This window comes from Chelmon rostratus, chromosome 5, assembly GCF_017976325.1.
Source record: "Chelmon rostratus isolate fCheRos1 chromosome 5, fCheRos1.pri, whole genome shotgun sequence".
In the NCBI taxonomy this organism is placed as follows: Eukaryota; Metazoa; Chordata; class Actinopteri; order Chaetodontiformes; family Chaetodontidae; genus Chelmon; species Chelmon rostratus.
Genome location: NC_055662.1, coordinates 3084484 through 3145431, shown reverse-complemented (window position 1 = coordinate 3145431; position 60948 = coordinate 3084484). Strand labels below are relative to the sequence as shown.

The 60948-nt window shown below is 42.0% G+C and overlaps 2 protein-coding genes across 2 annotated transcripts; one reads left to right on the top strand and one right to left on the bottom strand.

Annotated features, from left to right (window-relative positions):
* Positions 1-7945: 7945 nt before the first annotated feature.
* Positions 7946-12488, bottom strand: rnf214 (ring finger protein 214). Its single transcript, XM_041937527.1, has 6 exons — positions 12195-12488; positions 10819-11072; positions 10532-10665; positions 10132-10360; positions 9808-10017; positions 7946-8931 (listed from the first exon to the last, which is right to left on the bottom strand). Exons 1-6 carry the CDS (start codon positions 12304-12306, stop codon positions 8086-8088), a joined length of 1785 nt encoding a protein of 594 aa, XP_041793461.1. The 5' UTR covers positions 12307-12488; the 3' UTR covers positions 7946-8085.
* A 907-nt stretch (positions 12489-13395) lies between these two features.
* Positions 13396-41523, top strand: snx2 (sorting nexin 2). Its single transcript, XM_041937288.1, has 15 exons — positions 13396-13575; positions 20371-20470; positions 21517-21677; positions 21969-22035; positions 22878-22921; positions 23588-23729; positions 24030-24108; positions 25839-25914; positions 28618-28731; positions 29769-29862; positions 30484-30689; positions 31042-31185; positions 37044-37124; positions 37222-37293; positions 37656-41523. The coding sequence occupies exons 1-15, from the start codon at positions 13477-13479 to the stop codon at positions 37704-37706; spliced, it is 1530 nt and encodes a 509-aa protein (XP_041793222.1). The 5' UTR covers positions 13396-13476; the 3' UTR covers positions 37707-41523.
* Positions 41524-60948: the final 19425 nt, after the last annotated feature.

Here is a 60948-nt window from a genome sequence, read left to right as displayed (position 1 = left end):
AGAGCCAAACTCGGCCTTCGATGTTCGTCATCATGTCCCGAAACCACAAACACCCGATCTCCTCTTCACCTTCATTCATCAGCTGTCTCCTTTCATCCAAAGATGTGAACCTGTTGGCAGCACACAGCGTCGGTCATACTGACCTTTCACGGACAGGGTGCAAACGGGTTAGAGGTAGAAGAGGTGAGAGCGTTGTGTGGAAAGTAGAGGAAAGCAGGTTCAACTAAGATCTATGATGAGCTATGATCACACAGAGTTTTCATTTTATCAGTTTAAACGATTAACTGCATCGATCTGACCAACTCTGGACAGAAACTGAAAGATTTGTTTCATTTAAAAGTTGATTATTTAGCCACACGTACCAGGTGAAATATAATAGGCGTTTAGAAACTGCATAAAAGAGCACCTCATCCCTAAATCCTGTACAAGACAAAACAAGACGACAAAATATGCTGGAAAATCACCTAATAGTACTTTTTTTATTAGCTCTTATTATTGCTTCCATTGTGTGTAGGGAGGTGGTGATCAATGTTCAGGCACAGCATGCAGAAAAAAGCAGCAGATCACTTTCCCCCATTTCTTTCATTCTGAAAATATCAGGATGAAGTCAAAGAACAGCACGTGGCCCTTCCCCATCACTGGTTTCCCTGAGTTTAAGTTCTTCCCAAACCTAAAACTAAGATTGTAGTTTAAGGCTCGGCCTGACTGAGCCCAGCTAACAAAATCTGAGACCCAAGCCCAACCTTTTCCAGGCTCGAGTTGTCCACGCAGAGAGAGGTGTTATGGGCAGTGTTAGGTTGCAGAGGGTCACAGAGGACCTTACTCACACAGCTATTAAATCTGTCATGCAAACATGAGCATCAAACAAGCTGACTGGTTGATCAAACTCTGTTCAGAGAGGGGTTCAAAATCAAAAGAAGAAAAAACATGTAGTTCTCATTCTTAAAAGTGTTAAAAAAAAAAAAAACTTACTGTTTGCCTACATGAAGTTTTGAAAATTTGAAAATAACCTTTTCTAAATCTGGCCTTAGACCAGACCTGAACCCGACAAGTCCCAACAACAAGTCCCAGCAACAAGTCCCAGCAACAAGTCCCAGCTGTGTGAGTGTGAACAGGACGTCCCTGAGAAGGACAGCAAGGCTTTCAGTGAAGGGTGCAGTGTGTGTGATTTAGGGGGGATCTGTTAGCAGAGATTAATCTGATACTCATAGTTATGTTTTCATGTCTGTATAATCACCTGTCCGGCATGTCACCCTCCCATGTTTCTACAGTAGCCCAGAACGGAAAAACAGCGTGAGCGGATGAGGCGTGGGGTGATGCCACTAAATCCTGCACACTTTAAAGGGTAACTCCTGATTATTAATACTTGAGTATTACTTTCAAACCGTTGTCCATCATGTCTGCCTGTGATAACGTACTCACCGGGTTAGTAGCTGAGATCAGGGGACACCTGAGGCAGCAGTGGAATGTCACTGAGTACATTTACTCCATTAACGTACAATTTTGATGTACTTTTACTTTACTAGAGTATTCTATTCTATGCTACTTTACTTCTATTCTGCTACATTATTGTACTTTTTGCTTCACTACATTTATCTGACCACGTTTTGTACTTCATGGATATTTTGAAGCTAATAGTTTGTACATTTACTTCAGTAAGATTTTGAATGTAGGGCTTTTACTTGTAACAGAGTTGGGTGTTGCTGCTTAGTAAACTGGTAAAAGATCTGAGTACGTCTCAAGAGAAGTCAAACTGCTCTGTGGCGTGCATGGGGGGTGGGGGGTGGGGGTGGGGGGGGTGGGGGGCAAGGGGGGCGACCGCCCCCCCCTCGTGGCCCACTTTTTGAAAAACGCATGCTAAAGTGCCCTCTTGGACTCCAAACCGCGTGCTAAAGCGTCCTCTTGGGAGCCAAAACACGTGCTAAAGTGCCCTCTTGGACGCCAAAACGCTCTCTAAAGTGCCCCCTGGGAGCCAAAACACGCGCTAAAGTGCCCTCTCGGACGCCAAAACGTGTGCTAAAGTGCCCCCTGGGAGCCAAAACACGCGCTAAAGTGCCCTCTTGGATGCCAAAACGCGCTCTAAAGTGCCCTCTTGGACGCCAAAACACGCTTTAAAGTGCTCCCTGTGAGCCAAAATGCGCGCTAAAGTGCCCTCTTGAATGCCAAAACGCGCTCTAAAGTGCCCTCTTGGACACCAAAACGCGCTCTAAAGTGCCCCCTGGGAGCCAAAACGCATGCTGAAGTGCCCTCTTCAGTGGCGAGGACACGCTATATGTACCCTTTTTTTCCATTTTGCCCCTGCCCTTCAAAAAGTCTGTGCACGCCTCTGAAACTGCTCATGTTTCTTGACCTGTCCAGCGTCTTTTTAGTGACGTCTCCATGTTCCCAGATTGCAGATGTCTGCATACACACACTTACTGGTAGTGTGGTCAGTTTCCAGTTTCTTCATCGAAAACAGAACACAGTTCTTCACTTAACTGTTAATTAGAAATTATAATTAAAATCTTACAGATTTAAACTGCTGTAGTTTTCAAGATCAGCCTGTCAGATAATTGAACTGACAAATTTTCTGCCGCGTTAACACACACGACTGAACAAACATTTAACACAGTCAGAAAACATGGATGACTTTGATTTCACTGTTGGCTGCTGCTTGTGTATTAAAAGACCTGGTTTGAGTCTTTCTTTATTTCTGGATCACAGGTTGTGTCTGTGACGTCTTTCATTTTTTGTAGTTAAGTGGCTTTTATTGTGTGTCTGTGTTTTCTATTGATCTACAAACATCATTACAATTAATATCTGTGAGAAGAAAGTGACTGCGTATTAATTTATCACGTTAACGGGTTTTACTTTATGTTTCCTTCAGTTATAATCTGACAGTTCAGCCTGTTAGTGAAGTTCAGTGGTTATATCATGAACACAGTATTTATAATCCAGTGGTAATATTGGCAGGTGAACAGATAACACCAATACTCAGTCTCATAAGAGGACTCAGAGCTGAAAACTACCATCTGTTGTAGTTAGATTACTGACACTTAAAACTGATGAAGCTGTGTGACTCAAAGACGGAAAAAAGTGTTCAATTTTTTCCTTCCAGAGCTTTCCGATCAGTATTTCACCCTCTGCAGAGCGCATTTCTGCTGTGTACATCTGTACCATTCTTTATTGTATCCTCCAGCAATTTCCAAGCACATCTTTATGAACCACAGCCATTTCTCACAGAGCTTCACTCTATGTGACCCTACAAAGATACTAAATGTATTTTAAAAATCCCTTGTTTTTATGACTAAAAAAAGAGACCATAACTTATATTTCAAAACCAAAAACACTGGCTGGTGTTCTGTGCAGCATGTCTTCATTTAATAAATGTTTCTGGGTCAGAATTTGAAAGAAAGTGTGACAAAGTCTGTCTTTAGTTAATGACTAAATGTGATTAACGGCCACTGAGGATTAAAATCATATATAAAAACACAAGTAAAGATGAAAACTGTTTTAACCTTCCTCACAAGTTTTTTTTTATATGCTGAAGGTGCACAGACTGTTCATACTATTTCATTTTGACTTTTTTTAATGTCCTTTTTTTAGCTGCTTAAACTGTCACTTCCCTGGAGTATTGAACTTCTCCATTACAATGATACTCTGTTCAATACAAAGTGTTTTACACAAGGCAGCAAATTAAAATCAATAATGAAATCAAATCAAATGGAGAGCTCGCAGGGAAGAAGTGACACGAGTGGGACCAGAACAAACAAGTCAAACCAGTCATAGAAACAGAAGATGAAAGAAATCAAGAGACAATTCACGTAAAATCAAGTTTAAAAGATAAAAATCTGTTTAAAAAAAAGATTTAAATGATTGTTTTGGTCAAATGTGTCCTGATGGAAAGTGAGTCAGTAAACTGAGATGTTTGTGGTGTTTGTCCCTGCTGCTCTCTGCTGCTCTGTAGTTCCCCCGCAGGGTCAGCGGGGGGCAGCATTGCAGTTTTTAAGCTGCTGCTGTTGGAGCAGACGGACCTCCAGCAGCACCAGCAGCAGCAGCACTTGTGCTCTTTAGCAGCCGTTTGGCATTTAGCTCCTCTGTCACGCAGTCGATTTTGTTGATTCCGAGCATGAAAACAGCAGCGGTACCTTGTTAAAGTGTTTGTTTGGCCTTCAGATTGTTTGTCCCCAGAGGACGAACACACTGAGAGCACATATCATGAATAACCTGCAGTAAACTGGTGTCTTGTTTTAATTTGCCTCTGTAATTGACAGTGGGCTCAGTTTCCCTCTGAGTGCAGAAACAGTTTGTGACCCCGGAGACGAGGCCCAGTGTTGATGATATTCTGTAAAATGTCAGAAAGACACGAGTGTTAAACTCAAAGAGATGATTGATTTTTTCCCCCTATAATTTCTTAAAAGTTGTTTGCGTGGAGGCAGGAGGTTTTCAGCAGAGATGCTCTTTAATAAACTGCTGCTCATCTCTCCTCACGCAGACCACGGAGAACATCTCGTTTACATTTCTGCACAAACTGACTGAACCGAGACGCCGACACAGTTTGAGTCTGTCAGCTGGAGACTTTGAGTATTTCTTTTTTCTGAGGACAGAATTTAAAATGTCACAGCAGCAGCAAGCACACAATAACTATCAGACATGACTTCAACATTTCAAAGTGTTCTGTCATCCACCCTCAGATGGATGCTGTGACGTGTACTGATACTGGATTTATAATATAATTTAGTTTGACTAGTTTCAAAGTAAAATCTAACACTAATGAAGAATAATGAGCTCAGTTTCCAAGGTGAGTGTGGGATGTTTGTGCTGTTCTTTAAAGATGCAGGAGCTGCCACTATATAAACACAATAAGGTGGAGGTAGGGGGTTTTGTCTGAAAGTTTCACAAGGTTGCTCCAATGGCACAAAATTGACAGAAGAATTAGAAAAAACAGTATTTTCTTAAAACTAGCTATAAAACAAAAAACAAAAAACAAAAAAAAAACCCAACTTGTTTTAAATAGAATGAAATGAATTCCTGGGAATAAGCTGAGTCTTAAAATAAGAAAGAATAAAGCAGCTTCGCTGTATTGGAATTAAGAAAATAAAACCTGATTGACAAAACTTGAAATAAATTAAATTTTATTGGAAATTGGTTAAACTAATGTTACTGAAAACCTTTTTTCACTTTTCACTCAATTACAGAAAAAATACTTTATAAAGATTCATATTTTTGTAGTGAGAGTGGACACATTACACCTAATCACCACCAGCTGGTTTTGAACAACATGTTGTTTTTTATGGTGGACTTTTCCTTTAACTAGAAACTATGCATTATAAAACTTTGCGAGTAGAGAGGATTGTGTCTGTCAGTTCTTGTTTTGTGAGAAGACGACAGCAGAGACTCAAACCTCTGATCGCTCATTCTCACTCAGACCCTCCCTCCTTCCCCTGAATTAAATAATAGTCAAATAAAACTCTCTCATTTTGCTGAGGGGTCCCTTGGGGGACTCTTAGGGGCCCCTGAGGGTCCCCAGACCCCACTTTGGGAGCGGTCGGTCGGGCCCGTGTTTACAGGCTGCGGTAATGGTGCTTGTTTGTCCAGCGGTCTGTAAATCACGCCGACATTAGAGCTGTCACAGGATCCACTGGAGACACAGCAGACCATCACTAATACCCCAAACCCTGGAGAGGCGCCCCGCCAGATCTATAACACCAGCAAAAAAATAAATAAATGAAACACTACAGTGAGCCTGCAGAGGAGATAAAAGTAGTTTTAAACCAATACAGACCATCTTTAACAGGAACCTCTGGAGGTACAAGTGCAAACTTCAGGTACACTGCAGATCATGTAAGATGAGCCGTTTGACCCCTACTAATGTCATTACATCAGTTAGCAGGTCAGTCAGCCCGCTGCTCCCTGTGTTTGACACAGCTGCTTTTCTCTGCTCAGAGAGATGAAATAAAACCACAGCCTTGTGTGTGTTTTTCCGTCAGACTCAAACAGTTTGATGCTGTTAACACGTGACACGGTATATCAGACATCAACATTTAAAAAGTGTCTTCAGCCTGTCGTAACGTTTCTCTTTAAAGCAGAACTCGATAAGCACCTCTGTGGTCAGCCAGAAAGAGGCTCAGCGAAGGCGGAGATATACGCTTTATGGGGGCACATAGTGAATATTTGCAGCACCAGCTGGTGAACCACCTCAGCCAGGGAACGTGCTATTGTGAACTAACCACAGGCTTCACTTGTCCAGCTGACGTCACATTTATTCACTCCTTCATGCAGTCAAATGATGCGATGCGAGGCCGTGTTACCCTGTCGGGACCAAACAGACTTGCGCTTTATGCTAAGCTAGGCTATCTTGTGTATTTGGAAACCAAGAAATTCATATTAAATAGATATAACACTTGCACAGTGTTTTGTCATCTTTAGACCAGTCCTGATTGAATCCAAGCCTGAGGCCACACTTTTGCCTTAAATTCATCCATTGGCTTACATTTGAAAACAGCCAAACCCAGCCCGGCTCCGAAGCTTTACACAACAAATGGCCCTGAAGCCCACGCTTTGAGAGAAACCCCCTCCTCCCTCACAGTCTGATTCAACAACCTCTCCACCCTCAGCAACGTTTTGTCTTTATTTTCTGCAGCGTGCTTCATTCATTACAGCAGCTTTACTGGGAGACGAGCGCCTTTTATTGGCACTGCTGCCTGTAAAATCGGTCGGAGCCGGCCGAGAGACTAACCTTTAAACCGAGAGAGAGGGAGGGAGAGTTTGTTAGAGGAAAGATGGACGTTCAGGCAGTAAACAGGAAGCAGCCCACAAACACACACGCTGTCATTATTTCACGCACACAAACAGGCTACACACAGAACTGTAGATAGACACGTTCTCAGCACTCTGCACTGTGTGTGTTATGATATTTATTGGGAAGCGACAGCTCCTTTAACCTCACCCATCGACCGCCCAGCACTCCCATTAAGGCAGACTGGGATGTCCACAGGGAGAGACAATGTGAGTGTGTGTGTTTGTCTTTGAGGGGAATCTTTAAAAGGCAATAGGTTGTTTCTTGCCGTGTTTATGGGCTGGTCTCTCCGTCTCAATGTTTGCAAGTGTGACTTCATAGTGTGTGTGTGTGTTTATAGTGAAGTACACAGTTTATTCCAAGTGCAACAGAGGGCAGCCAGAGACGTAATTTAGCTCATCAAAAGAGAAAACCAGCGCTGTATTTCAGACAGTCTACTATTAAAGATGTGCCTATATATGCAACTTTTGGGTTTGTATGTATAATTGGTCATATTTTAGCAAGACGCCGCCAGTTTTCTGACGTTTACGGTTAATACAATGCGATAAAATGAAACATGAAAAAACATGAGTTGGGATGTGGTTAGCATAGCTTAGCATAAAGAGCAGAAGCAGGGGGAAACTGCTAGTCTGGCTGTGTCCAAAGTGGAAAAAATAAATGTTGTGTTTTGTTTGATTGACCTGCAGACAAATTAAAATGAAAACAATCCTAAACTTGTTGGTTATACTCATCTCCATGCTGACTGGAACATGTTCATGCTAATGTGTTGTGCTAACATGCTAAATGTTAGTGAGGATGTTACCACCCTAACTATAGTCATGTTAATAATCTTGTGCTTGACATGAGCATTTTAAGTGCAAACTGTGCTGATGTTAGCATTTAGCTATCATGCTAATTGTTACATGATAACATGCTAACCAGTGGTGTATTAAAATCCACATTAGGCCTGGGTATGAGTGTTTAGCATCAATTGTGGTCAAATTCTTCCTTTTCATTTATTCTTTGATCATTTATGTTCTCAAAATCAAAAGTTTCCATTTCTAGCCCTAATTAGCATGTCACCATCTTAAAATCTCTGTCTTGCTAGCATGCACTCAATTGCTGTGACAAGATTAATCATATGTACATAATGTTGAATTCATCAGCCTTAATAATTCACTACTTTACTCCTCTTTAATGATCTTTATTTGAAAAAACAAAACAAAAACACATCCGCTGTAAACAGACACATCAGCACACAGAGTCGTTTTTGAAATGGCAGTGATTAGAGTCAGAGTGGCTGAACTTTCACCCCATGGTTTTCTCGGTTACTTCCCCGGGCAGAAGGGACACGTGTTGTTCTTGCTGAACTGCAGCCACATCCTGATGCAGTCTTTGTGGATGGTGTGGGAGCAGCTCACTGGGTGGCGGTTCTCCGGATCCACGTGGTTCTGGCACATCAGGCAGAGTTTACGGGCCCCGACAGCCTGACCTCCACCTGCCGCGGCTCTCTGCGGGGGAGGTGTCGGCCTCTGGATGGGGCCAGGGGGTGTGGGCCGGCCGATGGGCCCCAGGGCCACCTTCTCGTTCTGTACCAGCTTGAGGCCGACCTGCTCGATGACCTCCTCCATGGACATGCCAGCCAGCGTACCGCGGGAGCTCTTCACCTGCTGGAGCAGCGACGTGAGCTGAGCCCTGTTGCACTGTGGGAACCGAGTCCCGAGCTTCTCCAGGACCTTGTCAAGTTTGCCAGCGGGGGCGGAAGTTGAAGCGGTAGCAGTAGCAGTAGCAGTAGCAGTAGCAGCAGCAGGGGGAGGTGGGGAAGGAACCACAGGGTGGATAGGCTGCATGGGAGGGGATGGGGAGAGACTAAGAGGGGGAGTCACCCGCAATGGAACTCTGATGTGAGGCTGGAGCTGAGGCTGAGGAAGATGGGGAGGCTGTAACTGGTGTGGAGGTTGGTGCTGGGGAGGGAGGGGGGCTTGGAAATGGTGCTGAGGTGGTGGGTGGTGGTAGCGGTGGCGGTACTGGGGATGGTGAGGGGGCTGGTACGGTTGCTGGTAGAAGTGTGGGTGTCTCTGGGGAGGGAAGGGTCGATTCACTGGGTTTGGAGGAGGGGGCATGACCTGAGAGCGGACCAATGACTGCATCACCTGATTGTATCTCAGGTCAGCCTGTGGGAGAAAGCAGGAGTTTTTAAAGATAAGCCAACGTTAAAGACGTTAAACCCCTTAAAGCCTTGTTTGTCACATGCTTCTTGTCCATTAGAGTTGGGCAATTGGACGCATACATCGCCTTGCTTAGTTTTTTGGGGGGAGATTGTCACAAATATACCGACAATCGTCGGTTGTTGGGCTGACAGTGTCCAGTTGGAAAATGTTAGCATATTGCTCAACCCTGATTTAGATAATCATTTATTCACTTTGACTGTTTCCATTAATTTTTTGTCCACGCACCAACTTTTACACCTCAGAAAACACAAAGAACACACTGCGATATTAAGACTTATTTTTCAAATTTCCAGGAAATTAAAACACACTCTGTGCAGCTTTGGGCTCTGGGATGTTGTGATGGGACATTTTTCAGTATTATCTCAAATCTTGTGGACAAAACAATTAAATAATTAATAGCTGCAGCCTTAAATATTACCTTGTTGTATAGATTTGTATATTATTTTTGTGAAATCAATTTGAGAAACTTTACGAAAACCAGATAGGAAGTCTAGTGAGTTTAGCGAAGTCTAGTGAATTAAATATCTGAAAAATTAATGTATTTCATCGCACAGATTCAAAAATCCAGTCAACTGAATATCACTATTAAACTGTCCTGCTAAATGATTTGCAATATTGCCCACAATTTTCTAATATACTCAACTTCTTTGTAGTTTACCTTGTTGTTGTTATAGAGGTACATATTGTAAGTCACTTTGAACAAAAGGGTCTGCCACATTAATGTAACTTAATGGGTTAAAGTAAATCGGTTAGAAATCAAGTAAGTACACCATTCCATCCATTCAACAATATACTAGGTTTCTCTTGACTGGGTCTTACCATGGGGACCTGCGGCAGAGATGGCACATTGATCCTGGGGACGGAGTCTAACTCTCGACCCTGCTGGAGTTGCTGTAGAACCTCCTGGAAACGGCTCTGGAGCTCCGCCTGGTTCCTCCGGACCAGACCTTCCTTCTTCTCCCATTTCTGCCTCTCATGAGGGTACTGCTGCGGAAACTCCATCCTAAGAGCATTCAGGTACTGCCCCACCTGGGACAGGTAACCACAAGATCAACATCAGAGATGCTGCGGGGCTTCTGTATATTTTATATCGCTCATATTTGCAGTCACTGAATATCAGATTGTGATCATAACGTTCTGTACCTCTCTCAGCCAGGCCTCGATGCGAGCCATGGCAACGTCTCTCTGCTTTTCCACAGCTGCGATCTCATCCCGTAAGGCCAGCAGCTCGGCCTCCTCCGCCTCCTTCCTCACTCGCTCCATTTCCTGCCTCAGTTCGTCCAACTCCTCTTGCCACCTCCGCTGCTCCTCGCTCTGCTCCTCTGCGAGAGCCGTTAGCTTCCTCTCACTCTCCTCCAGCTCCTTGGCCAGCCTGAAGGGAGAAGGAAAGATGAGGTGGAGTGTATCAGTTCAGTATCATCTGATGTAGAAAAGTGTTCCCAAGGTCACATATGAATAGAACTTTAGAAAGATATCTTTGAATCATTTAGCACCTTGTCTTGTCTTTTCATTCATTCATTTCTTCTGTGTTCTTGGTTTTTACCTGTTCCGCTCCTCCTCTGCTCTGTTCTTTTCTAAGGTCATTTCCTGTTTCTTGGCTAAGAAGTTCTTCCTGGTGGCCTTGGAGTTGTTCAGCTGCAGTTTAACTCTCAGAGATTCCAATTTGTCCAGAAGAGCCTGAAAATATTATTATTATTATGATTATTGTTATTATTATTGTACATTTATGCTATAGTGCCCCTGCTGTGGACCACAGCGCCACATGAGGTCAAAAAACTCTATAGTACTCAGAGTACTTTAGCAGTGTGTATGTGTGTCTGTCAGTCTCACCTGATGCTGGCGGGTGGTCTCCTCCTTCTTCTTCTGCAGTTGTTGTTTGTCTTTCTCGTGTGCCACCTCCTCCTCGTCCTGCTTCCTCATCAAACTGTCGTACTGCGCCGTCAGGCTGGAGCTGTACTCCAACATGGCCGCCACCTGATGCTCCCAGTCCGGCTCTGTGTTGACAGCCACCTCTTGTGTCGTGCTGTCTGTCTGCACAGCCTGCTGCTGCAGTTCTAGGTAAGGAATCAAGGAGGGGACAAAACCTAAAGAAGAAAACATTTCAGTGAGTTCAAGGCTGACTGGATTCTTCATCACAGGAATGGCCACTGAGGCTCACAGGTATTGCAGGGTTGAGAGACAAGACCAGGCTGCATCACATAGTTTTAGTGGTCAGTGAGCTCACTGTATTACTGCCTGATTTGTCACATATTTTCTCCCAGAAAGCAAATTTAAAGTTTCTTAAGGCTGGCAGGGTGAGATTTTTTTTTCTCATGCCCTCAAACTATTACTCATCTCTATGAGTCAGCTGATGATCAGCCTTATAAAATTAGCTGTTGTCTAAAGCACTGATGCTTGGTTGGGATAATGTCACTTCATGCAGATTTTATGTGAGCTTGAATGGTGGGTTTTGGCATATATTGCACATACTTTGGTTACATGGTTTGTGTATTTTTGTGTGTGTGTGTATATATATATATATATATATATATATATATATATATATATATACAAACTTAGTACCAGTTTCTTCTTTGCCTTTGGGACAAAAAAGCTAAATTAAAGCTGAAGCTGACAGCAAAGATATCAGCAGCACATCATACTGCATTATTAGATAAGAATTATAACAAAAATAATACATTAAAATATAAGCAGTATTTTGGGTTAAAGTGGAGCTAACTTTATATTACTACCTACACTATTGGCTGACAATTTCCCTCTGAAACGTACAATGATTTCTAAAGTAGCATATATGTAAATACTCGAAGTATCTATAAATTTAACTTAAGGTCAGTAGCTAACTTACATTTCACCACTGTTGTAGTAAAGGCACCGTCATATCTGTATTATGTACATATTAAACCACAATCATTACAACATTTTTTATAGCTAACAATTATCAGCATCTTGTATCCCGTTTTCACCTCGCAGCGGTCTGATGAATATCGGACTAACTTCCTGTTTCATTTCAGGGGATGTGAAAGCTATTAGGTCTAACTAACTTCTCAGGCGAGCTTGTGTCTCTGCTATTCACCTTTAATAACAAGCCAACAGTTCAAATGATTTACAAGTAAATGTAGAATAGCATGCAAGTGACACATGTTGAATGTTTCAGGCTGTTCCTTCCTGTATAAATCAGCTGTTGTCAAACACTGATATGATGTTACCTTCCACTGTCATGTTTGCTAACGCTAGCTCCAGGCTCTCCTCCTGCGTTAGATGTTGGACTTCGTGCGCTTCCTCTGAGGCCATGCTGGCTGTTTCCCCGCTAGCGTCCATGCAAAAAGTTAAACCCTGCTCGGTTCGGTCCACACAGAGTGTTAGCCGAGCAGCTAACCAGCAACGACAGCGATAACTCTCTCAGCACCTAAACCGTTGTTCAAAATACAAATTTTAGCCCTATTCGCTGTTGTTAAACTCGAGTTTACGGTTGGCGCCAGTGATTTGGTACCAACAAGGAAGTGATTGTGTGTCGCTGAAAATGATCCGTCTGAAACGCTGAAACGCCACAAAGATCGTCTATAAACGATTTATATAAGCCTTTTTAATCAAAAAGCTTTATTAAACAACAGCAGACAGGGGAGCAATCTACGGACAAAAGTCAGAATAAAACATACACTGCAGGTGTACAATTTAACTTCAGGCAGACACTAGAAATATTCACTTACATGTAAAAGTTCAAAGTATACAAAAGTAATAACTCGAGTTAATTAGTTAAAAGATGGGGGTCTTCGGACTGAACTGCACCCCACTAAGAAGTTTGGATGTACTCCCAATGTTTGTAAAATGATTTTACATTTTCACATTTTCTTATATTCAGTTTATTTATATTTTCTATTCATTTATCTGTGTAATTATATTGTCTTAGGGCTTTTTATACCCTAAGCGATGTCTACAAGACTGTTTCAAAGCCCACTGCACATTACAATGGATCTCACTCTACATACTTGTTCATACCTGTGCATATCACAGTATGCAGAGTATATTTATTTTACTACCTGAGTGTTTATGATCTGTTTGATCATCACAGTATATATATGTGTATATGCCTACCTGTCATTTACTACGTACTGTGCACCTGTGTACACAATCGTTTATACATTTGTTACCCAGCTGGCTTACTCATTAATATATTTTATTTTAGATTCTGTACTATTTGTAGATTTTAGCTCCTGTACTGTTTTATGTCTTAGATTCTAATTAGATGTTTAGAATAGCGGTATCACGAAACAGAGGCAGAGTGAGACCTCTTCTTTTTTTCCCTTCTTTCTGGCTCCCATCAGGAGTCCAGTAAGTCACATGACAAAGCTGGGAATACCTCCTGACTCCCCGCTCCTCCGCTCCTCCCCTCGCCCTGTCAGTCGACTGTTTTCTCTGTCTGTCGGTGTGTGTGTGTCTGTTAGCTAGCTGTTAGCTATCATCGCCATCAACCGCAGGAACGACGTGAACATGGCGGACACAGCCAGGGACCCTCCACCGCAGCACACCGACTTCCAGGAGCTGGAAGACGCGGAGGACCTGTTCCCGGAGCCGGCCGACACACAGGAGGTGAGTAGGAGGAGGAGGTGATGAAGGGAGGCCGAGGGGAGCTGTGGCAGGCAGGGCGTGATGCTTCCAGCTGACAACAGATGAAAACTTAGAGGAGGGGGAGCAGGCAGGGAGGAGACCTTTAAAACGGTTAATTTTTGAATGAGGTTTGGTGTGTGGGCGCGTTTTATTCATCCCTGCACTGTCATCAAACAGCAGAGCAGCCGCTGAAACGCTTAAATTGGTGTATGTAACAACACTAACGGTGGCCTTAATAAACGACAGTTACAGGAGCCGAGGAGGGTCATATTTGCGCAGGGAAAGACGCAGAATAGGTGTGTTTGCGTGCCGTCAGGTGACAGTCACACAGGTACGGGTGATGCATTCAAGGCGGACTGCAAAAACGGTGATCAAAAAGTGCAGTTCAGCAAATGAGAGTTTCTTGTTTGTTGTGTTTATACTTATGTATATGTGAAGTAATTAAATAGAGTGGTTGAAGATTTGAAGTGTTGCTCTTAGCAATATAGTTGTTGTGGTTTAAGTAAGTAATCCAGCAGGTAGTTGTGTTCAGTTTTTCAACACAGTGTTAGGATGACTCTAAAACAGCTATGGTACAAATAAAAAGCCTCAAAACAATTAACTGTGGCCAAATATTGAGGGGAAATTTCAGTTAAATGTAATCATTTAAGAATACAACAGCATAACAAACTGCAGCCTCAAAAGTTCCCATGGAGTTGAATCACCTGTCTTTATTACACAGACTGAATTAAAACTAAAAATTACAGGCAACACTGAATTAGATTTTGTCGCAGGTTGTTCCACATGAGGTCTGCACAGTCTCTGTGACAAAAACACCTTTGTTTTACAGTTTTGTTCTGATGTTACTACCCAGGACAGCAGTAGATAAATGCATGTTTTAGAATGTAGACAGACAACTTCAGAAACATGTTTCAGCTGATCAGAGACAATGATGAAACCTTTTGTGAGGGGGAAAAGTCATTGAATCACAATCACCTTTATTGGCTGTTCACTGTGACATAAGGTATTTGACACAGGTTACAGGTTAATGATTCTCAATGTATTTCCACACAGTGCAGAGAACAAATTTAATGGACGACACAAACATACAGCTAAACAGGTAAAAAAAAAAAAAAAGTACACAAAAAACAATGTACAGGTTAGGCTGTTGCTGTGTACTGTATGTAGAGTCAGGACAGTGTAAAGAACACTGCTAAATACATTAACTTCACAGAGGAGATTTTATGTGCATATACTAAGGACCAGTGTGTGGGATTAACTAGCATCTCGCTTGTACATTGCAACCAGCTGAATACCTCTCAGCTCACCCATCCCTTATGAGTATGTAGGAGATGCTGCAGTGGCCACTAGAAATGCAGGGACTCTTTAGAGCCAGTGTTTGGTTTGTCCCCTCCGAGCTACTGTAGAAACATGGCAGACTCTGTAGAGGACCACTCTGTCTCTGACATTAGGAGCTCATTGTAAGGTAACGAAAGCACAGCGATTCTTATTTTCAGGTGATTATACACTAATGACATCATAACAATGAATATCATATTCCATTACTGTCAATAGATCCCCATACATCCTACACACAAGACTTCTGAGTAGAAAGCTAGTCTCACTATTAATGCTGTCTATGTAGATGACAAGTGGTAGAAATAGTAGTTGTGGATGACTGAGAAATCGACAGTCACAGGATCTGTGCTTGAAGTGGAATGAAAGCACAGAAATAAAGTAGAACCTGATTTAATGCGACTGCATGAAAATAACATTAGAACGCCAACAGATGTCACATACAGCCGGCCAACAAGTGTGTCACCTCTCTCCTAAAAATGTTCCTCAGGTTGTTCCACAAATGACTGGTGTCAGCGTTTTCTGATCTGCTTCACAGTTAAAGGAAATGAACGGTGGCAGTTTGAAGGAGGTGGGACGTGAACCAGGGCTTCCTGTGTCACAGTCACAGCAGGCTTGTGCATCCCTGTTGTTGCTGGAGCTGCTAACCAGTGCAGTTAGCTAACCATGAGGTTGATGACACTAGTGCACCTCTCCTTGGTGCTGTCTAACATGCCATGTAATGCTGCCAACGCTGCCAACAGATGTAGCTATTAGATTAGAGGTGGTTCAGTTCTGGTAGCTTTACAAATGATCGATCTGTGGAGGCACACACAGTGTTTACGCTTTAATTTGCAGCTGTGGTCCAGAATTGGATCAATTTAAAACTGAGAAACTGCACTAACTGGTGAGAATGGCAAACACTGTTTCACATTTCTGTGGAGTTTATGTTCTCCATTAATACAACACATTGCATATTATACTGCAGCCATGTTGACTTTCCGCTCACGCTAGTCTGTGTTAGCTAACCGGGCGTGTTGTAGGACTCTTGTGGGACTGAAGTTTCTTCTTAGGATCGCTGATCTGTTGTGAACGTTGCCTGTAGCTGGCTTTTACTGGTTTGGACATTAAAAACTTGTTTTTTTTGTCTTTCATCAACCTTTTTAGGTCTGGCCCCATTAAAGTAACCCTCCGAACAGGGATAAGCAGATACCAACACAATTTTATTTTATTTTTTCTATCTGCCCACCAACACAGCTCCTGATGTTTTTTAATGCAGTGATTTTTCTTTTGGCCTGACCGACTGGAGAGGTAAATTGTGGACCCTAATGCGAGAACAGTTGAGAACCGCTTCTTCTCCTGCAACAACCTCTGCTGAAGTACCTCTGAAAAGTGTTTTTTTCTTCTTTCTTTTCTTTGATTTGGGTGAACTGAACCTTTAAGGTTTGAGCAGACAGACAGACAGACAGACAGACAGGAAGAGGAGTGAGACCCCTGTCTGTGAAAATATCTCGGATAATCAGTTTCTTGTTTAAAAAAAATGAAAAGTTTTTTCTTCAAGTGTGTTGTAACTTCAGCTCAGAAGCAAACTTGCCAGGGTGAAACAGTACACACACACATTAACACACACACACACACCTCTTTTTGTCATGTCAGCACTCTGGATTTCATTCCTGGTGATGATTGTCTTCCTTTGAGTGTCACAACAGCTCTCGTCAATGACCTGTGTGTGCGTGTGTGTGTGTGTGTGTGTGCGTGCGTGTGTGTGTGAGTGTGTGAGTGTGTGAGTGTGTGAGTGTGTCAGTCCTCCACTTCCCCTGTGAGCAGCAGAATGAGTCAGGGTGTGTTTTGCTTCACCAGGGCCAATAAACAGATGAAGGATGTTAAACACTTTAAGGTGGACTGGGGTTAAGTGGAGTGTTTACTCACCTCTGACTCCTTCTCTTTCCTCCTTTAGTGTCTCAGTTTGCCGGAATGTGACACATATTCTCTGTCCTGTCCATGATATCAGTATATACGCACAGTTGCCAGTTTATTAGGTACACTTTGCGGAAATGAATGCAGCATTTCAGAGAGGTGTTGATTCAACTGTCGGATCACTTTAGGTGCTGCTGTTGAAATGTGTTTTGTTATACTGACATGTTTCCAATATTTAGTCTACCATTACTGACCTCAATTGGCACTTGAACTGAGGACTTGGTGATCATGTGATAATAAGCCACGAGAATGCCCCCCATTACAGTTAAACCTTTTTGTGTGTGTGTGTGTTTTTCATGTCAGCATTGTTCAGCTCTGACATGAATTTCCTCTGTAGTGTCCCCATGTTCCATTTTCACAGATATTTCCTGCAGTCTTTTAGGGACAGCAGTGTCTGTCTGTCTGTCTGTCTGTCTGTCTGTCTGTCTGTTTGTCAGTCTGACTTTTCATGTAGCTCCATCATCATGTCAAAATTGTCCAACACTCTGGTTTCTCACCAAATACCTGCAAAGCTAATGACGTTCCCATCAGCCTCAGCTGTACTGTGTGTTTCTGCTAATAAGCAATTGTTAGCATGCTAACAACAAAAGCTAAGATGGTCGACATTAAATCTTGTAAGCATCAACATGTTAGCCTTGTCATTATGAGCATGTTAGCATGCTATTAGTATTTAAGTATAGCCCCGCACTCTATAGGTTACCTCACCTTGCGGCACTGATGTAGACGTGTACTCTCGTGTATGGTGTGATGTCACTGTTGGGTGTGGTTACAGGTGCAGCACAGTGCACCTCTGACCACAGAAATGCAGATATTAGAGGTGGGATTTGATCAGCTGGTTTATTTAGAGTTAGAGTTAGAGGTTCAAACGTTGTTGAATGGGACACAGCTGGGCTGGTGTGTGTGTGTGTGTGTGTGCGCGCGCGTGTGTGTGTGTGCATGTGCGTGCGTTTGTACAGTGTTTCCTCTGACCTCTCTGTGTGTTTGCTGAGTAAGGAGGGAGGAAGCTCCTCGTTATCATCACTCATTTCCTCTTCTCTCCCTCCATGCTCTCTCTGCCATCCTCTCCTCTTTCTATCCGCTCAGCTAAAATCTCTGCATCGCTCTCTTCTTCTCTGCTTCCTCGGCTCCAGCTGTGCACAGCGTTATGGATTCGTTGTTGAAGCAGCAGGTGGAGGTTGAGGGCAGAAAGACCAGAGAAGCCTCCACCTGCTGGGTGATCAAGCACCACAAAAAGCTCCTTATCTGTGCTCCAATATTTTACCCAAAACTAGACTTTGTATGTTTTAGCTCATGTAGCTGTCACCAAAACCGACTAGTTTTTATCTGTGGAAGTTAAATCATTTTCTATATTATTTCTTAAATTTCCTTATAGCATTATTTCTCTGTAGGGTGAGCCTGCAACAAAAAGCTGACCTTATCCAATCACTCTAAAATCTATTATGAGGTCATAATATTGTGCTGAGAACATGAGACACTGATGCTGAAATGTTTTCTTCAGGCTGTAAATTTGAAACGGAAAAGGTGTCAAACCTCCGAATATGTGGCTGATGTTTTCTCACATTGTCGATTGTCCTCAAAGAGCGTGTGTGTGTGTGTGTTATATAAAGTTGCGACACACGCTGCACATGTGATCCAGTAACTGTCAACTGCTGCATGCAGATGAGGTGATTTCTGTTGTCTGGCTTCTGTCTGCGCTGTTTCTTCAGAGGTTTAGAGCCTTGCTGAAGGGCAGCTCAGCAGACGTTACTGCAAGAGGCTGAAAGTAAAGATGTGGCTCTCGACATGTCTCGTATCACGCCATTTGAAAACGTGAAGTGCTGCGTGGGTCGAGAGAATGCTGTATGTCGGACCCAGCCTTTATCATAACTCGCCTTTACTGCAACTGCTAGAGCTTTAACGCAGCTCAGCAAATCTGCACTTTTATGATCTCTGCGAGAGACTCAAATAGGACACAGACCAAATTTGTTAATTCTCTGCTGCATCTGTATGATCAGTAAATTTCATGGAAACCTGGCCAGAAGAAAAGACAGACCTTCCGTTGTGCTGGTCGTCAGTGCCCACCACAGGTCCACATCTATGAGGGCAGAAATGCAGTAAGTGGCACCTGTCATCACATAAAGACAATGTTTGTGTGTCTTTAATGTGGATGAAACCCACAGACTGTCTGTGCTACGTGGTTGGTGGTGTCAGTTTGCTGCTGTAACATGCTGAAATGTAATTTTTTTTGCTGCTAATGCAGTATAACAGATTGCCCTGAACTCCCTCACATATCAGTAATGTAGTATTAGTCACTTCCAGTGTGTTTCCCTGGAAGGAGCTGCTGTGACTGCCACTGTCAGGGCTGCCTTCATTTAGTTTTTTTCCCTCAGTTTGTCCATCCGTCCATACGTTCCATTCTTGTGAATGTGATTTCTCAGGAACGCCTGAAGGAATTTCTTCACTTTGACTTAAAGATGAACTGATTAGATTTTGGGGGTCAAAGGTCAGCTTCACTGTGACATCATGATGTTCTGTAAAAACACTTTTCTGGTCATTATTCAGCATCATAACTCAACAACAGAAGGCAGATTGTCACCATATTTCACATTTGCTCAGATACTGAGTTGGTGACACTAATCTTGAAACTGTGCAGATGGTTTAGATCTTCTGTGCTGTCTGGTTGAAGATGTGTGTCCACGTTTTACAGTTTGTAGCTTCTCTGCGGCAGCATCCATATTTGAAGCTTCGTAGTCCAGCACAAGCTCATTGGTTCTGCTGATATTGATCTTCAGGTGATTGTTGTTGCACCATGTGATGAAGCTCTCTATCAGTCCTCTGTGCTCCTCTGGAAAAGTACAATATATATAATTAATATAAATATAACTGAAGACAGCATGTTTCTCACTGGAAAATCATACATGTCAATATAGTGATAACTTCCATTTCACTCAAAAATACACTTTATAGCTTTCATTAATTTCCTATAAAGTCTTCACTTCATATATTACATGAGTCAGGACAGACATGGGTGTAAACTACAACTTGGCTGGTTGGTGGAGGCGATAATTCTAGTTTAATTATTAGTTTTATTTTCACTGCATATGTACTACAAAACCAGTCATTCTTTCCAAATAGAGCTCATCTAGTCACCTGGTGAACATTCCTGTATTTTTCATATCACAATATATCTTGCAGAAAAAAAAATCCCAATAGCAGTTTCCTCCAGTATCGTTCAGGCCTAGTTACTGTGATGCCACATGATCAGTGCCTGCTGCTGCTGATCAATCAGTTTTACCTTCAGTGTTTGTGGACCAGTTGGCCGGCAGGAAGTCCTGTGGTTCAGCAGGATGGATGACACTACTATTGTACTATTGTTTATGATGACAGCATATCATAAACAATAGTAGTTTGTTACTTCTTTTAAAAAAATCACTGTCTGGTTGCCCTTTTCTTGACTTAATGCGTGTGTGTGCGTGTTTGTGCGTGTGTGTGTGTGTGCGTGCGCAGTCAGAACCAGCCAGTCTACCTGCTGAGGACATCAGCACCAACTCAAATGGACCCAAACAGGATTCACTATTTGATGATGATCCAGAGGACCTGTTCGCAGGTACAAAGACACACACACACACACATGCAATGGCTGGGCAAATATAAATATAGCTCCTGTATATATGTTTATAGATATATACATATATACAGCCATTCTTTTAGACTCAAACAGTTACTGTAGGTAAACAGGGTGAAAAGACATTGATGCTTTGTCGATACTACTACTCGATTAAACATATGAGCCACATATACATTTTTAAAAAAAGGCCCTGAAAAGACACTTACGGACTCTTCACTGCTGATGTGCGTGCTGTGGACAAATCTACAGCCGCACACAGAAAAGCAACGTAGGAAAATCTGCTCGCCTGCTTGCTTTCTCGGTCTTCTCATCTTTGTAATTACATCATTTTTTCACTTTCTGAATCTACTTTTGGGAAATTTGAGCTTAAGTAATTCTTTAACGCTCGGCATAGATACTGCCTTATTATATTCAATTCTGATTGGCTGCAGGGTGTCCATTACTTCCTGATAATGGACACCTACTAAGTAGTTCCAGTGAAACTGTCTATTCCACATCCAACAGTAATGTGCTGGCTACATAGAATCAGCCTGTAATAAGTAACTATAGCAACAGGGACACAGGGTTACATCTTTTTCCAGCGCATGGACTCATGAGCCAAAGGGTTGTATGAGCTGACAAGACATTTTGTTTGTTTACTGGAGAAACAACGTCTCTACTGCGTAAGAGCTTTATGGGATGGTAATGATTGTTCCAGGTATTAGCCAAACCCTCAGGTTTTACCAGGCAAACTGAGTTATGGCTTGTGAAAAAGTTGAAAATCTAAATTAATGGTCGTAATATTTTTTCTGTGGCAAGTGACCATGGTATAAGCAGGATAATGCCCTTCAAGGTGTCCATTATCAGGAAATAATGGACTCCGCTTTGTGTTGGACGGTTCTGGCCTCCCCGTTGTCTCTTCATTCCTGATGATGTCCACCTCGTTGGTCATTAACCCTTACTTAATTTACCTCATGATATATAAACTTTTTGCCACGCGGTGCAGCCCTATCACTCACCCTCTCTTTCTGTCTGTCCTGTCTCAGAGGCCACAGAGGAGGTTTCGTTGGACAGTCCAGAGAGAGACGTCCTGCTGTCTGACGGCCCGTCACCTGCCATCACCCCCATCACCCCTCCCACCTCCGTCATCACCCCCCGCATCTGCCTCGGCCACGACGACATGTTCACACACTCCTCCTTTGACGAGGTGACTGCGCTCACACAGCTCCATTTCAGCTCAGTAATTAGTGTGATATTACTCATTTATTCATTTTAATACCACTGTTGAGCTGCTTTTATTGAGCTGTACTGTTGGATGCCATCAAGTTTGTATGTTTTTTACCATGTAAGTTATTTTAGATCTTTCTCGCTCTGTTGATTGTCCGTGTTGGCGTCTTCCTGTGCTCACTGGTTGATTTTGTCGTCTCTTGTTTTTTTTTTTTATTAAAAACACAGAAAGCGACCTTTGTCAGATGTGTTGTATTCCTGTTTCCTGTAGATTGAAGAGGAGGAGGGCGGCGATTCATTCGACATGCACATATCTGTGTCAGACCCTGAGAAAGTTGGTGAGTGCGCACTGATTTCACACCCCTGGTATTCTGGGATATCCTGGACTCTCATGGAGCAATGAGAGGACAGATTCAAGAAATCTTATCGGTATCAGTGACGTTCGTTCATTTTTACAGCAGCATGGGAGAGAAGAGGTTTTCCAATTGGTTTCTTGAATTTGATGATGTGTTTCTACAGACTAGGACTACATTTCCCATCATCCCCCTTTTCTTCTTCGCCTTTCTCTTCCCTCCCTGAAGATAATAGACATGTTGGAGCTTCTCTCTGTCAAAGCTGATGCAAGCAGAAACTCTGAAAGGGATGAGGTAAACTGCAGAGCAGACAGCGACAGAGGCCAACGGTCTCCTCAGTCATACTGTTAGTCATCAGACTTTATTATCGTGCTAATGGCTTATTGACGGAACAACACTGAAGCTCTGCAGCCCTGTGAGTGCCCCCTGCAGGCTCTTGTGTGTCATTACAGGCCACAGTCTAAAGTGTTGGACAGAACAAACACGCTGATGATTTAGTGGCTTGGAACTAAACATGTGAAGTCTGTCCTGAGCGCTGTGAACCAGTAACATGTGTGCTGACTGTGCAGGACTTTCATTTTGTAGTCAGCAGGCGGTGTAGCTGCTAATTACTCAACTCACCTGACATTCCCTTTTTGTAAATATGAACGCTAAGAGACGGTAAACAAAACTGTTGAAACACTCAGCGGTTTGCTGCAAGAATGTTTGTATGTGTGTATTTTACTGCTCAGTGTCAATACCAGAGGTCAATACTGATGAGATAATGGAGCAAACTGGTCATTCTAATTGTGCAATTCAACTTATGTGTGTGTGTGTGTGTTTTCCAGGCGATGGCATGAATGCGTACATGGCCTACAAAGTGACAACCAAGGTGAGATTTATATCAAACTATATTACATGTCTCTCATATGATGTTATTGGTGTAGCTTTATATTCATCATGTCTGTCAAGCTAAAACAACAAAAGTGAAACAGGCACCTTGACAGTCATTCATCAAACCTGGCATATTATGCTGTAATGTTCATTACCACTGTCAGTCACTGTCAGACTTAACTCAACTCTGACTCTCTGAGACTCAGCTTTATAACGGCTCAGCTGTGATCGAGATGAATACTAACTGTAGCATGTTAGCACTGCTATTAGCATCCAGCCACCTTCATGGTGAGATGTCTTTATAAGCCCACTTTTGTTTTTTCTAATCTCATCAGCACGATCCTTGTACTCGGCTCATTTAACAAAACTGCTCTTACTCTGTTTTGTGCTACTTTCTGCTTCTACTGCACTGCATTTCAGAGGGAAGCATTCATACATATTGAAGCTTCTCAAGCATTAATGTGAACATTCAGACCTTGTTTGTTTGACTTGTAATGAACAAAATGTCCTCTACCGTTTGACATTTGAGAACTGCAAAGCCTCTGCATGACTTCAGTTTTATTTACTCTCTCTCCCTCTCTCTCTCTCTCTCTCTCTCTCTCTCTCTCTCTCTCTCTCTCTCTCTCTCTCTCTCTCTCTCTCTCTCTCAATGTCCCTCGCCCAGACCTCCATGTCTCTGTTTAAGAGTAACGAGTTTTCGGTAAAAAGGCGTTTCAGTGATTTTCTGGGTCTGCACAGTAAACTGGCCTCCAAGTACCTGCACATAGGCTACATTGTCCCCCCAGCACCGGAGAAAAGCATTGTGGGTAAGTGAAGTCATCGCCACACACTCTCTCTGCTGTCCTCCAGATCGTGACTGTGTCCATTCTGAGGTCCAGGGGTTTGTCAGGGTCGTCCAGGTGCATCTCACAGGTCACAAACAGAACACAGGCTTGTGTTAAAGGAGATGATGACTCATAGAGTACATACAGTCTGCATAGAATTAGCTCTGTACGCTGTCAGTGATGACAGATCGTACCTATACATGTGGGTTATGTTAATTAGCTGCGGCTGTCCTCGTCCCGGTTGTTAATCAGATATGTTAATGAGCGTCTCCTCATCTGCAGGCATGACCAAGGTGAAGGTGGGGAAGGAGGACCAGTCGTCCAATGAGTTTGTGGAGAAGAGGAGGTCGGCACTGGAGAGGTATGAAAAGCAAACCCAAAAATACACAAAAACACAACAACATACGCAACAATTAGATTTTAACAAATCACCAGTTTTTAGATTGATCTGCTTCCTCTCAGGAAGTCATTGGTTTCAGATCATTTCTGTGTAAAACAGTTTACTGCAGACAAACAGTCCAGCACAGTCAACACAAAACTAAAGGTTACTGCCTTTAAGGGTTTTTTTTTTTCAATTACATGTTGTCACAGTTACATCATTATGATCTGGTGATATAACTGGAGGCAGGAATGGTTCTGATCTGTCCTCTGTGGTACATTCAAGGACACTCTGGCATCTGAGAAATGATTTCATGTGCTGAAAAGCACTTTGTTTTTATTATTTATTGTTAGAAAATACATACCACAAACCCACAAGATACAATAATTGCAGTAAGTAGATTTGTGGGACACAAAGTTTTGTCTGACTTTATTCAAGATTTAAATCTTTTTTTGTCATGTGAACAGAGAACAAGTTGCATTTGAAATTCTTAGCTTGCTGTCTCGCCTGTGTTCCACTCATTGAAAAGAAAGTTTCTATTTAAAATACATTCAATAAAGGAAAGAAGGATGAATAATTACTTGGATACAAGAATAGTTATGAAAAGTAGAAAAATTTCAAAACTGTAACAGGTAAATGGGACTCAGCCATCATTATTTTTTTATTCACACCTGTGCTTTTTAAATGAAGACGTGAAAGCAGGTAGAAATCTTGTCAGACCGGCTGGATCGTCAGTCAGCCTTCATTTTCCCAGGAGATCGCACCGGGTGGCAGAAAGAATAGCACGGTGAAACTGAAGCTTATAAGGAACCGATCTAAAAGGCAGATGGTGTTAGTATTCAACAGCCATTACATGGTGCCATCAACGTTTTCTTCGTCATGATACAGTACGTTAAAGCCAAAACCTGTGTGTGTGCAGGCGTGCCAAAGACCAACTTGGTCAGAGCTTTACAGGCCGAAAGGTTAAACCACCAATATTAGATACATCATTATCACAACACACATGTCGATGTGTGTGGTTGTGTGTGTTTGTGTGTGTGTGTTTGTGTGTGTGTGTGTGTGTGTGTGTGTGTGTGTGCATGCGTGTGTGTGTGTGTTGAATACTGAGGAGGTGGGGGAGAGGTGGGCGGGGCTGACATTCTGCTGCCCTTTACTGATGGTGTTTGATTGACAGGAAGGTCAGTCAGTGACAGCTGATGGAGCTCAGAGCTGCAGAACTCCACGCTGATGGACACACAAACACACACAGACACACACATTTTTAATTTTTCTTTCCTAACTTCAGTTTTTCTTTAATGTTTTTTGGTGATAAAGACTCTCAGTTACAACACAGTTTATGAATAGTTTCTGTACTCATATCTTTGATAGAAAAAAAAAGCAAATTCCTAAAAGATCAGTTCTATTTTTCAGTGCTTGTGGTTGGAGTTTGACTTGGGGGAATGCTCAGTGTGTTCTAGCAGCATATGAAAATTTGCAACCTTTTACAGTATTTTCACACTGGGCTGTGGCTTAAAGACGACAAGCAGGCTTCTGTAATTAGAGCTGCAAACCTCTAAATGTTGAGCAAGGTTACATTTTTGACACCAACCAACAAAGATGGTTTCCCAGAGCAGCAACGACCCAACAAGGAGAATAATGAATCACTGGATTAGAGACATAAGTGTAATTATGTCCAAAAGCTTCTTTGGTTGATTATTTTTGTTCTATTTCAGGTATTTGATGAGAACAGTGAAGCATCCAATCCTGCTGAAGGATCCTGACGTCCTGCAGTTTCTGGAGAGCTCAGAGGTAAACAAAAAAACTACACATTTTACCGGAAGAACACAAAAATGCGTTTAACAGATTAGCATCAGTGAATCTGCACAAGCAGGACACAACAAACCTCCACAGTCCTGTTAGCAACAGACATTCAGATCTGTGCTTCTTTGTTTCCCTACTGAAGCGATTTCATTTCAGCAGCAGCTCTTAATGTCTTTAAAAGTCCAGTCAGCCTTTAAAAGTGGACTTCAGTCTGCAACTTCATCTTCATCAGTGCCTCACTGCAGAAAATCAACAAAACCTGCAAGCTGCAGTTTGCTTCTTTCAGACCACACATCTGCCTTCGACTGAAGTCCTGTTTCATTTCTGGAGTTTCATTTTCACCTGGACACTCGAACTCAGCCTCAGAGCTGAAAACACAGGCTGTAGACTGCAGTACATTAGATATTAAATTTATTAAGACTAACTACACACTAGATCTTTTAAGGAAGAAAAGCGTTGCAGGACTGACCTGTGTGGACGCTATAATGGATACCGGCTTACAGAGTGACACTGGTGGAAAGGTCATGGGGTCATGAATGCTCCATCCTGTGAGCACCATTAATATCCACTTAATGTCCTGGTAATCTGAGCAGCAGTGTTGAGATGTCACAGACAGACTGATCAAATAACTGAGTCTCAGCCCCTGCCTCAAATGGGGCAAAACCAAATAACCGACCTCCAAAAGAGACAAAAAACTCTGCCTGAGGTTTCCCATCTCTTCACTTCTTTTTCTCAACAAGCAGCGAAACATCCCGACAAGGTCAAAGCGACGAGTCAGTGCCTGCAGGCCGAGCCTCTAAAAACTGCCTCAGGGTTTAAGGGCCTGTGGTGTTTCCTGTTTCCTCATTTTATCGTCCACCCTGACTAAATCCTCTGTAACATTTCGTCTTGTTGCTTCAAACGGTCCAGCTCCCCCCGCCTCCTCCTCCTCTTCATCTCCCTCCTCTGCAACCCACCTAACTGTTGGTGGTCATGTGGTGGGAGAGCCGGCGGTTGTTGGGTCCAGAATAAATGGCCTCATGTCACCGATTTAACAGATGAATCACTCGGACGCTTGACCGAGCGTGTCGGTCCGTCCGGCCCGCTTAATGAAACACAACCAGAGGAGGTGGGAGTGGGGTGCAATTGAAAGCTATTTTTACCCCCCGCCCGCACATTTACATTCGTCCCCCCGTCAGCAAGGGCCCCGGGGACCGAGCTGTCCCCTGGCTGCTGCCGCTTCCATTAAATGAGATTGGAGGGTGGGGAAAGGGGGGTAAATCTGCTCCAGCGTCAGAGGAAAACCCCGCATGTCCAGGGAAAAAGTAAAGTTTTCCAAAATGAAGAAAAATGAGCCTATTTTCAGACGGACGTCCGGGTTTTCAGAGTGACGGGGCCGGTTCTGAGTCGGTTTTTGCGGCTGTTAAAGTTGCTCGGCACATAAAGCAGCTACATTAAATCTGATTGGAGCTAAAACGTGGGACACATTACAACCAGAGGGGAGGAGAGAGCTGTGATGGAGGTAGAGATGGGAAGAAAGAGGGTGTAGAAAAGAGGAAAGAAGCAGGAGAAACTGAGCGAAACAGCCAGCAAAAGAAAGGAAATATCAAAGGAAGGAAGAAGAATCGTGAAGGAAGGACAAAAATAAAGTGATTAAAAAATGGACAAGAGAGGAAATAAAGAAAGCAAATGCAGTGAAGATTTGAAGACAAGCATGATTTGTGGAAATTGAGGGATGAAAAGAGCCAAAGAAAGAAAAAAAATACAAAGATAACCGATTAACATGAAATAAAGAGAAACACAGACAAAAATTGTGGAAGATGGAAAGAAACTATGAATCGGTGAAGCTGATGAGGGTGTTACAAGCTAAATGGTGAAAGTAGAGAATGAAAGATCGAATTAAAGAGAAAACTGAAAGAAATTTAAATCAAAGCCTTTCTGTTCATCATGAACCAAACAGAAAATGAGTGACAAAGAAGGATAAGAAATAGAAACGGTAACAAGAGAAAAGCAAAGGAAAACAAGAAGTAAAAGCAGCAGCTGCAGAAACAGACCAAGATAAAGATCCAAGTGAAAAACAAACAGTAAAATGAAAGAGCAGAAAACCGCTAAAGAAAGAAGAAGAGATGACACAATTGTAGTGAATACTACAAAGCCTCAAATATGAGCTAGGCCTCAAATAATAGTAGAAATGAATAATGACTGGACTCTAATAAGTCCAGGTGGAATTACCTGTACTATAACGGCTCATATTCAGTATGAACAAATTTCCACAGATTTGCTGTCGGCTCAACGCTTCCTGCAGATGTTTGAAATCACAAAACGGAGCAGCAATGGAAGGTCTTTAAACCACCTTAAGGCTTAATGTGGAACATCAGTGCAGGAAGTGTTTAGTTTTATTGATGGTGAGCTAAAAAACAGCCAAATCAAAGCAACTGGAAATAATTAGTGTTGAACAGAGAACGTGTTCTCTACAGATGGAGTTAGTTCTGTGGAAACTGACATTATGCTGAATTTATCAAGACAAGGAAGTTTGCATCAAAAGCAGATTAAAATGCGAGCGGATCAGAAAACAGGGAAGTGTCTTACTATCAAATACACCTAAAAAAGGGGAAGTGAGCTAGAAATCAGTGTCTGTCTGTTCCCCAGTTGAACTGCTCATCCTGCTTGTTTGATTGGCTGTTTTGTTTTTGTTTTGTTGTTGTCGTCCAGTTGCCGCGGGCGGTCAGCACTCAGGCTCTGAGCAGCGCCGGGCTTCTCCGAATGGTCAACAAGGCAGCAGACGCCGTCAACAAGATGACCATCAAGATGAACGAGTCAGACGCTGTAAGTGAAGGAGGGAGGAGAAGAGGAAGGAGAGAAGATGGCAGGTTGAGGGGAATGATAAAAGGAAGGAACGATCAGGAGGTACAGGAAGCCAAGAGTGGGTAGACGGGAAGAAAAAGAGAGGGAAGAGGAGAGGAGAGACAGAGGTCTCAGGAAGGCTGGAGGAATGACAGGAGTGATGAAAGTATGGCTCTGCTGAATTTCTTTTCTGAACTTTTGGACTTTACAATGATCTGAAGTTACTGATGACTGGATCACATGAGTCAGAAACAATTGCAGTTAACACTGGAATCTAAATCTGCAGGTGGTATAAAACTCATAATATCAGTGTGACCTCTTTATCTGTTGGTTTAACAGAATGAACAGACATGCAAAAGAAAAAAAAAACACTACACACTGCATTGAACCTCGATGTTATGAATGAAGCTTGGAAGTTTTGAACTAGTTGGTATTCAAGGAGCCAAGAAGGAACGGAGAAAGAAAAGATGGAGGAACAAAGTAGGGAAGTGTTGCTATAGGAAACAGTGGATCTACATCAGAAAGGAAGAAAGGGAGAAAGGGAAATAAGGATGTAGAGAAGATGAGAAGGGAAGTAGGGATGTGGAGGAAGGATGGAATCAAGAAAGAGGTAAGGAGGAAAGAGAGAGAAAGACGGGATGAGAAGAAAGGAAGGGAAACATGGAACTCAGGAAGTTAAGAGGAAGAAAGAAAGGACGCAAATATGGCAGTAGGGAGTCAGGGCAGGAAGGAAGAAAAGATGACATAGCTTAAAGCACAAGGTTAGCATCAGCTGACAGCTTCTGACTGAACTCTGGTGTCTGTCTGTCTCTCTGTCTCTCTGTCTGTCTGTCTGTCTCTCTGTCTGTCTGTCTGTCTGTCTGTCTCTCTGTCTGTCTTTCTCTGTGTCTCTGTCTCTCTGTCTGTCTGTCTGTCCGTCTCTCTGTCTGTCTGTCTCTGTGTCTCTGTCTCTCTGTCTGTCTGTCTGTCCGTCTCTCTGTCTGTCTGTCTCTGTCTGTCTGTCTCTCTGTCTCTCTCAGTGGTTTGAGGAGAAGCAGCAGCATTTTGAGAATCTGGATGTTCAGCTGAGGAAACTTCATGCCAGTGTGGAGTCTCTGGTCTGCCACAGGAAAGGTATGATGCCCTGTGTGTGTGCATGTGCAGGTGTGTGTGTGTGTGTGTGTGTGTGTGTGTGCATGTGCAGGTGTATGTGTGTGTGTGCATGTGCAGGTGTGTGTGTGTCCTGGTTTCCATCTCAATGAAACGCAAATTTTAACCATATTTTCAGAAAATGTGCAAAAGAAAATTAAAGTTAATGTGTCCATCCACTACTGTTATGTGACTGTTAGGAGTTGGTTCATCATGATAATCAGTAGGTGGTGCTAATGCTCCAGCCAGGTGTCATTATAACATTGTAGAAGAAGACGAAGCTAAATGAGCGCCTGTCAAACCTCAAATAGTGAAAATAATGTAGAAACTGGGAATATGGCGTTTCAGTTTGTTGCTCAACTTTACGTTTAACACACTGGTTATCAGATTCACCTCCAGTCACTTCAGTCTGCACTTCAACCCCTTTTTTAGTTGAGGGCAGAGCAAGAACAGGACAGTCTTATTTTAATGGCAGCAAACATTTGTATTAATTTGATCTTTGGGAGACATCAAAAAGCAGATGCATTGGGACATTAGGACCTATGGCGTGCACTGCACCACGTTTTAGCACCTGACTCTGAATTTCTCCCGTCGTCTCCTCCGCAGAGCTGTCGGTGAACACGGCGCAGTTCGCCAAGTCGGCGGCCATGTTGGGAAACAGCGAGGACCACACGGCTCTGTCCCGAGCTCTGTCCCAGCTGGCCGAGGTGGAGGAGAAGATCGACCAGCTGCACCAGGACCAGGCCAACGCAGACTTCTACCTCTTCTCTGAGTTACTGGGCGACTACGTCCGCCTCATCACTGCCGTCAAGGTACGAGCGGGTCAGCTGGTAGATTCTGCTTCACTGTACCGAGAGGAACACAGACCACATACCACAGGAACCGTGTGCAACCTTTAACCTGCGAGAGCCTCAAACCCTCTGTAGACTACACTGGGTTTTATTTAGGACAATGAAGACAAAAACCAGAAATAACTCCAACTGTGTTCTGCAGATGTTGTCAAATTGAAAAAAATAAAAAGCTGCCAGTGATAAATGAAGAATGTGTCCTGTGATTGGAAAGTGGTGTCTGTTCTTCGCACACAGTGCAGTCATTTTTTTATTGCTGTGTGTACTCCTGGAACATTTGCTGTGTATTAAACTGTGTGTGTGCGTGTGTTTGCAGGGTGTGTTCGACCACCGTATGAAGACGTGGCAGAAGTGGCAGGACAGTCAGATGCTCCTGCAGAAGAAACGAGAAGCTGAAGCCAAACTGCAGTTCACCAACAAACCAGACAAATTGCAGCAGGCCAAAGACGAGATCAAAGAGGTGAGATAGACGGAGGGAGGGATGGGGAGAAAGACGGGTGGATGAATGTAAACAGTCATCAAAGCAGTTGAAATCAGTTAAATCATGAGTGCAGCCTTAATTATAACAGCAGTAATACAGATTTTAATGTCATGTTGAGCACGATAGAAGAAAAGCCAAAAGCAGTGAAATAAATGCTTTAGACTAATGATGAGAATAACCCGCACATTGGATTTGATTTTATTAGTTTAATTAACAGCAAATATTTAAATAATAAGCATTTCTGGAAATGGATTTAAGCTTTGAAGTGCATATAATGGGATCAAATAGACACGGAAATGTTCGTCAAGATCATCTGTGGGATGCAAAACGACACTGTTAGATACTAGTTAAAATATGCAAAACACAAATATACAGTAAAGCAGAGAAAGCAACAGGTACGTCCTGATAGAAAGGAAAGCAAATCACAGGAGACCACAGTGAAAGAGGTGTGAGCCCAGCCGTACGGAGAGGCAGTAACAGTGTGAGATGTCTTGTATTAGATGACACTGGAGAATAAAGTGACAATGAGAAGGTGATGGTGATGAACCCACAGAGGATTATCAGCTGATCTGCAGCTCCGCTCTGCTTCATGGAGCTTTAGAGGGAGGTCCAGCTCATTGTGTAGCTGTTCAGTCCAGAACTGTACTGTCGTAGCCGTAAAGTCCCACCGTGCACACCAGCAGCTAAAGAGCCAAGTATTTCCCTCAGGACCAAACACGGAGCTAAAAGAGAGGGAATATTGGATTTACACCCACCAGGTGGACACAAACACAGCTCCAAATGAATGATCATGTTCCTTCTGTCAGATAGGTTTCAATAGAACTGTTTTGGTGGAAACACCAGAACAAAACAAAAACGGAGGTTTTGGAGGGCGAGCACCTGAAGAGCAGCACAGAAGCATGTTGAAACTGTGACGTCTTATGATTGGCGTCATTGCACCTGCAGTCATGATTGTATTGTTTTTGTCCTCGGACTTGTTGAAGTTTCTTCTTTTCGCTTTTTATTTTCACTTATATAACAATAATTAGTACAATTGATAATTATTTACCATATTATTGTTGTGAGTGTGGTCATGATGTGTGTTCCCACACTTAATAGTTCAAATCCTAGTTGCTCCCAGGAATCACCCCCCCCCTCTCTGAGGCTGTAGGTGTGTCCAGTCAGTTAAACAAGCGCACCTCTGCAGCTCAGTCATGTGAAAAGTTTTTTCTTTTTTTTTTTTTTTAGTCTAGAAATCTTGTTTTCGTTCAGTCTGCAGACTTCACATGAACTCAGTACGACAAACAAGAGCAGGAGAGAGTAGAAAAGTACTTTATTAGAGCATCTGTTGAAGCTGTCACCGCACAAATTCATCCTCTCTGTCAGGATACAAACACACACGCGCAGACAGGGTTGGCGTGGTCGGGGGTCTGGTATTAGAGCGGAGGAGCTGTCAGATGTGGGGCGTTGGGAGGAGGACGGGGGAGTTTTGGGGGGAGGCTGTCAGAAGCTGCAGGCGAGGACAGATCGCAGTAGAGTTACAACCAACATTTATTCGGAGCCAACATGAGTTTTGCCGCCTGTCAGGAGTCGGGTTTTGGTTCACGCCTTGACAACAGCCAACAGAAAACACACAGCGGCTTTTTCTAAAGTCAAAAAAAGAGAAAAGAGTTTTACTGCACGCTGCTGCTGCTGCTGGAAACCTGGAGAACAGCTGCTGCAGACAACACGTTAATGCCCGAGATGGGACATCTTCATACATTTATAGTCAGTGATGCAAAGAGAGAGTGACTTTGTGAACACGAACCTGGAAAGTCATGCGGAAATATTTTGTAGAAGGGATTGGCAGCAGAGGGAGGGATTTCTGCAAACAGCCTCCTGTGAAAGCAGCAGAAACTGTTCAGCCTTCTTCTTTTCTGCTGCCTGGCTGCTGGGGTTGCCGTGTAGTTTCCTTTTCCTCCAGACGAACACATCTGTTATCCTACTCACAGCAACAAAAAAAGGGAAAAAGCTCGGGAGAGCATTTGAGACTCGGTCCATCTTAAGCTGTCTAATTAAAAAAAAAAAAACAAAAACGCCACTATATATATGCCAGGGTATATTTCCAAAACTGTTAGAATTTCACATTTCACTTAGCTGCATGATATGTGTGTATTTCTGTTTCCATAGCCACACCTTAATTTGTAAAAAAAGCATTGTTATAATGCTACAGTCATGGTCCCCCAGTGCTCCATAACGACTGCTTTCTGTCTCAAGTTTGAGCAGCTACCTGTGTCGGCTACCCCAGAGGATTACTGCTACCAAAATTGAATGTCTTCTCCCCATGCCCTTGGTGCATTCTTCCACCAAGTTTCCTGAAAATCGCGTCAGTAGTTTTCTGTAATCCTGCTGACAAACAAACGGTGGAACCGTCAAGTCACATCGTCGCACATATGAAGCGTCTCATCACCTCTATGAAAAAAGTTTTCTCTGCTCGGGGGAAATTATGGCTCAAACAACAGCAAAGGTGTGGACACAGGTGTGTTTTAAATAGATCCTCTTATTCAATTCCACATATTTATAGATATGTGCTCACGCTCACACATACACACTCTCACACCTGTGCCATGTACAATACATTCACACATGGAAACATGATCGTACTGTTTTATCTCTGCTGTCATTTCGTCTGTTTCACGTTTCTTTATAAATGAGCTTCATGCGGTGCCAATGTAGCACAGTATGTACATCCAGTCAGTATATTCAAATGAACACAGAAAAAATGTGTAATTTTCTTAAGTGAGGGCAGTTGCTTTGCACTAAATCATATCAGACTTTCACAGCTCAGTGATATAACACACAGTGGTGTGTTCAAGGTCTGTCAGATTCTTAACCCACACTGCCCCCTGTGGGCACCAAACAGGAACAACAGACACACAGTTTGAACCACTGCTGCTGTGAATCTGCTGCTGTCTGTCTGCAAGGACACTGTTCTGTTCTTAGAAATTCCTCCAAATCTTAAAATCAATAAAATCAGAGGCGTGGTTTTAATTCCGGACGATGTTTTGATTTTAGTTTTAATTCTTAAATCATAATTACAGATTTTTTTCTGTAAATTTGTGGATTCATTTTTGTAATTTAAAGGTACATATAATGTGTTTTTTAAAGGAGGGTACCAGTGTTATTTAGACTTGGAGGGTTTAAATTTGACAATTTGAAGACCACAAAAATGTAAGAAAGAAATTTAATCGTTATCAGAATTTATCCCCTGGAGGAATATCACAATCTTAGGAAACAGCTTTTACATCATGATGTAGGAAAACCCTCCAACATACAGCTGTTAAAACAATTAAAAAATCCAAATGATCCAAATTAATATGAACATTTTTCCAACATTTTCATGCCTGTGTGGGGTGGTTCATCAAGGTTACAGCCTTTACTGAAAGCCCTGACGTGTGCTGCAGCATCTGTGTGTGTGTGTGTGTGTGTGTGTGAATGTGAGGGAGCGACACCAGACCTGATGTTCACTGCTGATGCTTTAAGATGATATTGATGCTGCTGCTGCGATGAGATCAGAAGCGAGCTGTACAACTAAAGAAAAACACAAGAAGCTCCTATTAAAAGCTACAGTGCTCTGATTTATACACATCAGAGCTCCCAGCGAAGGTGAAATAATTAGTGTGAGTACTGAAAACCGATGACATCTTAGATTTTAGCTCATTTCAGGTGGATGGAGATTGTTGTTCATGAAGAAATAGTTGCAGCTTGTAACTCCCCCTAATCAGTAAACCCACGTTTGCACATTTCTGTGTGTGTGTGTGTGTGTACACGGATAAAACAAACGAGGCACAGCATGTTAGTCGCTGAGCTTTGGAGGCGTCGGTGTGTGCGTGTTTGAATTAGAGCACAGCTGGGAAAGCTGTTTCTCCTGCGTCCAGTCTTTATGCTAAGCCCGGCTAGCTACGTCCTAACTGGAGCTCCATACTTTACTCAAAGATGTGAAATCTTCTCTTCCCATTCCTGGAGAGAAAGACAGTCTTTTCCAAAAATGTTAAAGTATTTCTTCAAATGCCAAACCTTGCTCAATTTAAACAGATTTTCAACAAAAGAACATTTTTTACATTTAACAAAATAAGCTAAAATATGTCTTTGCGCAAAGTGCAGTACAAGAACTCGGCCTGAATAAAATAATAGGAAATAATTGAAAGAAAATATTGCAAAAGAGTCAGACTATGGCAGTTTTTTAGATTTCCTTCTACTGAACATGTGATTCAGTTTTTGGCCTCTGCACTCGTGGCCTGACAAATCGAAACACTGCACACCTCATCCAGGTAGAGCCTCAGGTGGACACCAGCTTGTTTCAGGGAGGACTTTTCCTTTTGGCTCGTGGTTTTGTTTGCTCATGTCTCTGGATCTTCCTCTTTGATTTTGGAAGCTCTGAACATTTTTTTCCTGCCTCTTAAATTTTGTTGCGTTTTCCCTGCCATGCCTTCCTGCAACCAGGAGATTGAGGAGGTAGGACCTGCCCCGTCTGTCTGTCTGTCTGTCTGTCTGTCTGTCTCTCTGTCTGTCTGTCTGCAGCTCTGTGTCCACCTGCCTGACTGCCTGCTTCACACCTTTTCTTTGCCTCACTGTATCGTTTGGTTCCCCTCGTTATCATTGTTTAGTTGAATATTATCACGACACCATTTAATTTTTTGTTTATCCTGCTATTAAACCATCACAGTCACATGAATTTGTTTGTCAGAGCAGGTCAGATTTTCTCCAATTTGCCTTTTACAATAACTTTCTGAAAGTGTTTTTCTGAGCATCGGGGTTGAAATTGTTGAAAATGGTCCAAATTTTAGCCTAAAAAATACCAGACAAACCCTTTCATGTGACAGCGTAGATCATCTAGTCAGACAGATTTTTTTTAACATCCACATGGCTTGTATAGTTTTTTTTTTAGTCTTTTTCCATGAAAACTTTTTCAGTCTTTCAAAGACTCATTTAACCAGATGGTTGTTGAGTTAGTTCAGTTAATATCAATAACTTCAATTAACAAACTATCCATTAAACTAAACTAACTGTATCAACACTGCTCAGCTAGTTCATTACAGGGATTGAAATAAAGGGAAGACTTCTTCTTTTATGACTGTTAGTTTAGGTTAGTGCTGGTCAGAGTAGCCAGAATAAAAGTACATCAGCTCAATTTCACAATTATCAATTCATTGTTTTACAAATCTTACAAACTTGCTGCAGGAAATGTTTATGGGTAATAAAGTGAGTTGTATGTTTTCTCCTTCAAGTCTTTAAAAGATGATCATCAAACCAACATTTGAAGGAGAAAATGTTTAAATGTATATTACCGCTGTGTGCCGGTAATTCTTTGAAACATTAAAGCTCAAGTGACCCGAAAATAAGAGTGGATACAGAGGAGTCAGTTACATCTGTGAGGTCTTCCTGTCAGCTGTTCGTTCACACTGCATTATAGTCTTCTTAAACTTGATTTGCTTCTGTTGTAAAAGGTGTGAGATTAAAATGCTGTTTTGTTGAATAATTAATTCAGAATTGAATTTTCTTAGGCCTCAAAAATCTGGTTTCGGTCAGTCAAAAATCAGTAGAGTCATACAGTATGGACGATTTGTGTTTCTGTCAAAGTTGCTGCAGTTCAGGTAAACTGACAAAAGTCCAACATCTGTAGCAATCTGATGGATTATAGAAGGAACTATAATATATACCAAATTATTCAAATGGACCAACACGATTCCTCACCAGACATGGGGATGCAAAATGCCAATTTAAATGCAAATCATAAAAATTGTCTTCCTATGTGTGCGTGTATGTGTGTGTGTCTGTGTGTATGTGTGTGTGTGCATGTGTCTGTGTGTGTGTTTCAGCTGGAGGGGAAGGTCCAGCAGGGAGAGAGAGACTTTGAACAAATCTCCAAAACCATACGCAAAGAAGTCAGCAGGTTTGAGGTGAGTGACGTGATGGATGGATGCATGGAGAATGAGAAGGATGAATTCACGATTATCTGTGTACTCAAGTCTTTCATCCTTTGTTTATTTTCAACAGAAAGAGAGAGTGAAGGACTTTAAAACCATCATTATCAAATATCTGGAGTCACTGGTTCAGACACAACAACAGGTAAACACAAAGACAACGTTATTTTAATTATTTTAGGATTCGTTTTATATTAATATTATAGTCAAAATACTGCTGTATATAATTTAACAAAATAGTTCAATATAAACTAATATATAATAACTGGATGACTAAATGCATGGAAGCCTGTGGCTGCCGATTTTAAAATGACATCTTTTAATTAAATTGAAATTTTGGAATTGTTTATGGTGTTTTTTTCTTTGTGATTTTGTCACACATCATTTAAATAACATTCAAGATTTTTTTATATATAAACATTTTAACTACTCAAATGTACATGCAACTAGCACCAGATGGCAAAATAATGAAGAGTGAATACTTTTCTTTTTCTTTTTCTACTACAGCTGATAAAATACTGGGAGGCCTTCTTACCCGAGGCCAAGGCCATCTCATAGAGTCCACACATACACAACAGACAGTCCTGACTGGCTCCGGTCAAACTGCTCTACCCATAATGCACCTGTCCTCCCGGGTCACCCTCATCCTCTTGTTTATGCCCAGAGTGAAGAAGAGAAGTGAGGCAGCGAATCAGCTCGGAGTGACTTTTCTGCAGTTAAAAAAATCAACAACAAAACTCTCTTGAATTCACAGTTCGCCGTCTTTTAGTCCTCTTTCTTCTGTCTGCTGTTCTTTCTGAACTGAAAGTGTTGCGTTGACGTCCTGTGAGAGTCCTTGTTGTTCTCATGATTGACGCTTTCAGAATTATAATAGCAGGTTTGCACTCCTCATACTGTTTTCTTCTTGGAGTTGTCAGAGCTTAAGAAATCTTAGCTAAAGGTCTAAATCAACGAAGTCTGAGTTCCCATGTTGGTTTTTATTTTTTTTTTGTAATATGAAACCTGCAGTGAGTGTTATTTTCAAACATCAAAATCCCATAGAACATGAACGCAGCACGCAGCAGAGCTATGACCCTTGTGAGGGCTTTCCTCACCACATAAACATATTCTATTCTATTCTATTCTATGGTGTCAGTTGTCACAACTGGAGCACTTTGTTCATTTATTTTTTCACCCGACACGTGGTGAACGGGTGAGTGGAGAAGCGGGTGGACCAATTACACTCAATAAACTGCTACTGTATTTTTCCCTCTGTTCAGTCTTCAGATGTATGGGAGCACTTTGCCACCATTAAAATGAAAAAGAAAAAGATGAAAGTTAGGAATGATAAAAACACAAATTGTCAGGTAAAATTAGAATGATTTGATGCCTAAATCAGATTTATTGTGCGACTTGAATGAGTTTTAAGACAGGTTTAAAATTAAAGTCAAAATTACATGACACTAAAGGCCTTTTATCAGAAAAAATAAATGGGTGTGTATTTAATGCCTCACACCACTTCCAGTCTTTCTGGTGCCTGTTTGCTTTTACAAAAATGTTTCTCTCTGTCTGTCGCTACGTGGTCAAAAACTCCAGGAAAAAAGCTAGCGAGTGATTCTTGAAATTAAAAAAATTTGGTTCAGATGTACACAACATTACTTTAAGTCCCCCTATTTAGCACTTGTACACACATACTGTGGGCACCCATAAGTAGAGGCTGGTGTACAAACATAATGAAAATGTAGCAAAACACAGTTATAATAATTGTAAAATTCATAGGACAAGTTATTATTGTTCACAAAAACTTTATATTAGTAAACACTTAAATGTTCTTATAACTGATCGCAACTATATTATAGTGTGTTTCAAACAATATAATAAATGTTTGTATACTGCGTAAAAATGCTAAATAGGGGGACCTAAAGGAAAGCGTGGCGGATCATTCTTGATATGAATGATCCGCCACGCTCAGTTTCATTATAATGGTTTTGACTTACCATGACAGTAGTTATGTTAATCATTCCTGACTCATCGTTTCTTCTGTTTTTTCTTGGCAAGAAAGGGCTTCCATACATTCACCCTAAATACTGCAGTACCCATGAGCCTCTGTGGCAGTTGCTCTGGAAAAGGTTAGAGTCAAAGCTGTGAAGTCAGAGTTGTAGCATATTCAGAAAAATTCAAATCTCTAACTTCACTCGACTATTTCCTGCCCGGCAACAGAATCTGTGTTCTGTGATTGGATGTGTTTTGTTGTGCAGTGTTCTTTGGGAATTGTAATTGACTTCTCTGGTAACGCAGGTTTGACACCTTTGAGTTTTTTTTTTTTTTTTAAGAACAGCAGTTAAGCATGGGAACGTGTCTCCACTAAAATCCCCCAAACGAGTCTTCAATTCAGAATATCTGTGGTTTTACTTTGGAGTTTGGAACATGAGCTGTGAAACTGATCCGGAGTCAGTGATGAAGGACGACTGACTGCATCTTTTGCTATTTTGTGTATTGTACTTCCTGTCACCTGTTCAGTCCCCTCACTTCCCATCATGCCTTTCAAAACAAGCGCTCTTATTTTTGTTGCTGTATGATCGTGAGTGAAGGCAACGTTTTCTGTTTCTTCCCTCTTTGTGGCAGTTCGAACGGAGCAGGGAAAATCTCACTTTTTGGTTCAATTCACTGCTCCTGTCAGCTGAAAATTTCCAAATCTAGAAAAAGCCTCTTTTTTATATTTGTTTGGTTTTAAGATCTCTCTTCTGTGTCAAAAGGCCTGATCAATATCCATAGTTAATAAGGTTAAACTCTGTTCTTAATGTATTCTATGATGGTGAACTTCCCTCAACACACTGACCGCATTTTCACCTTAATTAATCTGTATCCTAGGTGATTACAAAGTATTCACAAAATAGAAAAACAAATCAAATCCAGTGTAAACACTGATGAAGTAAGCAACCATCCAGCGCTGAAGGTCATCGGAGATGCATTTCAGAATTTAAACAACCCTGTAAGGATTGATTTGGTCATTTGCTGGTCAGATTATCTCTGAACATGTAGTTAAATCTGAGATGCATTTGTTGTTCTTAAAACATCAGGTCGCCAGGACGTACTTCAAACTGAAATATAGTCATTTAAATGGACATTTAGTTGACACCAAATGAGTGCTTACTGTCAGTGTTGTATGCTCTTTACTGCCTCTCCAACCCAACAGTAGATCACGCAGCTCTGATAGGAAAATGAGGTTTGGGGAACCAGCAAGACAAGATTTGTTTTCAAAGATTTTGAATCCCTTTGCATCACTCTATAGAATCACTTTTGACCTCATTTCATGTTCCATGCAGCTTTTACCTGTAACATCATTGTAGTTTTTTCTTCCTAAGTGCCAAAGGGGGAAGAAGTTTCTCCTCTTCATTGCTCTTGGTACTATAATCAGTTTGGTTTCCTGTCTGAATGAGGCCTTAAGCTGCTAAAAACAGTCTTGCTTTGGTTCCATGTCTGGTTGGGAGGCAGCAGTTTTCCTCGCTGATGACTCAGTGCTTCAGTCCAAACTGGAAGAATCAGGCCACAACTAGAGGGTTTAAAAAGTATAATAATGTCTGTCAACTCAGAGCAAATAATGTGTCCGACTGTTAAACACACATTAACAGTCACATCCAAAACTAGAACTCAGCCACAGTTTAGAACCGAGTATGAAAGCTTGCATCGTGAACAGAGCCTTGTGTTTTTCTTCCTCCTGTCTGTTTTCCTCAAACAGGAGTCTTTCATGTTTTGAATTTTGTTTTATTGAATTTCAGATAAAGGATTTCCTGTTGAAGGAGACTTTGAAGGAGTAGTTTCAGGTGTGGAGGAAGTGAGTGACTGTCAGGTGACAGAGTGTGTCCGTCCAGAGAGCAGCCTCAGACTGTGAGGATTATTTTTACTGGCTGTTTCTTTTAGTATTGATCAGTGTGAGGGCTGCAGTTGTACACATTTAACTGCAAATTCAACAGAATCTGTTTCCTGATTTTTTTCTTTTTTTGTTGTTGAATTCAAAGCACACTTCATTATCAGTATAGAATCCAACGTCCTGAATCTGTCAGAGAAGATACAAATCTGACATTTTTCATCCTTATTAGATTAAAGTTGAGATTAAAACTGGAAATATTTCCAAAAAATTCATCCCATCTACTCCTCAGTCTTAAATCATATTACACTGTGTTGATTGCTACCTTTTGTATCTTATTCCGTGTTTTATTCCATATTTTTTGCCGCCTAATTATGTGCAATGGTTGAGAATTTTCAGTTGATTTAATTTTTTTCGTTTTCACAGATGATAAAATGCTTTATCTGAGCAGATTTTTTTAAATCTCTTTTGGCATTCCTGCAGCGTGGCAGAGCAGATGTTTGAAAACTTTAATTACAATAAAGGAATGTATCTCATCCGTGGTTGGACTGGGTTTTAATTATCACAGATCACTTGAACTCATCGTCTGTTGAAAACAGAATACAGGAGACTGAAGGTTATCCACTTCACCAGTCTCTCCCTGCAGCGATGTTGTCCACGTCCTCCTCAGGGATTCTGAAGCATTCCCAGGCCAGATGAGATGTGTAGTTTCCTCCAGCGAGTTCTGGGTCTACCCTTCGGTCTCCACCCTGTTGGACATGACCAGAAAACCTCCAAAGGAAGGCGCCCAGGAGCATCCTAATCAGATGCCTGAACCACCTCAGCTGGCTCCTTTCAACACAAAGAACACTCCAGATGTCCCAACCTCCAGACAACACTGAAGAGTCATGTCAGCCAAGACAGCCCAACAATGTCCAGTGCCTTCAGTATTTCAGGAGGGATCTCATCCACACTTCTTACCACTTCTAACTTTCTTTAGGCCAACCAGAAGTCTTTCTCCATACTCCCCGAACTCCTCCCACACCCAGGTGTTTCCTTCAGTGACTGCTGAAGATGCAGCTCCCTGGTCTCCCAGTACCTGTCTGCTGTTTCAGGAGACCTCTGGGTCAGTCACGCTCTAAAGTTCTCCTTCTACATGACAGCTTCCTTCACCGCTGGTGTCCACCAGCAGGTTCTTACGTTGCCACGACGAGAGGCACCGATGACCTTCTGACCACAGCTCCTGTAAGCCATCTCTACAATGAAGGTAGACCAGATCAACCAGCTAATATGAAAACAAAAGATTAAGAACTTTCCTTCCTCCTTTAATCATGGAACATGTCCTCAGTTAAAAGGTAACTCGCAGTTTCACCTACAGGCAGCCAATCCACAGCCAGGTTCCTGTCCTGTCCTGCCACCTGTCCTACGTCCCTGTAATCGGCTGTGTGTTGTGTGAGAAGTGTGGCTCTTATCCAGATCTATTAATTTGTCCAACGAGTCAGTCTGTCAGAACATCAAAGTGATACTCTTTGAGTGTCGAGACTGGAACAGATTCACAGACTGTCAGGAGGTTTCACATCAGCTCTGCATATACTGTACACACACACACACACGCAGACTGAGCATATAGGCAGAGTGCTGTCAGAAAAGGGGCTCTGCCTCACTTTGCATTGTGGCTGTCACAGGATCGACTAGCTGTCATATTCTGGCTGCAGGTTTCTGTGAAAGACGAACAAATTCACATCTGACTTTATTAAGAGACGCCAGAGAAATATTTAGTTTATACACACTGTGTGTGTGTGTGAGAGAGAGAGTGAGTAATTTCATACCTTACAATATCATGCAATCCAGTAAAACACCACCACAAACAGCAGACTCATGTACAAAGTTGAATGTGCTCCTTTCTGACAGTGGTAGACATTTTTTATCATCATCAGTATTAATTTCAGAGATGAGTTGAATTGTTCTGATTTTACAAATGTAGGATAATTTTAAAAATGATTGATTTCATTTTCAATTATCCCAAATTTAATGCCAACATCTTTGTCATCTTTCACAAGTTTTTTGTCACTGTTGAGCTTTCATTTATGTCATTGCAGCATCACCAACTGAGCTGTTGCCATTTGAGGTAAGTGAGTTTATAAGTAATTGACCTTAACTAGTGCATTGGTGTTATCACATGCCTAAATATTTCTGACTAAATATCATTACTAGTATTAAAAACCTCCTAGTAAACACCTCAAACATCTATGCCACCCATAACAACCACTGGACACACCTTCTCATCCGATGCGATTTTCTTTATCTTTATTATTCTCTACATTGTAGATTAATACTGAACACGTCAAAACTCTGAAAGAATATGTGGAATGATGTTGTAAACCAAAAAGTGTTGACGTAAAATATGTTCTATATTTTAGATTCTTCAAAATAGCTATTGTTTTCTTTGCACACTTCATCATCTAAACCAGCTTCACGAGGTCATCACCTGCAACGGTTTCTAGTTAACAGGTGTGCCTTGTCAAAAGTCAACTAGTGCAATTCCTTAAAGAAATTTCCTCTTCACCTCTTGGTAACATCTTAGCAACCACCTGGTTATTCCATTATGTCTATTTATCCTTATATGATAACACCCACTTTTTTAATGTAAGCACATACTAACTAGCCACAATCTCAAGGCTTGCATTTTCAGCGAACACTTAATATTTTAATTTTCTGCCATGTGTTTGGACCAAAATGTGACAGCCCTCGTACCTCTTATGTATCAGGCTTTAGTTCAATGTCTGCTTTAGGCACACTCTACAAATCCTCTGCTCTCCATATGATCTTCCCTTTAAGAGCATACAGAACCATTTATATTCAGCCGCTCACACACTGACTGTGGTCTTCCTGTCTCTTTGCTCTTTCAGGTTGAGAATAATGTAGTTAAACCTGCATCCTTAACCTCTCACTATCACTTAAACTGAAGAGTAATGGTGCATTCATGTTTCCAGCTTCACCTCCACCTCTAGGATTTTCACTTTGACTCCAGAATAATGTATCTGCATCTGTTTTCCTCGCTCACTCTAACCTCTTGCTTTCACATGACTCCAGAATAATGTAGATGTATTTATTTTTACACTCTCCGCCTCGACCCCAGTCGCTATCAATCTGGCTTTAGAATAATGTAAGCACATCTGTTCTGCTCACCCTCCTAACCCCTCAATTTCCCCGCCACTTCAGGATAATGTAGGTGCATCTATTATCTCCGCTCACGCCAGCGCTGCTGTCTCCGACCCGCTTTTAGAATAATGTAGCTGCATTTAGAACCACAGCGAGCCCCCCCTCCTAACCTCTCATGCTATCACTGCGCGGCCAGGAAAAAAAAACACATCACATGTGAACTGAAGGTGCAGCTCTTCTTTAAGCTTCAGAGTTGTGCAGACATATTTATTATTTCAACTGATCATTTACACCAAATCACCAGACGCTCTCGCTGGTTTCCATATTCTCTCCATCAGCTACTTTAACTTTCTCCTCTTTTCTCCGGAGACACAAACACAGACGAGTTGCAGGGAGGGAGGAGAATGAAACAAAAAGCACTCGGTAGCAGATAACAGTGTTGTTGCAGCGTAACCCCCAGCTTTTATTTATCATATCTCCAAATGGCGGTGTAGCTGTTGTGCTGTGGTCAGGATACAGTGACCTTAGTTGATCAACTACCCCCCTCAGCAGCCTGATAAGAGGGCTAATATAACGGCAAGCGAAGGGGGAAGGCTGTACTGTAATTATTTCTGCGCTGTCAGAGGGGGAGCAGACCGCGGCCCCCCTGCCGATTCAAATCTGAGGGGAAACTAAAAAGTGGAGGAGGAGGAAGGAAGGGCCGCAACAACGGCAAGAGACAAATATCAGCCGGCCGCCGCGACACGCCTGAAATTGGACCAGTTTGTCATGCACAGGACTGCCACACACACACACACACACACACACACACATCTGAGAGGCTGGACAAGACTTAATTCAAACTTTACACACAAACGTGAAATACTCACAAGCAGATGTGTGAAAAATTGTTCGGAACATGTACCATATCATGCCAGTGCTTACTTGTACACTGAATTACGTAGGCCTACAACGGGACCATGAATGAATGCTTATATTTAAATGTTTTACACTGAGGGTGCCAAACCCAAGGAACTTCATACGCTACACACAGACACAAGAGAAAAAAGCAAGCATATAAAGACTGTGAAAAACTCCAAGATGAATTCACATGACGGCAGTGACTATTTACTGCATTGTCAGATAATACCAATACTATAGCTACTCAATATACTGTATGAGTTATCTTCCTTCTGATGATGAGCATCTTTAAAAACAGCTTACAATTGTAGTTTGATATTTAGGAATGAAATAAATACATGTAAAAAAGTTATTTTCAGCAGTGGATTCATCCACATTTGGTGCTTTAGTGAGTATTTGGAGGACGGAACAGGAGGACGCTGCAAGTGGAATTAAGTCCAAATGGACCACAGTGTGTGTATTCATGCTAATGAAGGGACATGTCACCCCGTCCAACAGTGTGGCTCTTTCAAGCGTTTTTAAGAATTTCTGGACATCAATGGAGGTCTATGGCACAGGGGAATAAGGCTTTGGATACCACCAGACTGATCAGTACAGCAGTGGCACTCACTCTTAGTTCTGGGGAGCCTCAGTGCCACCTATTTTCTATATTGTAATTTGTTATTAATCATACATTGGACTTGGACATGGCTATCGGCTATAGCATATACTCCCACTTAATCTGCTTAGCCAGGTTAGCCAAGCTCCTGTAGGGTTGCTGCTGTTGGAATGACAAACACAAATGAGAGGCCAGAGCTGGAGGATCCTCCCATGACATTTAGATTCGCTTGATGGGAGCGTCACGGTTTCGCAGTTAGTTACAGTGAAAATAGACAAAAACTATTGGAAAATATATGCTAACATTGCTCAGTAGAAGTTGGGTATATCTGTGGAAACTCATCAAACATGTAAAGTCATTTATGACAGCATCACCTGAACGTGTCTCGCTGCAGATTTGGACTGTGCCTAAGTAATAACTAACGCTATAGGAGTGTTTATGGCTGCAGATATGTGACTGTGCTCATTTGTAGAAAATTCAGGACTGAAGTGGTCAGTGTGCTCGAGCTCTGCTGCAATATGCTTTCACGTGTGCATTTTAGTCAGTCCTTTGTGCCTGCCCTCTATAAACGAGTGAAAGCTGCAGTAGTTCAGGAATTATCAACTGCAGCGGCAGTTGCACGCACCACCAATGGATGGTCCTTCAGGGCTACAGAGAGCCACTTAACAATGACTGCCCACTAAATCACTCCCAAGTGGGAAATGAAAAGTCCAGTCCTGCAAACTCGCCCTATTTATGAACAGTATAGTCTACAAGCGCACATCTGGCAGAGAAACTAAAGGAGGTAGTATCAGAGTGGAAATTGGGGAGGCCAGGGAAAAGTATTGCAATCAAAACCAACAATGCAAAAAATATTGTCAGTGCCGTCCGTGATGCTGGACTGGCTACACAAGCATGATGCTTTGTGCACGCTATGAATTTAGCATCACAGAAAGGAACAGTTGTCAGCCATGTGTTAGACTCAACGCAAGAATCACAAAGGCTGTGTCCTTTTTCCACCACAGCGCAGGAACAAGCAGGTGATGCTGAACGCACTAAAGCTCACTTCCCACTCGCCAGAACTCCAGTTACGACACGATGCTTTACTTTGAACAGCCAGCACTGAAGAACCGACATTGTTAATTCATCCGACCAAAATGTGAGAGTGGCTGCGGATGTGACCGAGAGCCTTAGACCACTGAAAACTGTAACAACAGCTCTGAGACTACACCTTCCGTATCAATGATTGCAACTCACAAAACCATGATCCTGAAATCCAGGGGACCAAAGGATGGAGACAGTCCCACAGTCAGAGAAATTAAGGATGCTGTCAGAGAGAACCTGCAAAACAGATACGCTGACCCTGAATTTTGAGACTTTTTAAGAAATGCACAGCACCTGATCTCCCTCCGTCACGTGGACAGTGCCCGCCCATTAGAGAATCTATGACCACCGCAGAGATTGCGTCTAGCTGAGGATATTGTTAGCCAGCAGATCTATCATCACTCCAGACGATGTGGGCAAACACATTGTCTGGACGAAAAAAAAAAACACTAAAAGAGTAAATAATTTGAAACTTGAAAATAATCTTGGCTGATTTTGAATGCTAAAGGCTGAAATTGCACAGCTGGCTCTTATGCTAATTAAATGTAATTATTAAAACCTACACTTCCTTCAAAATAAAGGTAAAAATATTGTATTTTCTCCATTTCTTTTGTTGTCATTTCTGTTTAAAAACCAAACTGAGCCTTGAATTTTTGTAACTTTACCCCCCAGTATTCACACATACTACAAAAAGGCTTCTTAGTTTTACCTCGAGACTCCCATTTTTCTCTTTGTCTTCCTCAGTCTTCCACATCGTCTATTACTCTCGCCCATCACTCCTGTCCTAATGTATCCATGTAAATTCATGTTTGAAGTGTGTGTGTTAATCGGCCGCTGGGGCGCTGCTTCAGCATCATAGCCAGGAATCAGTTTGAGGAGGTGTCCCTGCTCTTGTTCCCACGCCGTCCTGTTGTCCCTTTTCTTTCTTTGATGCATCGGGAACGATCACGGTCAAACTTTTCTCAAAACGCGTAAGTACAGACAGCCGGGTGATTTATGAGCGACTTCAGTAGTGTTTTTAAAGCCATCTGGAACTCTTGAATTCAGCTCAAGTTTGTTTGACCTTCAAACAACAAACAAGGAACCTAAAGCTCTTTGTAGCTGCTGCAGCACATAATTGTTAAGACACCAAACAGAAAAAAAGTGTCAATTGTGGCTTTTATTGTGAAGCTGGGAGGATGTATGGGCCGGTGTCACCCGGTGATAGATGACACGATACCCAGCTTTCCTGATTTCGCAAATTTCTATGAAATGTGTCCTGAGTTCACGAAGGCGAGGAGATAAGAGGCTGCAAGAGGCTCGCCGGCCAATAGGATTCATCCATTTCTGCCTCTTATCTGCTGATAGAGTTGGACCCTCTCTCTCCTCTCCTTTCTCCTCCTCCTCTTCTTCCCTTTCAACTCATTTCCTTTGCTTCTTCATCACCATCCGTTACCTCTTGTCTCCTCCTCACTTCTTTCCTTCCCGGCTCTTCTCTCATCTCCCTCTTTTTGTCTCCTCTCTTCATCTCCTCTAGCTTGTCACAAATCTGTTGTTTTTCTCCTCCGCTTTCTCTTTTCTTCCTTTCTCCTCCTCATCTCGCCCCTCTTGTTTTTCTCCTCCTCCACCTTTTGTTACTTATTACCTTCTTCTTCTTTTCTTCTTTTCCTTTTGCTCTTTTTGTCTCTCCTCTCGTCTCCTCTTTTCATCTCCTTTCCTTGTTCTCATCATCCTTTCCTTCCTGTTTCTTTTTCCCTTCTTTGCTTTTCACCTTCTCCTTTTGTTATTTCTTTAAAACATACAGCATTTAGCCAAGACATAACAACTAAAGATCTTAGTATTCAGGCCAGTTCAGGAATGCAGTGTGTGGATGAGCACAGCACATCGGCGAACGAACGCAGCTTTTTGCTGGCAGTTGACGACTACATCATTTAGCTCCATATCAGTTCAAAACCACAGTGTTTAGCCAGGAAACGGCAGATTATGAATTAATCCAGCATTTGGCAAATAAGCAACAGTCTAAGAAAATTATGAGGCCGCTGTCACTGTGCGTTCAGACAGAATGTGAAACAAATTTTACAGATGGCGGCTGCATGTAAGTCAGTGGAGAGCAGTAGATGTGAATTTGTGCAGGCTGGCAAAAGTGAGCTGAACAGAACCACACAGGCCACACGTGGTCAGTGGGTCCGCTGCGGTATCTCTAACGTTTGTACACTTGCTGCTGTACAGTAACTGAAGTTGCGTTGGCTATATGGGTGAAGAAACACAGTCCAGCTGTAAGATTTGTACGAATGACACACAGCAAAAAAAAAAAAAAAGGCTCCACTTTCTGCCCGAGTGCAGTGTTTGGTTCAGTCAACAGAAAAACATAAGCTTGAAAACTACCCGGACCGAAGTGGCTGTTAGCCAGATGCTAAAGGTTAAGTTGAACATCATTTCATTTTTATCGGTCATAGTAGGTCAGGATTTACACTGTAGGCCTATACAGCAAAGAGAAGATTGAGTAACATTCACAGTGTACAGAATACAATATAAAGTCTAATAGAATTGTGCATAACTTAATTTGTTGAGGTTATTCGCAGCATGTTAAAGAAACTGAAGATAAAATTGGGCTCCCCTGAATAGATATTGGAATGTAAAACAGCCACAACAATGCCAAGTGAGCCTCTGCAGCACTTCCTCAGTGTGTTGGCAGAGATCTGAACTGATTCCCTCTGTGTGTTTTACTGAAAAACAGGTTCCAACTGTTTGTCTTTGAAAACCTCAGAGGCTCGCCACAGTTTCCGGTAAAACTGCCAGCGCTGCCGTTCTTCTGGCTGAGACACTAGATCTTCTTTAAGACACTTCAACCCTTTTTTCTGTCTTTTTGTTTTTTTAAAAATCCCTTAAAACAACATTGATTGTTTCCCAGAATGACTTTCTGTCGCCGTGGTAATGATTATGCAGATGTGGCACAACCTTTCCGTTTGACGGGCGGTTCCCACGGGGGAGGCGGTGACATGGCGTCTGTAGCTATGCCGACAGGCGACCGACATGCCCCCTCCCCTCCACCCCACCCCACCCTTCTCTGCTCAGTCCCTGCTTAGTCTGGCCTTTTCCTGGATGATGGAGGAGAGGTTCTGCCGAAATCAACACTGGCGCTGTTATTTTAAAATGAATGAGTCCATGACAACAAACTCCCTGAAATACACTGTAGCATCAAAAGGACAAACTTCATTCAGAATATCATCAATTATAGTTTTATGTCATGAAGTGTTAATTTTTATAGTAGTATTATTGACGCTTTTCTTCACAGTCAAGATTATTATTATTACTTTACAGATCAAGGCTTTAGATTTCAATACAATACAAAAATATGAAATGATAATACTTTGATAAAAACAAGGTAACACAGGTAAAACAAAACAAATAATTCACAATAAAAAGACTCACTTTGCACATTTAATATATTAATTCCTGACTTAAGGATGCCAGACTATTGCAGATGTAAATGACACTATCTCTGTGCATATCTGTGTTTTTTAACAAAAAAACAATTGTTGGTGGTTGTTTTAAATTCTTTAAAATTTATTATATTACTTAATAGACTACATTTTTAATTTTGAAAATAAAAAATATCATGTAACAATAGTACACATCCTATTTGATATTATGGGAAAACTTCTTACTGGCTCTCTAGAAATGTTATAGTAATGACATATTTAGAAATTTCTATAAAGTCTGTATATTAGTAATTTTGCACATTCAGTCGAGGCTGTACAGGATTTATGTCATATCAAGTCACATTTTAGAAGTTTTTCTTCCCCTCTTCCAATATAAAACCTCTCAACTCAGAACAACAATGTGTGTGTGACATCGGATCCCCCTCCTGTAACACAAAATACAGGTTTTGTAAAGGAAACATTCTGACATGTGTCAGTAAATGTGTTTGGACTGTGATGGAGTAAAACCTCCCCTCGTGTCTCTTGGCCTCTCGCTGCTATTCCCTCCTCCAATGACAGGCCTGCGCTGATTTATTCTCTCTGATGATTGGCCTTCTGCCGTCTCATTGACAGCAAACCTTCTTCATCATATCTCCACTTTTCCTCTCCTCCTCCTCCAAATCATTTTTCCTTTCATATTAAGTTTTTTTCCCTCCCTCTGCTGTGCCACTGGATTTTATTTGACAGGAAATATTCCAGGCGATGTGGTGTGGTTGTAGATCTCGGGCCGTGGCAGACAGTATTGATCCAGCTTATTTGCATACATAAATCTATTGGCTATCTGACACTTGCCAATATTCTAGGCAGCAGGGAGTGGTGGTGCTGAGTCGGCCAGGTCACATTATCATTGGTGATGGAGCTTTGATGAAGTGTGACAGCGCTGCACAGCTGCTGACTGACTGGCTCAAAGACTGCACTGTAAAAAATGATGGGTCAAGTTTAAAAGCAGTATGTGGCTTTTTAAGGAAAGGACATGTTTATATTTATATATGTTTATAAGATTACACCTTAATGACAAATAAGGATGCCTTAATGACAGTTAACTAATAAAGTTTGTTAGTGTTTTGTTTTTTGCATCAAAAATTCTGGGCTGAGGTAACACAATGGTGAGCATATAGCGCACTAAAGAAAGTATTCCAATATTGATATATTTGCAGTATTATGAACTGGGTGGTGGTCTGCACATTCTTGGAAAAAATGGCATATTAAGTTACTGCTGTTGCAAACCAAAGATTTCCCACAGCTGCAGCTTCACATTAAAAGCATTAAACCTGCGAAACACGAGCTGACTTTTGTTATGACGCGGTCACGGGAGTGTGAAGTGTGTGTCGGTGAGCTTTGCGCTTACGGCTGTCGTCCATCAAAAATGTGTCCACAAAACAAGATAGCTGTATATTTTGGCAGTTTTTGACAGCAGATCAGTGTGAAACGTTGCAACGAGTAATGGAATAAGATGGGGCAGCCACGGTGAGCTGTTGGATGAAGAGCTGCAAACCTCCAACCTCTCAGCAAGGTTACAAACTCCGTCCGGTTTTTACTCATGGTGTGTGCAACATAAAACCAGATCCTGGTTGCTCTGGTTGAATTTTGGAAAAAGGCCGATTGTTGCCTGACTTCTTTCGTTTTTCTGTGACCTGTATTAAACCACATTTGCTGCCACCGCCAGTAACGTCAGGTGTCGCCAAATCAGCCGGGACTGAAACCTTCAAGCCTGCCAGTTTAAGTCTGGTCACACAGTGTTAGCACTTACTGTTCCAGCTGCACAGAGACATGATGTAGTCGTCAACTGACAGAGACGATCAGCAGCAGGAGCGACACTTTCTCAGTATGGAAAACACTACATATTGACAATACCCTTTGACGCAGAATGTGCTGACACTGCATTAATATATGTTTGGTCTATTGTACTTGTGACTACACTCAACAACAAATGCAATCATACATTTTGAAGTGTTCCACTGTGCAGTGGATGTCGCTGGCCTGGGTGTAGTTACTCGTTAAAGATCACGACAGACTGACTAAATGGCTCATTCACTGGATGACTTTAACATCACAACCCAGGAGCCTGTCTGTTTTGATGCAGGGCTGTACTGTTAACAGGAGTGTGTAAAGGATGCAGAATGAATGAATGAATGAAAGAGCAGATAGATGGCTGGCTGACTGGCTGGCTGTCCTTTTGAATAACTGTCTGGACTTAGTTAGGCCAGTGAAAATATTATTTTTATTCTGACTTTAAGTGGCCTCTTTTGAATCAGAGATCAATAAAAGTGAGAATACTTTTTATATCTAACAGGCAGAATCGGACGTGTTGCCGTCCCTGGCAGTGAGCCTAGAAGGTAACAAACTCCAACCTGACTTTCCGACAAATTGGGCTGTTTTCTCAAGCAAAAACACAAATCTCCTCCGCTTGAGCTCTGCTGTGGCACTGCAAGTCAAGTTTTTACTTTTTTTTTTTCACAATTCAGCCCATCTGTCACCAAGATATGACACTGAGGTCACTTAGAAACAGATTTGGCTGAGATCTGCTGGTAAGATCACCTTGAGCAGAAGGAAATGCTGATTAGAGGATCGTCTGATGTGTGACTTCCACTGTGGGTGCAAGAAGTTAGTTGTTGGAGTTATGTAACTATATACAAGATACAGCTCCAACACATCATTGTAATTAAGACAATAACAAACATTTCACAGTAAATTGAGCCTTAGTAACCTTTTTTGAAACGTAATGAAATAACATCATCAGATACACAAACAATGGTGGGAGGCCAGAGTTAGACCACATCTTTTGACTCACTTGCAATTTTCTTTTTTTCTAATAATTCCTAATCCCATAGTCTTTATTGTGATATCTTCAGTGGACGTAAACATGGAAACTCTGAAGGGTTCATTCTCTGGAGAGCAGAGATGTGTTCAGGAAATTTCATAACAAAGGTTCAGCTAATCGTGGAGATGTCTTCCTCTGGACCAGAGTGATAGACCAACAGACCAACAAGAAACAAACACCAGAGCTCCCCAATCATTCTGGCTTGTGACCTCTTTGAACAAAACCTCCATCTGTGCCCCACCGCCCCAGTTGCATATGTTCATATGATTTTTTGTTCAAAGACGTCTGAAAAAGGAAGTACCCCTTGCAGGCTGTTGATCACAAACCAAAACCAAGGGATCATTACAATACGTGATGAATGTGACTCTCTAAAAGCACTATAAAGAAATATATCAGAATTCTAGCATATGTATTGTGAGTGCATATTACAGTGTGTGTCTCTCTCTCTCTTTGTGTGTGTGTGTGTGTGTGCAGAGTGCATTTCTACATCTTTGTGTGTGTGTGTGTGTGTTGGTGAAGCAGTGCAGCATCCAGTTTCTTTGTTTCTGTCGGAGGAAAAGGTCAAAGCAGCAGAGAGAATTAATTGAAGAGTGAGAGAGCACAGCTGGCTCTGTCAGACCAACCAGGCCTGTGTGTGTGTGTGTGTGTGTGTGTGTGTGTGTGTGTGTGTGTGTGTGTGTGTGTGTGTGTGCAGGGGTTTTATGAGCTGCGATTGTGCAGCTTTCTCAGTCTTACAAGACATTTGCAGTGTGGGCATCGTGTTTGCTTCAGTATGTGTGTGTACATTTGTCTGTACGTGTATTTCTGTTTACCTGATGCATGTGTGTGCTGGAGTTTTGTGTGTATGAGGTAGGGGTGAGCAACATTGTAATTTATATGACAGTATTTTTTTGTTTGTTTTTATGGTGACAGTATTATATCACAGTATGACAAAGATCAAATATATACTCCACTCAGACCATGACTTCACTGAAATTAAGGAATAGGCCTACATGTGTTTTGGGAGTAACCTGCCCAATAATGTAGGTTAATTATCAGATGTAACCTCCCTAAGTCTCAGAGTCAGATAAGTGGTAGGTTTGATCTCAACAGCATTTATTTGTGTGATATAATTAAAACAGTCAGTGTACCACAGGCCACGTCTTGAAAGAACATTTACATACGGCAGCAACAGACACACATACCGAAGCAGCCCACAGCCGAGGCTTGAAGTGTGGAGATAACGTTAGCTCTGTCTATGTAAGACGACACGAAAAGCAACAAGAAAAACTGTTTTCCACAATCAAGCTACGACTCTGGTTACTTAACTGTCTTCAAATGAGGTTAAACGTTCACACGTTTCTCTTGAATGTCCCTCAATATTAACACTCCAACATTGCTCCAGCATGTGGGTCTGCAATAGATGCTACGAGCCACGTTAATCAATAGTCTGAAGTAAAGTGATTAGCACACACACATAACATATAAGAGTTTCCCAGTTGTTGTGGGTTCCATCAGGTTAATCCACTGGGTCTCCACTTCCTCAGATGGTGGGAGTAGATTACTTTTTGTTGGTTCTTGTAGCCAACAACAGAGAAATTGCTGTGCATTGCTCATATCATTACCTTTCACATCTTCATGTTAGTGTTATAGTTATAGTTTATGATATTTTCTTTTTATATCCAGGGGTGCATATAACGTTTTTTTTTTGTTTGGTACTGAGCTGAGTACCAGGAGATCATGTTTTGTTTTCCCTTCACACTTAGCGTGGTCTTCAAGGCACGACACATCTTGGACCCTCATTTCAGAGAAGAGTCTTTTCTTCTGCTTGGGTTCAGTTTGGGGACTGCCCTTTGCTCTGATGGCCCATTCCAAAACCCCAATGATCCAAAAAAATGTCCAAAAACACCCACCCAATGGTCCTCTGATTGGCTAGTGTTCGTTGCTTGGTAAAGGTTTGATGGTTGGTTAGATGGTTAGGGTTAGAAAAAATGTCATGGTCAGAGCCAATCAGGGGCAGAGTAGGAGCAGGTCTTTGCAGAATACCGGTGGGAAAAAAAATGCAGAGAAATGGAATAATGGGCTTAGTAACTATTTTACACACAATAGATCTGATTAACTTCTAAAATATGACACATTTACTGAACTACCCAACTGTATTTATAATGAGCTCCACCTCCATCGGCTAAAACCATAACATGCTGTGATGCATAATTTATTTATTATTACAGTAACTCTATTTTAACTATTGATACTTAAAGAACATTCAGTTGCTCATGCTCTTTTGCTTTTTAATATAGTATTTTTATAACGTGGTATTGTTACGTTCATTGAAGCAAAAGATCTCAATACTTCCACCACTGGTGAATGTACAGTATGTGTGTTCACGCCTCTGGTTTTTATTTGTATTTTTGTGTATAATCTGTATATGTGTGTTGTGTATGTGCTCTTGATTATATGTTTTCATCTTTGTGTGTGTGTGGATGTATATTATTCACATTGTGGGGACATAAATCTCTTTACACACTCACATCGTTGGGGACAAAATGCAAGTCCCCATAAGGTAAATTATTCAATTTTAAGGTTAAGATTGTGGAGAGGCTTGGGTTAGGTTAAGGTTAGGGTTGGGTAAGTCGTGGTTATGGTTATGGTTAGCTTAAGTCTCCAGGAAATGAACGAAAGTCTAGGTAATGTCCCCGAAAGTGATGGAAACACGACGGTGTGTGAGGCCGTGTGGGTCTACTCCCTCGCTACCTGGCAGCATTCCCGGTGTTGTGTCGTCGTGGGAACGTGCCCTGACAAGCTGCTGCTTTCGTATGCAGGAGAACAGCACTGATGGCGGAGCAGAGTTAATAGCTCTTCTGTGGCGACGCTCCGATCCTTCAACACCCTCCCCACCCGCATCATCGCAGCCCCCCTCCACACTGTGATACAAACACCGAGTGGCACAATTTAATGAAGTTCTGTTCTTTAAAGCAAGTGGCGGTTTGCAGGGATGGAGGGGAGGTACGAGAACCTCTCTGCTCCTTCAGCTCATCTGTTTCTTTGAATAGTTTCCACGAGCCGATCGATGCGCCGGTTTTCTCCTGGCCTTTCAGCGCTGTCACCCGTCATTGAGGGATGCAAATTCATGTCAGAAACTGGCCTGACACTTTTCCTGTCGGGGCCCGGTGCTCGAAAACGCCGCAGCTCAGCAATAAACGGGGTGAAGGCCTCGTTTCTCAGAAGGCCGACGGAGAGAAAGAGAGACCTTTTCCATCAAAGTTTTCTCCCTCCTTCCTGACAGGATGAGGATGTGAAAGGACACTTGGTAAAGTTCATCTCGTTCTAGATGGAGAAGCAGAAAAAAAGGAATAAGTTCTCTGATAGTTAACTATTGAGGTGGGTTGAGGCGAGAGTTGTGAAGTCACCAGATGAAAATATATATATATATATATATATATATATATATATATATATATATATATATATATATATATCTTTCATATTTATTACACATTTCTGCCTTTCAAACCGGATTTTTTCTACACATGTCTGTAGGTCAGGTCCTAACGTCTGACCGATGGGATATTCTAACCCTAACCTAACATTTTCACACATGCATACAACAATTCACGGATCAGGGAGCTAGCCTGCTCACTTACAGGCCAAGATACAATATGTTGATGCTTCACTTCCAAGTAAAACCAGTGTGTGACCAATGTTGACGATGGGTCATTGTTGCATCATTGAACATAACCATCATTTTACAGACTCATTCAATATCAGTGTTCTTGTCTGGCGATATCGTTGGTTCAGATTGCCTCACGGAAATTGAGAGCAGCTCAGCTTTCATTCGGTGCTGCTGCTGCCGACGCTGATCGCACTGTGTCAAATATTTCTGCAGGAAAGAGAGAGAGAGCCAGAGACAAAAGACAAAATGAGAGTGAAAGACCTTTTCTAGAAAGTTTGGTCAGTCGATCCTGACAGAATGAGAATGTGAAACAGCTCCTTGTAAAGTTCACCTCCGTCTGCCGGAGGATAAAACTGAGAAACAACAAATTAGGAAAAAAGTGCAAAAGAGAAAAAAGAGAGTAAAGAAGACCTCATTGTCCAGGTAGGAAACACAGTAACTTACCTCAGATACTTTGGCTGGATATTTGATTTCATGACATTTAAGTGCTTCGAGACTAAGCTCAAGCGTTATATTTCACTTGCACCACTGTGCTTTTTAAATTACTCTCTACCTCAATGTGGAGGTGTTTTTGGCCTTTTTGACAGGACCAGTATTTCCCTGCAGGCCAGTGTAACAACTGTACAAGTTGTCTTTGTTATATATTAAATGCAAGTTCCACCATAAATTACCTACCACGTTTCACTAAGTCCAGAGGTCTTTAGATAATAATTCTCCCTAGATTTATTCTCTTTTCTAACAAGGGCTCTTTGTGTTGTTTTTTGTCTGATTTTTCTTCCTCTCTGTTGAGAATTTTTCTAGGCTGCAGTGGAAACATTCTGGGGGTAAATTTGCGCAACATGGAGAAGCAATCGTAGAAGGAGAGAGGACGGAGGACTCATTGCTGCATCTGGTGAGTAATATCTTTACTTTTAGACTCTATACAAACTTCTTGACCTTCGCTCACCACAAAATGTGCCTACATAACACTGTCTCTGTTAGAAAATGGTCTTGTGAAAGCTGCTTGTTGGGCCTCCAAACTCCACCAAAGACCATTAACTGTCCTGGCTGGCGCCATGATGCATTGGGGTAATATCAGGGTTGTGGCGTTCAGGGACACAGAAAAACGTGTTAGTCTATTATTTTACAAGTAATTTTTTTAAATTTTATTTTATGAATTGCCTTCCAGGGCCAGATCAAACGGCCACATATGGCCCGTCATACTTGTTAAAATTCAGTAATCTCAAGAGAAAACCTTCAGAATTCTCCACGATATTCAGGGAGGATATCAAAATAGTTCAGATGTCCCACTTAATGGCTGCCGTTTTTTCCTCGTGTTGAAACTGGTTCAAACATCTGTGCATTGACAGCAATTTTGAAATCCATCCAGAACTCCCATTGACCTAGTCATCCAGAAACTCCTCCATCTGACCCCTTTTACCAGCACTGACTGAAATCACAGTTGCACAGCCCCTTACCTTCCTCTGATCCCTCCTGGAAAGAAAACTCTCTGGGAGGAATACCGGGCAGAGGAAACAGGATAATGGGAGGACTTTTTGCTCAGTGTACTTTTCTCTTTCTGACCCACTTTAAAGTTGTTCAGTGAAGTGAAGCTTAGTTTGTTACTCTCCTGCACATGTTGAGTTGTTGAATATAAAGACCAACGTCTGAGTTTATTACTTTGCCAGTTGAGCACTTAATGCTCCCGAAGTCTGATTTTAAGTGTGATATGCACCCCTCATGCTGTTGGGGTTAAATGTGTCTTTTGTTTCACTAAGAGTAGATTTTGACCAGCTGGTGCTGGAGGAAATGTAACAAAGTCACCACTCATGCAGATTTATCCCCTGGACTCTTAATAAATTCTACCAAATGTCATGTGAATCCAGATGGAGACTGGATTGTCCGGTGTGGTGGCCTCAGGACTGTATCTCTACTCTTTGCAGATGATGTGGTTCTGTTTCAGTAGTTTGAAGCTGAGTTTGAAGCAGCTGGGATGAGAATCAACACCTCATGGTAAGTCTTCTGGCCTAGTTGTTTCAGTATATTTGGACCTCCATGACAGCCAAGGCTACTGGGAAATTTGATGTGTTTGAATTCAGATACGTGTCTCTATTCCTTTCTCATCCTTTCCTATTTCTTCTTTTTTTCAATTCCAATGACTTCTCTCTTCCTCCATCCCTCATCACCTCCCCTCCTTTCACCCTCATCAGCTCTTCCTCACCTCCATCTTCATTCTCTCTCTTCACTTCCTCCTCTCCTCTGTTATCTCTTCTTTCCTTCCTCCCTAAATCATCTAAAACACATTTTTCTCATCTCCTTGCCTCCTCTCCTCTCTTTTACACTCCTCATCTCATCTTCACTCCACTTCCCTCTTTCTCACCTCTTCTTAGTACTTCTCTTTGCCTTCATCCTCCCCTCCTCCCCCTCAACTCCTCTCTCTGCCTTCGGCTTATTAAGATTTCAAAGATACAAATGGCGGCGGGCTGATTGCTTTCAGGGAATCTGCCTTTAATAATTACATGTGGAGAAGCTTGGGGTAACGTTGGCGGGGCAGAGACTAATGGAAAACTAGATTTTTTCACTGAATTAGAGCAACGAGGGGGGGTGATCTATATATTGACAAGCCATCAACGGGCCGTAGATCAGGAGAAGTGCTTCAGACGTGTTGGAGAAGGCGGCGGCAAACTGGCTCTGATGCTCCGTGGCATCTTGATACGCTTCCTGCAGCCACCGCCAGGCTGCGAGGAGGATCAAACCCACCTTCATCTTCAAGACTGTGGTGGGAGGAAAGGGTGGAGGAGGAGGAGGAGGAGAGTTAAAAGGCCGCAGAGTTAACCTTTTTTTTTGATGACTCCCTCCTCCTCCTCCTCCTCTTCTCATGGAGGACCTGAATCAAAATGTAAATGCTGGAGCCTCTGAGGGAGCGGGGCTCTGGGACCTGCTCGTATTGATTATATGAAGTGAGTTGGAGTCGCTCTGTTCAACAACCAAATGCGTTTTCCCCCGATGCTCTGTGACAGGAATTACCCAGAGTTCAGCTGGCTCTGGGCTCTGTTTTGCTAATGACATTTCTGATTTTAGAGTGCACACACTCACTTTGGCATAAAAGTCAAGGACCCCTATTTACCCCCCCAAAAAAGAGTCTTTTTTTTTTTACACCATGACATGACATTTGTCATATTATTCAATAATGACTATTTCAGCACCCAAGATATTGACGATCTGTTGTAGGAAAAGATAACAAAAAGGCTGAAATATTATATGAATATAAGATTAGGTATCACATGTTAAATGAAATCAAAATCAAATCAAGCATTCACTGAAAGACAAAACAACAATACAGAAAAGTCCCGTACTGACACTGTGATGCTTGTTACACAGTAAAGAAGACAAATAGTTGGACGGATAAAAAATGGAGGCAGAACTTCCTTTTTTTCGAAATTCAATTCAAAAGGGTTTATTCGCTGTATCTGCAGATTTAACAGCGCAAGCTAAAGCCATGACCATGACCTCTGACCTCTGTGTGGAGGAGGGAAGAGAACGGAGGCGTTTCCCTGCAGAGATCAATCAAGGATCATATCATTAACAAGCCTTTAGTTGGTTTATTGTCAGATTCAAGCTCGGCATCTGAGTCCTTTCAGATGCTCACATATATCAGAATTGTAGTTATCAGTAGGCTTGTATATTTCATGATAAAGCACAATTAATTGATTATCTGACCATTATTGGATCATGTAATTGTGCTTATATTAATGATAATATACCACTTCAATTATTAAGATGTTGCTACTGACAAACTTTGTCCAGAGCAAAGACAAAACTGGTGAGGGGTCCTTGAGTTAAGATTATTTTGTCCGACTCAAGGTCTGGAATGAACATTCATGCTCAGATTGCTAATTTAATTTCTAACTGATAAACGCAAAATTGAAACCAGCTCTAAAATGGCTGCACCGTCAATTAAAATGAATGTTTTTCTAAGAATCAGACCCCCTCACTGTCTCTCAGACTGCACTGCAGCGGCAGTAAAAACCCCCTCAGCCTCCATTAAACCTCAGTTTGCAGAGCAGCAGGCGGTCTGAGCCCCTCAGGAGTTCATATATTTTACTGTAAACACTCATGTTAAAGCTCAACTTTAATGCTTCCTGGGGTTTTTTGTTTTCTGTCCCCTGAACGGAAATTAAATTTTCACGCTTGCTGCTGTACAGTAAACACACCACATATAGGGCTTAGAGTTTGTGTATTTTAAAAAGTCCATGTGAGGTAATTTTGTGCGTGTGCGTGTGTGTGTAGGGGGTGTTTCCTGCCAAAACTCTTGATT

Bases quoted from the DNA above. Each gene is read 5' to 3' on its own strand.
- rnf214 (XM_041937527.1), bottom strand. From the start codon at position 12,306: ATGGACGCTAGCGGGGAAACAGCCAGCATGGCCTCAGAGGAAGCGCAC. The intron at 11,073-12,194 runs GTAACATCATAT...TTTCTTCTTTAG, and splicing joins AGCAAACATGACAGTGGAAG to GTTTTGTCCCCTCCTTGATT. The intron at 10,361-10,531 runs GTAAAAACCAAG...TTCTCCCTTCAG, and splicing joins GCAGAGGAGGAGCGGAACAG to GCTGGCCAAGGAGCTGGAGG.
- snx2 (XM_041937288.1), top strand. From the start codon at position 13,477: ATGGCGGACACAGCCAGGGACCCTCCACCGCAGCACACCGACTTCCAG. The intron at 13,576-20,370 runs GTGAGTAGGAGG...GTGCGTGCGCAG, and splicing joins AGCCGGCCGACACACAGGAG to TCAGAACCAGCCAGTCTACC. The intron at 23,730-24,029 runs GTAAGTGAAGTC...CCTCATCTGCAG, and splicing joins ACCGGAGAAAAGCATTGTGG to GCATGACCAAGGTGAAGGTG.